General features: G+C 40.1%; 4 protein-coding genes and 1 pseudogene across 7 annotated transcripts; 1 reads left to right on the top strand and 4 right to left on the bottom strand.

Moving 5' to 3' along the window:
* Positions 1-1,139: 1,139 nt before the first annotated feature.
* On the bottom strand, positions 1,140-4,706 carry cabp5b (calcium binding protein 5b). The gene is made up of 6 exons (XM_061711489.1): positions 4,465-4,706; positions 3,419-3,449; positions 3,156-3,299; positions 2,836-2,945; positions 2,581-2,728; positions 1,140-2,388 (listed from the first exon to the last, which is right to left on the bottom strand). Exons 1-6 carry the CDS (start codon positions 4,513-4,515, stop codon positions 2,360-2,362), a joined length of 513 nt encoding a protein of 170 aa, XP_061567473.1. The 5' UTR covers positions 4,516-4,706; the 3' UTR covers positions 1,140-2,359.
* A 9,106-nt stretch (positions 4,707-13,812) lies between these two features.
* Positions 13,813-25,449, bottom strand: znf598 (zinc finger protein 598). Of its 2 annotated transcripts, XM_061711935.1 has the most exons (12): positions 25,099-25,421; positions 22,482-22,594; positions 21,595-21,724; positions 19,861-20,072; positions 19,529-19,746; positions 19,330-19,423; positions 18,753-18,943; positions 18,529-18,604; positions 17,551-18,440; positions 16,058-16,223; positions 15,774-15,921; positions 13,813-14,930 (listed from the first exon to the last, which is right to left on the bottom strand). In XM_061711935.1, the coding sequence occupies exons 1-12, from the start codon at positions 25,270-25,272 to the stop codon at positions 14,556-14,558; spliced, it is 2,787 nt and encodes a 928-aa protein (XP_061567919.1). In that variant the 5' UTR covers positions 25,273-25,421; the 3' UTR covers positions 13,813-14,555. The 2 variants fall into 2 exon arrangements, with proteins under 2 accessions (XP_061567919.1, XP_061567921.1); XM_061711937.1 differs by lacking the exon at positions 13,813-14,930 and having other exon boundaries at positions 15,807-15,921; positions 16,018-16,223; positions 25,099-25,449.
* Positions 25,450-26,921: 1,472 nt separating this feature from the next.
* slc25a17 (solute carrier family 25 member 17) lies at positions 26,922-30,780 on the bottom strand. 2 transcript variants are annotated; one of them, XM_061711535.1, is made up of 9 exons: positions 30,608-30,780; positions 30,270-30,330; positions 30,019-30,085; positions 29,644-29,795; positions 28,734-28,850; positions 28,503-28,651; positions 28,028-28,123; positions 27,820-27,905; positions 26,922-27,479 (listed from the first exon to the last, which is right to left on the bottom strand). In XM_061711535.1, exons 1-9 carry the CDS (start codon positions 30,668-30,670, stop codon positions 27,326-27,328), a joined length of 945 nt encoding a protein of 314 aa, XP_061567519.1. In that variant the 5' UTR covers positions 30,671-30,780; the 3' UTR covers positions 26,922-27,325. The 2 variants fall into 2 exon arrangements, with proteins under 2 accessions (XP_061567519.1, XP_061567520.1); XM_061711536.1 differs by having other exon boundaries at positions 30,599-30,714.
* A 940-nt stretch (positions 30,781-31,720) lies between these two features.
* Positions 31,721-34,897, bottom strand: rpusd1 (RNA pseudouridine synthase domain containing 1). 2 transcript variants are annotated; one of them, XM_061711500.1, is made up of 6 exons: positions 34,821-34,897; positions 33,979-34,191; positions 33,770-33,893; positions 33,129-33,231; positions 32,859-32,960; positions 31,721-32,660 (listed from the first exon to the last, which is right to left on the bottom strand). In XM_061711500.1, the coding sequence occupies exons 2-6, from the start codon at positions 34,164-34,166 to the stop codon at positions 32,266-32,268; spliced, it is 912 nt and encodes a 303-aa protein (XP_061567484.1). In that variant the 5' UTR covers positions 34,167-34,191; positions 34,821-34,897; the 3' UTR covers positions 31,721-32,265. The 2 variants fall into 2 exon arrangements, with proteins under 2 accessions (XP_061567484.1, XP_061567483.1); XM_061711499.1 differs by lacking the exon at positions 34,821-34,897 and adding an exon at positions 34,456-34,697.
* Positions 34,898-46,442: 11,545 nt separating this feature from the next.
* On the top strand, positions 46,443-50,733 carry LOC133421559 (EF-hand domain-containing protein 1-like; annotated as a pseudogene).
* The last annotated feature ends 10,365 nt before the right edge of the window (positions 50,734-61,098 follow it).

Raw genomic sequence — 61,098 nt, forward strand, 5'->3', positions numbered from 1 at the left:
GACTCGGTTTTGAGTCCTTGACCATAATTGATGCAAATTAGCCCCCCCCCCCCTTCTTCTGATTGGTCGATATTTGATAGTTCCTATTTTCTGCCATATTTTTTGAATGGTTTGATATAAAGAGTCATCGGACTTAGTTTTGAGTCCTTGACCTTGGTGAAAATTGCAAGCGCGAGGGCCCGTTCATGCTGCTTACAGCTTTGATTATTATAATTATTATTATTATTGTTTTAAATAATACTTTACATGTACCCAAAGGAATGTTAAATTGTTGTGGAAAAAGTATTCAGGAAAAATCAATTAAAAAGTTAATCGGAAACCAAAAGGATAGAAAATTAATTAAAAAAAATCAAATAAAAGAAATAAATACAAATGAAAATTGGTAGACTAATTATTGAATCATTTAAATTGTTGGAAAGACAAAGGCATGTTTGAAATCTTCAAAAACTGTGGTGAATGTTTTTGGTTTAAAACATCCATCCATCCATCCATTTTCTATACCTGCTTTATCCTTTGCAAAAATAAACATACATAGGTACAGATGAAACTGATTAAAAGAGAATATCTGTTAACACTTTTCCACCAAACCGGTTCCAGGGCTAGTTCCGGGCCAGTGCTGTTGCTGATTCACAACTCGTTCAACTTGCGAACCAGCTCAGAACCGGTTTACTTATTCATTGGTCGGGGTGCTAAGGGGAGCCGCGTCTTTACGTCACTGCAAACGTCAGCTACGTTGCTGCGTTGGCATTGGTGCGAAAGTTGAAGCAACAACAACGTACAGTATTTGCTCTAATTCGGACTTGGTCCGCATGGACCATATTGCTAAAAGACAGGTTGTGTCCTCTACAGGCCACTGCTGCTTTGCTGCATCAATATTAATTTGTTGCTTATTTGAAAATGTCACCGTCTCGCTATTGCTGTTGGTCTTAATAACTCAACCCCCTCCACTTACGTAAGTGGTTCTTTCCTCTAGCCCAGCAAAGAGTTGGTGCTACCTTGTAACCGGTTTTCTGGCCCGGAGCCAGTTCTTTGTCAGTAGAAACAGAAAGCCCGGTTCCAAACTCAGAACATGGCCCAGAACCAGCCCTGGAACCAGTTTGGTGGAAAAGGGGTAAAAAAAATGAAAGTAGGCACAAATATATTATTAATACATTTTAATATGTTAAACATGTGTTATCAGTTTCCTTTATTTCCTTGTTATTAATAAACTGGAAAGCTATCAAAAGTAATCAAACTGAAACAAAATGTTATCTCAGACAGACAGAGGGACAAAGAGTTTTCCAAATGTCATAATTAGATTTTTTTGTCATGTACTCTGATGGATGTTCGATAAATGTTGCATCTACATTAGTAACCAGATTGCTTCATTTAATATCAAATTACTACCAAAAAGCTTAATATGGAGAAAAGGCCTCAGCCACAAGTGGGAATGATGTGGCTTATTGGAAACGGAACAGGGAATATGGAGAAAACACTATAGACAATATACATAGACGGTGAGACACCCTTACATATCAGTGAGGCATAGACATGAGAGGTGAAGAAGTGATAGCAGTTTTCTATTAACCTCCAGCTGTCACTTCCAGGACGTTGAATGTAATTCCAGATCACATTAAAGGCCAAAGTCCCACCTGAGGCTGTCAGCTAAACCTTTTAGGGATGGCAGAGGGCAGTGATGAGCACTCTCAGACTGATAGATACTGATAGCCTTTTATTACATTTTTGTCTGCACTGGATCCACATGCATGGTTTATTCAAAATTTTAAGCAAATAAAAAGTGTCTTGTACACTCACTGGTATTCATGAACTTAAAGTGGAGCACAAACTACTGAAATGTGATGGAATCACCTCAGCCTTGGCTGTGTAGAGCCATCACTACAGTTTTATAGGGAGGACATATTGTGAAAAATATCGTTTTCACATTGTTTAGACAGTGGAATGAATATTACAAGAGAACAAGAGGAAATAAGTCTCAGAGGATTTATGTACCTCCTTCTATGTGTACATTGAGAGTGGCAGGACGGACACAGGTTTTAGTCAATAATATAGCCAATGGTACAGAAAATGAGAAGAAAAAGGAACCAGTTTGAACTATGAACTATTACTTTATGTGGAAGTGGAAGTTAAGTGAGAATCTGCTTCCCTCTTCCTCCCCACAGTCCACCCCTCGCACAGACTTGTCGTTTAACTAGCAAATTCAAGTTCTTTTCTATTTGCCTTTGATAGATGACAAAACTATTTTGTCCTAAAATCTTTGAGCATCATAAGAGTTATAAAAAAGTCAAATGATTCACAATGAGGAGGCTAATGTCAGCAACAGATTGGAGAAACCATCCTCTTCAGCATCACTCTGTTGTCCTCATTTCTTTGACATCATCTTCACAAACTCTGGGGAGACAGTCAGCAGCATCGTTATTAACGACATCATTGCATGTTTACAATGGGCTGAAAACAATTTACATAAAAAAACCTGATGGAAAACCCAACAAATTAAATAAATATATATATATATATACTCTTTTAATCAGCTTGGTTGTGTTGTGTTTGTGAGTGTAGTTTCTTTGACCACTTGCAATTTACCTTCAAAGTCAACTTTTCCATCTGCATTGTTGTCAACTTCTCTGACCACTGAATCAATTTCTTTTTTGCTGGTGTGTTCGCCTAATAACTTTATCATGGCAAGTCTTAGTTCCTCAGATGTGATGGAGCCATCACCATCTATATCAAACTGCATGACAGGGAGATCAATGCTTTTACAGGCAGTTCATTTGACATCCACTATGAGTTGTCAAACATCAGCCTGTACAAGGCAAAAGTACTGTATGTAGAGCTCACTTCTTTGAACGCATCTTTGAGTTCTTTCAAGCCGATCATCTCTGCAGTTTCATCCAGAAGCTTGGGGGTCATTATTTCCACAAAATCTTCAAAGTCCACTCGTCCCCCCACTGTGATAAACATAAAGACAAGACAACGAAACGGTAGTCGGTAATAGTGAGATTATGATGTAATTATTCTGCTTAAAAACACCGCTTCTTGAAGACAGAGTCTTGAAGATGGAATGCACTTAAATGTTTAGTGTGTAAAAGTAAAATACTTTTGCATATGTTACATGTTCCTTAAAAACATCTACTTTTATATCCAATGAGAATACTCACAGTTCATGTTGATGTTTTGGCCCAGTTCAATCAACTCCATTTCAGTTGGCATGTAACCCATAGTCCTCATCAGGTTCCCCAGGTCTTTACAATTTATGAAGCCATCCTTGTCTTTGTCAAACTCTACAAAAGCCTCACGCAACTCTACAAATCATACAGATGCAGGGGAATAGACAGCATTCTGTTATAAAATCATAAAAAATTTGAACATCCTAACAAGTGCATGTGGGAAAAAAGAAAAGAAAAGAAAGACAGAAATTTACCTTCCATCTCATCGTGTGTGAGGTTTCTCGACTGCAAAACAATAATAAGGATAACATCATGGACTGATGTTAGTTTGCTTCACTGCTTCCAAAAATATACTTTGACCATGTATTTTAAATGTATTAGAGCTTTTTTCATCTAAAAATCCATTACTCACAAACTCTTTGATACTCAATAATATCAAAGTGTCTGGTCATGAGCTCTAGTTACTTCTGCAAAAATCCATAAACTGGATGTCTAGTCATATGTAAATATGCACCTCAGAATGGAGAAAAGAAAAAAAGTTGCCTGTGTCTCTATTGAATAAGCTGGTCTAATTTCCAATAATTTAACATCAAATCAAATCAAATCAAATAAAATCAATTTAACATTTTAAAAATGACATTATAATTATTTAACAATAATTTAAAGCTAGACAAAAGCTAGTAAATAAATGCCATGTGTTATACACCTTGTGTCACATTTTTTTCCTGACCTTTTTCCATTCATCCATCATTTTCAGTTTTATTTTATTTTTTTTTAAGATTCATAATATTGCTATTAATGTAAATATATGCTCTTTTAACAAGTATTTATTTTGTGTGGCTATGTTACGGTAAAAAAAAAACAACTTATACTGTGTATGTGTACATTTCAGGCTGAGTCTATAATTTTCCATTTCTGTGGTTTGCTGAATGAAAATGTGAAAAATGAGTTTAACTTTGAATCTGTGACATTGAATCAATCTCACATGTCGTCTGCATTCATGTTTATTACAGCTTCAGACTCAGCCTCAGATATTTTTGTCAAATATTGTCAAAATATAAACTAAACAGATCACACAAAATGAGATTTTTAAGAAACTGTGTTTAAGAAGTACTGACCATAAAACCAAAATATTACTGAAACAAAATATTTATTTTTCAGTTAAACCAATACATTTGACAATATTAAATTGTAAACAAACTTAACTCTTGTGTTTCAGAGTCTCCATTTCAAAACTTTGAAAATAATTCAAAGTTGGCACACAGCATGTTTAATATACATAAAAGCCATATTGACTTACTTGTCTCTTATTTCCTCCTCTGAGAAAGATGCAAGGCTGTTTAAGACTCATGACGACAGGCTCGGTGCAGATTCTTGGCTATTGGGAATTTAGAGTTTCTTTGTGGGAGAAAAATCAACTAAAGAGAGAAATTTCCTTGCTCACATGCCAGCAGCTACATGAATTGGTTTCTTTTTTGAGTATGAGGGTCTTTGAGAGTGTAAACTGAGATCAGAAGTGGACTGTCTATTCCAGAGATGAGGGATGACGTCTCATATGGATTATCTTTTCAGCTTTGGTCCAGAGAGGAAAAATAAGCTTAATGCTCTGCACAATTTCGCATAGTCAAACATCAATTTCTTACGTTTTAAACTGGCTTTTAAAACATATGTTAAAGGGTGCATTATGTTACAGCATTTTAATCTCCAAGATTCCAAAGTAGGTCACAATAATTAATTTTACCACACAATTTACCAGACTGCTGCACTTAAAAAGGTTTGCCCTTGAAATTTTTTATAAGCAAGCTTTGAAGTTTGCTTGGAGGGAGATTTTTTTTTGGGGGGGGGGGTCCTCTCCCTTCCAGTGTCCCATGGACCCAGCTTCTTCAGAAAGAACAAATTTGACTATGTCAAATACACTGTTTTATTTATTCTATAACAAAGGAAAACACCGTAGTGGCCATTGTCTCTTCACAATATTCATGCTATATTAAATTATTTATTGTAACTTAGGTTACCTCCGCTCGCATTCATGGATCGACTCAGACCGTATACTATACTTATACTATATATTACACAGCAATGATGACAGCACAGAACACTGAGCTTGAGCTACAAGAAGGGGCAGAGCCGGCTGTTCTTCTTAAGGAGGCTACAGTCTTTTAATGTCTGTAGCAGGCTGCTGCGGCTATTTTACCAGACCGTCGTTGCCAGTGCCCTCTTTTTTTTGCGGTGGCATGTTGGGGGGGCAGCGTCAGCGCGGCAGGGGCAGCCAAGTTCAACAAGCTGGTGAAGAAGGCTGGCTCTGTAGTGGGAGCAGCCTGGACAGTCTGGAGGTGGTGGCGGAAAAAAGGACAAGGAGGAAGCTGCAGCCATCATGGACAATCCCACCCACCCCCTAAATGGTGAACTGATGAGGATGAGGATGAGGAGCACCTTCAGCCACAGACTTGAAGGAAATATTGAAGTGGGTGATCAGTGGCAGCCTTTATTTGTGTTACTTTTGGGGGTACCCGAACAGATAAATTGTTGTTACCCCCTGTGCCCCCCACCAGAAAATTCTCTGGACCCCCCCTGGAGAGGGGCAGAAACAATATTGTGGGGACCCAGACTGTGTCAATGGCTGTAACTCAGCCATACATTGTTTAATTTTGCGTAAATTTGGTGCATATGTTTGTAGTCCAACTCTGAAAAACACCTGCAGTGTAATATTCAGGATAATGTGTAGCAGCACCTGTTGGGAACAAGAATTATACTTTGTATTATGTACATGTATATTATTTACTTGCACTGTCCCAGAGACCTCAGGTTTTCTGTGTGTGATCAGAATTGCCCCCAAACTGCAAACTTGCAGTCCAGTTAAGCTACAGACCAGTTAAGCACTTGCTGTCACATGTTATATGTGTAAAACGGTTCTAATATGTGTATATATATATATATATATATATATATATATATATATATATATATAAATATAAATATAAATATATATATATATATATATATATATATATATATATATATATATATATATATATAACAAATAGAATGATCTTCTATTCCTTTTTAAATAATAGCCCGATTCAACTATATCACATACAGACAGATAAGGCAAATTGCAAGTAGGTTGGAGGATGCTGCCCAACGAAATTTTGTTGTATACTGTACAATGATAATAAAGCTTCTCATTCTTTTTTTCTATTCTTATTAAGTATTATCCTGATGCTTCTTTCCAAATTGTGTATGTAATGGCGTATTTATCATGGTTATGTCATCCTTACGCATGGAACACATCCAAACTGTGAATTGCTGAGGAGGTTTTTTTCATTTAAAGGAAGGGTTCCAGATAAAAGCCTTGTGTTTGTTCTCATTCAAGGGTTCATGCAGGCACATCTGATGACCAGTTAAAAATGAACTAACTGAACAGACACTCAAAACGGTTAAACAGCCATATCACAGCAGTGAGGACTAGTGTTCTTAACATTCAAATATATTTGTATGGTAAAATTATAGCAGCATGGAGAAAATAAGGCAAGTGAGCTGACATTTCTTAGTAAAACCAATGGCAGTGAAAAATACATGAATAAATACAAATCTGGAACTAGGTTAAAATCTCTTTTTAATCTTCTTTGGGATGCATTAATACTGTATTTTGGTCTGAAATGTCTGTCCTTCCCATATATCCCATATACAGTCACATCACTCCCGTCTACTCCACTGGCTCCCCATCAAACACCGGATCAACTTTAAAATCCTCCTCCATACATTTAAGGCCATCCACAACCTCGCTCCCCCATACCTCTCTGACCTCCTTCACATCAATGTCCCCACCCGGTCTCTCAGGTCTGCCTCTTCCATCAACCTCACCGTCCCCCCAGTCCATGGGGTCTAGAGCTTTCAGCCACTCTGCCCCTCATCTCTGGAACTCCCTCCCCCCCTGACCTCAGGAACACTCACTCCTTCTCCCTTTTCAAGTCCCAGACTGGCATATGAGACCTGATGTTCCTCCTGTTTGTGGCTGCTCTGCTACGGGTTCTGTGCAGTTGTCTGTTTATATTTTTTATGAGTCTGTTTTAATTATTTTATTGACTGTATTGTTGTTTTACGGCAACCTTGAGTGCCCTATAAATAAAATGTATTATTATTATTATTAAGACCCAAGTGGAAATCTAGAGTAAAGACTGGAATTGGAACCGCCAACTTTGTTTTAGTGAAATTATGGTCACAGTGTTTGTTTTGTTTGTTTTTTTGGAGGTGATGATCAGACTGTCTGTGGTGCTGAACATGTTTTATCCATCATAAGCTGCTTAATGCACACTGATCCAAAAACATCACATTTAATGTTCTTGCTTTTGTTTTGCTCTTGTTTTTACTCATCTCTTTTTGTTTCCCCACCACTTTTCATAATGTAACATCTCTGTTTTGGATTTCAGTGACTTTGGGGTCAAATTAGAGGAAGGTTTTCCAAAATAATGTTTTTTTTTTTATAATAACATAAGTGGAAAGACACAGAAATCGTTATCAGACAGTAGCAACAGATGGATGCATTAGAAACTGACAGCTTTGGTAACATAAAGCGCATTTATAATTTACACTCACAAATAGGCAAACATTATGTTAGAGAACCAGAAGAACTTGCAGAACTTGCGGTTTGTAACTTGCTTATTAATCCAGCTTTGCGTACATTTTTCTCCAATCTCTTATGTTGATGATGGGAGAGCTGGGCCACTCCATATATACGTATAAGATTATCAGAGGGGTTAAGCTATTTTTTCATAATTTGAGCCCGATACATCCTGGCATTGTTATATTGGAAAATGCCCATGCCATCAGGGAAGATAAAAGCCTATTCTTGTAAAAAAAAATCTAGCCATATTGAGGTTGTCTCATTCATGTTGCTTAACTTCAACCTGACAAACTGATGCATCCCAAGATTTTAAAACTTTCCCTACAAGCTTTCACGGCAGTCATTGGACCACATCAGCTTTGTCCATTAGTCCAGAGCTGAATATTTACACTCCCTAGAAATGTATTTTTATTAGACAAGTAATGTTGCAGTTCTGTGCTAGACTGGCGACCTGTCCAGGGTGAACCCCTCCCCTTCGCCTGTATGAGCTGAGATAGGATAGCAGACCCCCGTGACCCTGCGAAGGATAAAGCAAGTATAGAAAATGGATGGATGAATGGATGTTGAAGTTTAACTCAAGGATGCTCCTGCACTGATATTGAAGGGAGAGAGAAAACACAATATAACAGAAAAAAATGAATGCTTTCTTTTGATTGCACATCTCACATCCTTATCATTATTGGGCACCTTCTGTATTTTGTGGCGGATTAACCCAATGCTCCATGCAAACAACTGATGTCCAAGGTCACAGCCTGCACAAGAAAAGACACACTGCACACACTAGTAACTGATTTTCCACTGTACCACCAGGTACACCTCTTCTTCTTTCTGCTTTTTCCCTTGGAAGCACACGGCATTTGAAGTCAAAGACTCTGTGTGCTCAATTTAAACTTTTGAAAAGGGATTTCACTCAAATTGATCTATTGTAGATCAAGATTTTATCTTAAGGGGATAACTACAAACAAAAACATTTTAAGAGGCGAACACCTTTCACTGAAGAATGAATGTAGTTGTATTTTCTTTGTATTTTCACCATTATTCAACTAGAAGAAGAGTTGCTTTCTCAAAAGTATCTCTGATCTCCATAAGCATGCACAACACTGGAGCTGCTTCATTATATGTTTCTCTACAGCTCTTCATCTGAGGAAAAGAATTTTGAAACCCTCTGGGGAGAAAGGCGAACCTTTTAAAATGAGCGTGACATCCATACTCAGATATTCTGGGGCCGTCAACAGCTGGAGGATTTTTATTCAGGGTTTTATTTAATATCCCTGCTCCTTGAACAGCTAAAACATACTAATCTAGCTTGGTCAGTTTTAATAGCAGTCTGATCCGTCCTATTTTCAAGACAAACAAGATTAATATATTTAACTATAAAATGTCCACATAATCTTGGTATGTATGAGCAGTGAGTCTGTATGAACATGTCAATTTTCTGAAGTTTAAAATAATTCTTTTGGTTATGAATCATAGATATTTATTGCAAATTTATGAAAACTAATCCGCCAGAAATACACACAGGTTTTAAAGATTATTCTTGGGAAGAAGACGGGGGAATATTGGAAGCCATAGAGAGTTTATATACAGCCAGACGAGCTATATTTTGTACTTTTAGTGCTTCTGGAGTAAGCTGTCAAGTTGCACGTGGACACACAAAGACGATGACTTTGTCTGCTTTGATGGGTCAACAAATAACTATAATAATACCACTTGAACTCAACATATGAACAGTTACTTCTCCCCCATGTGTACTTCTGGGACCACACCTGAGCCCAATAAAGTTTGTAAAACCTCCAGGGAAAATATATTTTTGTACAAGCACTCAACACATTATTTCTAGGCATGACATTTTTTGCAGTAATATCTCAGTTCTGCTCATTATAACCTACGAAAGCGTATGTCTCCCATATGACAAGGATTTAAGCGATCCATGCGATAATATTCACATGGATTCCTATTATGTTATGAAAAATAGTGTTCTTAACATAAAGACCTGTATGTTAAGACTAGTGTTGACAGCGACTGAACGCACTGCTGTGTATTACTGTGTCAGTCAGAGACACAAATAAAAACTCCTCTTTATCATTACTAACCCTCAGAATAAAAGCTCATTTATCTGTATCAATGAACTCTAATTGCACACACAAATGATGACTGACTTATTAAATTGGAAATATTTCAGCTGTTGTCAGTTTAAGTGATACCGAATCAAATTAGTACACAGTCACTTTTGTTGTGTGATTGAATGGATTGATATCCTGTCAGTTTCACTGATTTTGTTGTTATATGTTTCATGGGCTTTGCGCCTTTTGTCCAGATGGAGGCATTGTAGGACCAAAAAACAGCGGCAGGATTAAACGGAAAAGAGAAGACAGCAGTGAAGCTGCTGTCATATGTGACCAAGTGAAGGTTCACTATCAATGCTGCAAAAACGAGCCATAAGGGTCATTCATAATGCCGGTTACAAAGATCACACAAATTCCCTCTTCTTAAAGTGCAAAACATTAAAAATGTATCTTATCTGGTTCACTTTCAAACAGCACTGCTATATGTAAACTTAGTTCAAATTTGAAGGCAGAATCCTGTTACCTGTCGTATTAACCAAATTACTATTTTTGTGTTGCTTTTTCCATGATGATTGTCAGGGAGATGGCCATATATATATATATATATATATATATATATATATATATATATATATATTGTTCTATATTTCAGCATCCAAAACCAGTGTCTGCACTGGGAGAACTGTTGGCAGAGGAAGATGGACAGCTCAGTCTACAGACAACACAGACAACAATTGGAGAGAGACTGAAAAAAGAAGTGTCAGTTTCCAGAGATCTTCCCCCTCTCCCCACTGGACCAGACCCAGTCCACTGGTGGGGGGTAAGAAAGACACACGTCCCTTCCTCTCACAGCTGTCCTTCACCTCCCTCTGCATCCAGGCCTCTTCAACCCCATCTGAACAAGTTTTCTCAACCACTGGAGACACACTTGATTTGTTTGATTTTGACCACATTTATATATAGATATAATTGAGTATTATATCACTATATTGAACAGTTATTAAAGTCGGTATGGGTGTTTTAGATGTAAGAAGTGGTTACTTCAATCCTACTCCGTTTCGAGCACGTTGGTGGATCCGTGAACTATTATTATATGAAGTGCATATATATATTATTTATATACATACATACATACACATTATATATATATATATATATATATATATATATATATATATATTATGTTTTTTCACTTTTGTGTACGCTTTTTTTATCATGCATGTTCGAAATAAAATCTTCAAATTTAAATTCAAAAATTTCTTGGATGAACTGTTTTTGCTGCATCTCCTCTTCCTAATGTTGTTAGGTCCTGGGATCCCAGTGTAGTAACCCAGTCCACCCTAAACATGCTGTTTCCAGGCCTCAGCAACCACAGGAAATCAAGATTTGGGGCTTATCCTGGACAACTTACTGACATCTTTGTGAGGTTCCTTTTTTGCCAAATAGACTCTCGGATGAAGAGATGGCACGCATCTTAGGACCGTTAAATCCAAAGCGCCACCTTCATGTGTTTCTGAGCTGTTGTATCTTCAGCCTGTTATACTGTACGTCATCACTCATAACCAGAGGTGTATAAAGTACTTGAAAAAAGTAACTAAGTAAAAGTAGAAATACCATAACTGAAAAAGACTTTGGTAAAAGTTAAAGTCACCCATAAGAAAATTACTTGAGTAAAAGTCTTAAAGTAGCTCACATTAAATGTACTTAAGTATCAAAAGTATCTTGTGAAAAAATACTCAAGTATCAAAAGTAAAAGTACAAGTATCTTATAGTATGCATGAAAAGAAGCAACACAACCAAAAATGATCCTTCCCTTGTTTCTTTTATTTCACTTTCAGGTGAATGAAATGTGGTATAGAATATAACACCAAAAATAAACTGTCTTTCTTGCAAAATAGAATTCTTTGATTATTTTAATTTGCAACGAGTAACGAAGTGGCAAATGTAAAAGCAACAAAGTAAAAGTATATTTTGTAACTTAAATGTGGTGAAGTAAAAGTCCTAATTTAAAAAAACGCAAGTACAAATCCTCAAAAAAACTACTTAAGTAGTGTAACGAAGTACATCTACTTAGTTACTGTACACCTCTGCTCATAACTAGGGATGTGTATCATTAGGAATTTATCCATCCATCCATCGTCCGCCGCTTATCCGGAACCGGGGGCAGCAGTCTTAGCAGAGATGACTTCCTCTTCCTCCAGCTCTTCCTCCAGCTCTTCCTCCAGCTCTTCCTCCAGCTCTTCCTCCAGCTCTTCCTCCAGCTCTTCCTCCAGCTCTTCCTCCAGCTCTTCCTCCAGCTCTTCCTCCAGCTCTTCCTCCAGCTCTTCCTCCAGCTCTTCCTCCAGCTCTTCCTCCAGCTCTTCCTCCAGCTCTTCCTCCAGCTCTTCCTCCAGCTCTTCCTCCAGCTCTTCCTCCAGCTCTTCCTCCAGCTCTTCCTCCAGCTCTTCCTCCAGCTCTTCCTCCAGCTCTTCCTCCAGCTCTTCCTCCAGCTCTTCCTCCAGCTCTTCCTCCAGCTCTTCCTCCAGCTCTTCCTCCAGCTCTTCCGCCAGCTCTTCCGCCAGCTCTTCCGCCAGCTCTTCCGCCACCTCTTCCGCCACCTCTTCCGCCAGCTCTTCCGCCAGCTCTTCCGCCAGCTCTTCCGCCAGCTCTTCCGCCAGCTCTTCCGCCAGCTCTTCCGAGGCGTTCCCAGGCCAGCCGAGAGACATAGTCTCTCCAGCGTGTCCTGGGTCTTCCCCGGGGTCTCCTACGGAGGGACATGCCTGGAACACCTCCCTAGGGAGGAGGGACATGCCTGGAACACCTCCCTAGGGAGGTGTCCAGGAGGATCCGGTACAGATGCCCTAGCCACCTCAGCTGACTCCTCTCAAGGTGAAGGAGCAGCGGCTCGACTCCGAGCTCCTCCCGGGTGACCGAACTCCTCACCCTATCTCTAAGGGAGCGTCCAGCCACCCTGCGGAGGAAACTCATCTCGGCCGCTTGTATCCGCGATCTTGTCCTTTCGGTCACTACCCAAAGTTCATGACCATAGGTGAGGGTAGGTGTGTAGATTGACCGGTAAATCGAGAGCTTCGCCTTTCAACTCAGCTCCTTCTTCACCACGACGGTCCGGTACATCGACCGCATAACTGCGGACGCTGCACCGATCCGTCTGTCAATCTCACGCTCCTCGTTCCCGCTAACACAGGAGAGATGTGGTCTCTCTTGCTGATTCCTGTCAGCACTCGCGATGCTGCATTTTGGATCAGCTGGAGCCTATTCAGCAAATTACTTGGACCTCCTGCTAATAACACATTACAGTAATCTAGTCTAGAAGATACAAACGCATGAACTAGTTTTTCTGCATCACTCTGCGAGAGGATTTTCCTTGTCTTTGCAATATTGCGGAGATGGAAAAATGCTATTTTACAAACCTGATTAACATATGGTTTAAACGACAAATCCTGATTGAAAACACCAAGGTTTCTCACAGTTGCATTGGAAGCCATCGCAACACCATCTAATCCCTTCCTAAGACAATTACTTTTTTTAATTTAAATTTCAACCATGAACCTTACCATGAAATGTCAATGTTATGTCTCCTGAGTACAACCACATATACAAACCGTCACAGAGAATTGTTAGTATGCGTAAAAGGCAACCATTTCTCAGATATGCTTTGTTTTTTTACTTACCGTATGTCCATTTGAATCTCTTCCTAATGCTGCCAAGGGCTCCTTGTTTTCATCTTATTTTTTGATAACACATTACCAATGAATAAAGATGGACTATGTGCACGCTCAGATACACAAAGACTAGTGGGTCCTGGGCTGGAGAACTAAAGACTTTGTACTTTAATGTGTGGCACAAATACACTTTGTGTAAAAGCTTAATGGCACTGAGGTTGATATAAATGAAATAGCCAGGTCAAAGTTAGAGTGGCAAAACCGAGCTGGTCCTTGCAAACAATGAGACCCACGAGGACATTCTTTCATTGTTTATTTTTAAGTTTCCATTTGAAACGCTGTGCAACACAGCAGCCCTGATGAACCAGTCCAACAAATACGCCAAATTCAGTGAGTGATTTAGACAAAAAGATTATGTCTATTAAAACATTATTAAAAACTGAAAGTTGTTCTAAATTGTAAAGCAGCTTACTGTGACATAAACTAATAATCCATTCACTCACATTAACAGGCCTTCCTCATGAATGAAAAAAAAATTCTACACTTAAATAAATATTGTGCAGAGTATTTGAAATGAACTCTTGCGTTATTTACCCAAGCAGCACCAGTTAAGTCACACATACTTTAACTCTGATCTTAACGAGACAGTGTGTCCTCTGTCAATTTGAAACCGAAAGCAAAGTACATATATAATTTTGACTTAAATGACAGGGAGCGATGCAATCTTCTCCACTTTCACTGAAGTGAGAGTTCTGATTAGAGGTTGCCGGTGCAAGCAACGACGAGGGGCATCCTCAGGATGCGAGTTTAAACAAGAATTAAGATAAAGCATCCTTCTTCCTGAACTGTACCAACCATTTATAGAACCAAATCAATATAATCCCAACCATTTTCCTTCATTCTGAGAGACAGGCCTGAGGCTCCTCTGGGACATGGTCAAACAGGAAACAGGCTGCTGTTTTCCCACACTGGCTGCTGCAGGGGCGAAGCCATTCTGCCCCACAAAGGCAAACAGAGCAGAAGAAGTGTGGGTGGGGGGTTAGCTGATGATACGGCTAATCGACTGCAAGGAAGGGAATTCCTCGCTGTCCCTGATGTGCAGAGTTTTGTGGGAGTTGAAGTCTTTGGGGGCCAGTACCTGTCTGCACGTGGGGCACACCTGGCAGTCCAAGTCGGCCGCTGTGTTTGCAGCGGTAGCGGGCGTCTGCCAGGCGTTCTTCTTGTTCTTATTTTTCTTTCCTCCTCCGGCACCCGACTGCTTCTCCAGAGCCTTGCAGTCTCCGTGGGCAGCCAGGAGCTCCTGCTGCTTGCCAGTGTCCGGTAGGAGTACCAGGAGTTCGTTGAAGATGCGGTTAAAGTCCTCTCCGAGCAGGTCCTTACAGCTGCGGTGGTACTGGGCTGCAGATATCACACTCTGGAAATCCAGAGCAGAGAGGGGAGCAAAGTCGTTTCAAACTATCAACATTACTAGGGGTGGCAAAAATATCGATATGGCAATATATCGCGATACTTTTCCAGCCGATTCAATATCGATATTATTTTTTTTTTTTTAATATATTTTTTATCCCCGATTTTTTTCCCATTATATCACCCAGTGCTCCTACCTAAGTGACAGTCCTGGGCATTGCCACTCTCTACCAACCCTGGGAGGGCCCTGCACTGAGCTCAGGTTTTATTTCACGTTTTATTTAATTTTATAATTTATTTTTTATATAACACAATTGCCTATCCTTAAAAAATGAAAAATAATGGACAGAGGTTTATTTATTTATGGATTTATATCTATACTGACTGATCACTGTGCCTGTCCTTGGTTTTAGTATCCATCTTTCTTGTGTTTATTATCATTTGCCACATAATTAAAGCAACCTCATACTAAATTTAATGTTAATTTCATATGATGTAAATAATATGAAAAACATATACAAATATGTTGTAACTTTAGCTTGTATAGTTATAATAAAACATTGTTTTGACTCAGTTTGTCCCATGAATTGTCACTATAATCTGATGAACGTGCAACTCGGATTTTAAGATCCATCACTATCATCTGATGTACATATATACAACTTGGATTTTAAGATGTGTAATGAATTTTTAAATTTTTCGGTGAACTATGTAGAATATAATAATCGGGATATCGCAATGTGTATCGTATCGTGGCTCAAGTATCGTGATGCGTATCGTATCGTGAGGTCCTTCCCAAACATTACTGCAAAGCTTCTTTTTAAGAAGAGAGAGAAAAAGGTTTAATTACCTGTCTGAACTGTGCAGAGTAGTTTTTGAACTGGTTGAACTTTGACTCGTCATTGTTGAGATAATTTCTGATGGACTGGATGAGCACCAGGTTCCTCTGCTGGAAGTCCTCTGGCACCAGGTAACCACTGCTCGTCACTTTGGGCGGGCTGGAGATAAAAACAAACACTGGTCTGAGCTACACAAACCCCACACAAGAGCTTTCTTTCTCTCTCTCTTTTTTTTTAAATGGATAACAAACTAACCAAAAGAAGACATTTTATTTGAAAAGTGAGATGCGCTCACAGGTTGACTGCGTTGGGTGCAGGCTCCACCACGTTGCTGTTGAGGGGGATTCCAGTGAACCCCGGGGGCGGTTTGGGGGCGGGGATGGTCAGGCCAGGAGGAGGAGGAGGAGGAGGAGCAGCGGTCGGAGCAGCCGTCGCCTTCATCGGGAAAGAGGTCTTGAAACCTGGTTAAAACAACAGTGGAAGGGTTCACTTGCGCACATCTGAAGAGAATCAAGACTCAAACCGTCACCAGTCTACCAACATAACCCACCAATGTTGGACTGACACAGATATATTGGTAGCAGCATAGAAAAGAAAAAAAATATTCTGAATAAATGTTTCAAGTGAGCCGAGTGGTGGTGCGTCTTCACTCCAATCAATTATCTGCACTTCACAACAACCCTCGTTGTGCAATACTGTACAATAAAAGTTCAACTTTGAACCAGTTTGTGGTACATCTTTTCTACAAAATTTTGTCATTCTCTCAAGACTCCTCTGAAAGCAACAAATGTCACTCAAAAGTTCATGCATCAAAACTCACAATGGGTTCAGCAACTTCATCTTTTTCAAAACGTACACTCAGTTATTTTGGTATATAAAAACTCCGACCGCATCGTTTCCCCTAAACAGATGTTTACAGAGAAAACACTGACCACTTAAAGACTAAATATTGATTAATCAATTTTTCCAAAAACCAGCCACACACGCTTGCATCAGAAAGATAAGATCAGCTATGGAGCCTTCCGCTCTCCATTTATTGACTGGAATGGCGTCCAGTCTTTACCCTCCATTAGCCTTGAAAGCAGCAATAGATTCAGGATGTTATTTACTCCACAATACGCCACCGCTACGGGAAAATCGCAGTCACGTAGCATTAGTTCATTTCATTTCAGATGCGGGGTTGGCGTGATCCTATTAAACGTTTTCAGCTGCATGTAAACATTCAGAACATCTGTCCACCTGAAAGCTGAAATATTTTCATCTTTTCAGATAGGCATCACAGGATTTTTAACTGGCACATCAACCTCCATTCATCCGGCGAGAAAAGATGAAGAAAACTGTGTCAGCTGTGTTGGATCACCTGATGTTTACAGGGACCAATCAGATGGAGAGTGCTTGATGAGCAATCAGAGGAGGCTCCAAGCGGGCAACATTGATCAATGCAGTCTACTCTGTCGTCGTTTGGATTTATCTACCATTAACACATAAACAGGATGAAAGCTCAAACGAATGAAACAAACAAAAGACTATGGAGGATGCATGACGTTTTCTATACAATTTCATTTTGTGGTCTTAAATTCTTTTTTAAGCCAACTTCATGTCAAAGATTAGCACTTATTCAAACAGATAATACTTTGCAAATGTTTGAAAATCTTTTTAAATGTATATACACTTGTGTTTTCAACTTGTTAATGAAAAATAAAAGTGGTAGTGAACATTTTTCTCAACCTCTTCCACGTAAGCAAATGAAATGAACGTGATGGGATGTAAATGCGTTGCCAGCCGTACCTGGGGGTGGTTTCTTGGTCATGAGTGCAGGGAAGTCTTCCTCTTGCTCGGGAGCGGGGTCCGTACTGGGTTGTGGGCTCGCCGCGGGTGAATCTTTGCCAACTGGTGCAAATGTGTCAGCGTAGCCGTTGGCTAACCCACCCGCCGCCACCGCCGCTGTCGTCACAGCACTGGAAAGTGGTTTGTTCCAAGTTTTCTCAGGGACGTTTTCCTTTTGTGCCGCCGTTTCCACTGAGATTGTGTTTACAGCCGCCGTCGCCATCCCCGACACTGTGGACACAGATGTGGAGGAAGCAGGCGTGTTCTTCTGCTTTTTCTTCTTACTGGCTTTAGAGGGGGGGGGGTCTGTGTTGGGAGTCGGATTGGAAGAGTGGGAGGTCACTGTCGGGGGCTTGTTGTTGCCTCCTTTAACAGTGAGCAGGGAGGAGATATCCAACATGGTCGGCACTGAGCGGAACTCCTGCTGCGTTTTTCCTCCATCCTCATCGTCAGAAGCGAGAGGAGAGAGACGAGATGCTGCTTTGGCACTCTCCCCGACCTTCTTTTTCCTGCGTGAAGATGATGAGGCTGATGAGGAGAGAAGCTGAGGGCCAGACGACGCAGATGAAAGAGGAGGGGCAGGTCTGGAGGAAGGAGTAGGATGATTGACAGGTTTAGCGACAGCACTATGGTTGGACCAGGCAGAGTTGGTGCCTGCTGCGGGTTTGAACGGCCGGACTTTGGAGACGAGAGCAGGAAAATCCTCGTCGTGAAAAGAGGAGGTCCTCTTAGACTGGGAAGAGTAAGCCGGGGTCATCGGGGTTGTAACTGCAGTAGTTGAAAGACTAGGGAAGTCGTCTTCCTTCAGAGCTGCAGGAGCTGCTGCCGCCACTACAGGAGCCGGCTTTACACTGGAAGAGAGACAGCAACAAAAATGTAATATTTCCACACAGAGACTGTTTCATGAGAAGCGCAGGTTGCTCGGTGGCTGATCTTTACATTGGTGCTGCAGCTATGGCTCCCAAAGCTGGGAAGTCATCTTCATCCCCTGGATTAGTGCTCTTCATTGTTCTAACTGTTAAATAAGGAAACAAAAGCATTAGAATTTCTGCTGCTGGTCTAATTGTAGAGATAATAATCCAGGAAGCTACATATCTACACAAAATGTTTTTTAAAAAAAAAGCCCAACACCAGGTTACACACGTATATATATTTTATTTTACCTGGAGGTTTAGCTGTTTTCACAGGTCCTGTCTTGTGTTTTGGTTCATCCGGTTCTGTTCTATCCGTCCTCTCTTCTCTGCTGTGCTTAGGAGTGCTTCTCTCCTGCAATGTACCTCTCTCTGCCTGTCTACTCATCGTCATGGAAGCCCTTAAAGCAGCTTCCACCTGCCGGTCCTCTTCCTCTCGTTCTCTGCAGGGACAAGCAGACAAACAGAAAGGTGAAGAAACCAGATACATGACAAAAATAACCACTACTGAAATAAGAGTAAACTGTGACTGTACCAGCTGCTAAATTTGCACATAGACATGTCTTATATTTGTGTACAGTTCATATACTAATATATTAAAAGACGAGTTAGGAGTCATATCTGACTGATTATAATTGACACATTTGTTAAGTATTTCATAGATTCAGACTTTAATATCCCCACTGGAAGGTCTGCAATTCAGCGATAAGACAGAAACAATGTGGCATCTGCATCTTTTCCTCTGCTCAAAGGTCTTTCTGTGCTGTTTGTGCGCAGCTAGGCCCTCTTTCAAATCCATTTCCCAATCAATCAGAGAACCCTGACTCACCGGGAGTACCTCCAGCTCTTCTGTCCTCCCTGCGTCCTTCCTCTCCCTCCTCGATTCTGGCGTCCTTCCTCGTAGTCCTCGCCTGTGACCATGGCTGTGGATACACGCGTTTTCCTCACATTTATTGCCTCCAAATTACAGTTGTGTCTACATTGCTCCTGGGGGTGCATCTATGGTGTACGACAACACTGTGACCTACCGTCATTCCTCCTCTGCTGCCTCGGGGCGTAGGTAAACTGCAGGTCGATGTGGCGGTTTTGTCGAGCTTCTGCTCGGTTCTTACTGTGTGCAGCGGCCTTGTGGGCCTTGTAGTCGATCTCGGTACGGAATGCATGGGTGAACTGTTCTGTGGCACAGCGGCCCTCCTCGCACAGATAGTGACTCTCTCTAAAGTGCTCGCTCAGATATTGATAATCACTGTTGACAGCAGAGTTCAAAGTAAAATTAAATCACTTGTTTTAGTACTTGTGCACCACAGGTGCAAACAAACCAAAGGAGCGTTTGTGTGATACGTGAAAGGGCTTTAATCACCTGTAGTATTCCTGAGAACCGTCTGCATCACAGAAATGGCAGAAGTAATGGTCCCTGCGCAAATGCTTAAGCAGCTCATCGTTGTCAAGGTAACGGTCATCGCAGAACTTGCAGAGCGGGTGTCCTCTGTGACTGGTGTCATCTGGGTCTCCGTGTGCCCTGTGGCGTGCCAGTTCCTTACGATTGTACCACTTTCGCTCGTGGGAGAAGATCTGCAAGATTTAATGCACACTTAACTCGATGCAACCATCTGTTCTTAATACATTTTAATTAAAACCTCTAAAACTATGTTTTGTCATCTGTCCCACTGTTACTAAGTCAGAAGTGGCTCTGAACACACCCTGCTGACTAATTCTCCTGTTAAATGAAGAAAAGCGCATAGTTTTCTTCAACATTGAGTGTTTACAGCAGTTTGGTTCCTGACAGTAAAACACACACGTTGCTATGAATGTTAATTGTGGAAACCCATGTTGTAATCAAAATACAAATTGTATAACTTATGATCACCATGCCAAACCCTGTTGTTAAATGTATGAATAATAGGCATTTCCATATTTTCCCTCTCTTTGATGGTACAAAATATTGTTCAGTGATGGGAGGTTTACCATGTCACCCCTTTCACTGGCCTTTTGCTCATTTGTCACAATGAAGAAAAACAAAAATGTATATTTACATTGCTTTTAGAGGATCAGTTACTTAAGTCTTTACCAATTATAGTTCACAATCAGAAAGAACTGAGTCGTTACATTCCTGCACTGTCCATGGGGAAGGTGGCTCAGTTGGTAGAGCGTTCGCCCATGAACCTGAAGGTCAGTGGTTCGAACCCTAGTTCCGCCTGTGTCCACCAAAGTGTCCTTGGGCAAGACACTGAATCCCCCGGTTGCTCCCGGTTGTCAGGCCAGCGCCGTTGTCTATGGCAGCTCCGCCGACGACCGGTGTGTGAATGTGTGCGTGTGTGGGTGAATGTTTGCAGTGTAAAGCGCTTTGGGGCTGTAGGAATACAGCTGGAAAGCGCTATATAAGTGTAAGCCATTTACCATTTACCATATCATCTGTTGTCATCATGTCATAAAGACATTTCATAGGCACTAATGGTACTTAGGGCAGCATTAGTACCATTAGTGCCTATGCAATGTTAAAATGCTAAACTGTATACTGAATTAATTACAAAACCACAGCTCAACAGAAGAAAAATTCAGGTGTTGAAACCAAAGCTTTCACCAACTCAAAACATTTGGCACACCCTTAAAAAGTAATTAAAAAAAAACAGCACCAGCAAGTTGAGCAGCTCAAATCCAATATCAGACAATGGGACAAAAATCCCATCACAAAACTCCAGCAACTTGCGCAAGAGATCATTTATGGACTGTTAAAAGAAGAGGGGATGCGACACAGTGGTAAAGACCATCAAACTATTTTGGCACAAAGTTCAAAATTAACAGTTTTTTTGTCCTTAAGATGGCACATCTCCTCACCTTAAACAATGTATTTGTTTTCTACATTCTATTGTTAATAAATAATGGATTTATGAGACTTGAACATCATTGGATTTTGTTTTCATTTACATCTTAATCAGTGACACAACTTTTTTGCAGTTGGAGTTGTACATACACACTTATTTGATGTTTTTATTTCCAGAGGGGCAGAATGAATCAGAACTTATCTCAGACAGTTTATGGTCAGATTTAAAGAGACATCTCACACTGCAAGGACAACCGTAGACTGGAAGAGTACCTTCAGATGTTTTGAACAGAGTTTGCAACAAAAGAGCTCATGCTGCTTCCTCATGTGTTGCTCCAGCTCCTCGAACCTGGAGAAAACCTTGGGCTCTGGACAACGGATACACTCTGACAACAGCAGATGTCTTGGGGTGGGAAAAGAGAAAAAAAAATAACAAAAAAAAATGGTTCAGTCCGAGTAGAGTAAAATAATTACTTAGGCCAGTGAAGCAAGTTATAATTAACATTGTTATATTGGTTAAGTTTAGCCAGAATTTTTTGCAGTCATTGCTACATTATTATGTCACCACAAATGTTTTGGATGCTGTTACTTTGACAAAAGCTTTCTGAAGAACTTATCACAGCCTTTGTGGCACTTCAGCACCAACATATGGGCCCACAGGACGGCATTTTATCAGCATTATTCTCTCACACTCGCAACTGAAGGCCTTCACTTATTTGAAGAAAAATAAATGTATGTAAATAAAAATGTTCCCATCTGAGATCCAAACTAAAATTAATCGTACAAACTGTTTAACAACTTCTTTCATTTACACTTTTTGTTCAGAATTTTAAAAAAACAAAACAAACGACTAAAGATGACTTTTACAATGTCTCTCAATCTGCAACAAAACTACATTTATTTCAACATAAATCTACCAGAAGATAAGTTGATGCATATCTGATTCTGACAATTAATTATTGAAAACTTCATCAGCTGTACTTTTCTTATATATACACCAAAGAGTATTTTATTAAACAACTGATCTCTTGTGATATTTTACCCTGATTGTAGATATCATTTAGGGTCAGGTAATATTAAAAAAAAAAAAGTCAAATGTTACCTGTCACAGTATAGTTTACCAAGAGATTGCAATGGGAAAGTACAGAGTCATCCCATACCTGTACTGTGCAAAGAGCATCTCATTTCGGAAATAGATGTCATACTTCTTCTCGCAGGGGAACTGATGAAGGGGCAGAGACTGAAAGGTCTCCAGTTTTTTCACAAACACCACCTGAGAACGATGAGACAGCACAAGAACTGATGACATCATATACACCGTCGCCAAGATCAAACGTAAACCTGTTCAGTATGCAGACTTGACTTGATATTCATTATTATTCCGATCAGATGTTCACATACATTCATTATGGACACAAATGTCTTGACAGAAACTGAGCTTTCAAGGATTCAATTTTAATCAAATCCTCCTTTTGAAGGGAAAGAGAGAGAATTGAGTGCATAGATTTTGTGATTTTCACAAAAGGACAAAATTACACACTCAAACTAAAATATATGTTGCGGCCCTTTAACTGACCCTCAGCACAATTCACACCGTTTCAACAGGACTGAGATCTAGATTTTGGGAGCTTTATCTACAGCTACCTTTAACATGTTTTGGTAATTATCCAGTTGAAACACTTGATTATATCAAACCTTCTTTCTGATGGTTTATGGTTAAGGATTTTGTGGCAGTCCATCCTGTCAGCCCATTTACATTATGCAAACTGAAGGTCTCACTGCAAAACAGCCCCACAGCACCTCACCTACACCTCACCTACTAGCTGTAAAGGGTCCTTGATGCTGTATTGTTTAGCTGTATTTTCCTCAACATCCCTTTAATCATTGCGGGCAAACAATGACCATTTTTCTCTGTTCATGTAATCAGCTGCAAAGTTTAGCTGAGCTCAACCCTGCTATCTCTCAGTCCATGTCAAGATCCAAGATCTGTACAGCGGTATGTTCTGGGTCAGCCCAATTTTCTGTAAGCTGATGATAACAGTTTGGATACTTTCCCAGACTTTGGCAAAGTGGTTTGCCATCCATCCATCCATTATCTCTATATGCACGCAGTGGCAGATTTGGAGCATCTGGCCACCCTGGACACAATGACTTTTTTTTTTAATAATGGATGGGGAATCCTTTTGTTTTCAGCAGCAGGGTGCAGCAGGACGTATTTTAAGGATGCACATAAATATGACCTGTCACATATCCCACTGAAAACTGGCTGGCTCTGCCACTGTATCCACGTCTTCCTATGAGTCAAAGGCGTCTGCTGGAGTCTATCTCAGCTGTCTAAAAGGAAGTCATACCCCCTGGACAGGTCACCAGTCAACTATAAGACCAGATATAGAAAAACAACCACAAATAATCACACTTACTCACTCCTATCACCAATAAGCCTAACATGCATGATTTTAGACTAGGGGTGGAAACTAGTGTACCCAGAGAAAACCCAAACAAGCACAGAGAGATTATACAAACACCACGTAGATAGGCGTCTGTCGGCATTGGAGAAAGGACTCTTGTCACTGTGAAGATGGAAGATGTCGGTAAAAACATAACCACTATGGTGAAGCTTGGAGCCTAACCGCCAAGCCTACGACATTCCTGATTTGTGTCAATTTTTGATTCTCACATTTGCAAATACACCTTTACTATGTTAATACAAAGCATCTGCCAGCTGAAGTCAATCGTGATGAACAGGAAGTTCATCGACAGTGATAATAGGAAAATACGTTAATTGATTATTCAATAATACTAAAATTGTCAAAGAGAAAATTACTCATCACTATACAAAAGGGTAGCTTTGGGCAGATATTACCTCCTGGGCCAGTCACTACTGCAACAAACATAAAAGAACCCTCTGAGGGAAACTGTTGTTTAATCGTTGTCTTTTGTAGAGCCTTATCTAAGACATACCTCACAATATGTTTTACTTTCTTTGATTCTAGTGACTGCAGATAAAACTGCACTCTCAAATACAGATGAATGGAAAATACAGACAACCAGAACACATTATGAAACTTTCAGGGCCAGATAATTAATATTTTGGATAATTCATAGGACCAAGATTAAACATCGAGCAGATGTTTTCTGTAGGAGATTCATGCTGCTGACATTCAAGTCCAATATGAGAACATGTGAGCTTTAAGATCAGCTCTTTACATCCACCTTCAACAGTTTAGGCTGTGAATACGTTGTACTCAAAAGAGACTGCTTAAATATTAAATAAGTATCGTTGTGAAAATCTTACAGTAATTGTCAAAAATTTAAAAAAAAAAATGGCACTATTGACAGGAGTTGTTAAAATCCCTTGTACTTGTTTATTAATGGTGACAGCAGAGTAGAAGGGTAGCTAGTTACTCATAAATTAAACGTCTTAAATGAGAAGGGTGTAGACCTGCAGAGTCAGACTGACACCGTACTTTGAATTTAAATGTAAAAAGGCCAAGTGAGCCAACTCCAGCTGACAGCAGCAGAGCTGGCAGATGTTGCCATTAGCCTGCTTAGCTTAGCATGCATGAAACACGCCAAAGTTGTCTGAACAGCAGACGCACCGCGTTGGTTATCAGTCCTTATTCTGTCTAAACCTTCTTGCCATGACTTCAGCTATTATCAGATGCCAACAGGTCTGTTTTATCCCCCCCCTAAAACAATGCAGCTACGAAGACGCTGCGGCCTTGGCTAGCGCCTGCAGAGCGAATCCCCGGGCTCGGGTAGTTGAGCAGCCCGCACCTTGTCGAGCTCCTCCCGGCAGACGGCGCAGTACTTCTGGTCGCACAGCACCCTCATCTTGGTGGAGCAGCGGTAGCACACCGGGTGGTCGCATTTCCCCAGGGCGAAGATGTCGATGTCTTGGCAGCACAAAACGCAGGTCTTCTCGGACTCTTTTGCCATTGTTGAATTCATGTTTTTTTTTTGTTTTAGTTCTTGTGAAAATCACAGGAGCTGAAGTGTTACGTAATTACGAAAGTGTGAACTACTGCCGGCTACGGCGCCGCGGACGCTCACGTAACGACGGGAGTAGCCGCGATCTGTAAAGCATGTGGATGCGCCGAGCTCAGTCCAGCTGGTGCTGCTTATACCCATCCCGAGTAGTGAGAGATCTGCACACTGTCATGACTGCTCCACGTGTGGACTATGGTGTGGACCGGTATGCTGGTTCATAGTTTTAGATAATGAATGGACTCTGGTGTATTTCTAGACTTTTTATGATGCGAACTGCAAATAGGATCAGGCAGGATATTGTTAATTAATCCATATTATCCACATCAAAAGGCATCAGAAATCGTGCTAAAATGTAACTATTATCCCTTCATTGATCCGATTGGATTTGGATTACAGTATTTCCATTTATCATCAACCAAATGTTATCTTAAACCCTCTCTATATAGCAATACTACTGCTGACCACATGGGGGCAGCATAGCACAAACGTCTGACCAATTTAGAGGTAGAAAAAAAAATTGCAATTCATCTGCTGACCGCTGGGAGCTGTTATGTTCATCCGATTTTGCGTTAAAAACATACCAGGTACTGTGATGGACAGGTATCCTTGGCCATTTGATTAGGCAAATCAAATGGAAATATTAGCCTTGGCCTGGGTACAAAGTGGGTACAAAGTGTGCAAACTGATATTTTGTTCCTAAAAGATGAGCACCGACGTGAGAATGACCTGTTTTATCAGAATCGTAAGATTTAGTCATTATTTGTGGTGTTTAAAATCATTATGCATCCCTTGTTCTGTGTCATTTCCTACATCGAGACGCATGATGTATGTTCTGCATGCAACTGCATAAATCTACATAAATCGGACTCATCTCTCAAGTCTTATTCCTGGGAATCAAAATACATTCAGTTTCAGTCCGGATAGGGGTTTAAACATTTTATACAGAGATGTTGATTGATAAGATTTTTTTCCACAACATATATTGTTTGAAATACTTTTTTTAATTAATGCAACTTTTTGGGATTTAATATTAATGACACAAATGTTGTAGTCTTAATACGGCCCAAACAGTAAGGATTACTTCAATCAAAGAAAACATGTTCAATCAAAAAATAATTGTTGAAATGCAATTTTTTGGGGGTCTCAAATATGTTTTTGCATTTAAATCTTTTTCTTATTATGATATATGAAGGTTTTGATTGGAAATATTTTTTTGTTTAATGCAACCTTTTTTTGATTGAATAATAAAGACACAAATCTACCTTCATAAAGTTCAAACATCTGCTAAATGCTAAATGAATACTTGAAATCCACATCAAATCCGTCATCTGCTTCATTTGTCTTGGAGTAATGTGAAAACGGACTGCAACTGACAAAATTAACTTATTTTTAGACATTTGCCCAAATACTTGAGTCACTGAAAATGGATGAACTTTTCATACATCTTTAAATGCCATACTTTTGTGAAACCTTTTAAATGAAAGATGAAAGCATACACCATGGCCACACATTCATTGTTTGTATTTCAAGTCTTTTGTGGGGGACCCAACTGTATTTGTGCAGCAAAGTCCTATAAAGATATGAATAATGCAGCAAATGTCTTCTGTGGGCCATTTGGAAAACAATTTATTTTACATTTATTATCTTGTTCTCCCTCTGCTGAAGGAAAATAAGTCAATAGGATGAGAAACTCAAAAGCACTTATTACAGATTTACAACAACACCTGATTTGCAGCTTAACAATACACACACTCTTATTCTTTCAGAAACATCCTGTAGCAACGTAAAAAAAAAAACAGTAGTGCTTTATTTTGTAATCATTTTTTGGATGGAATATATTGCAAACAGGTCACAGCTAAAGATTCAGTGTTTTTGAAACGATAACACATGATTATTGCTATTAATCTCAGTGTTTTTTTTTTGTCTGAGGTACAGAGTAATAAACTACATGATGAGACCTTCAGTCCAGACTTGCTTTGATTTCGACTGGGATGCTACAGAGGGGTTTTGCCACCTAATGTTTCTTGAAGTGGTTGTTGCTTAGTCCCATTACTCTGAAGGTACTGTTGGCGATCTTCTCATAGAGAAGAAACATAAGGGCAGCGGTCAGCACCGTTTGCAGCAGCTTGGCCTCCAGGCCTTTAAACAGACCCAACATGCCGTCCTTCCTACAGCAGAGCCAGGGACAAAACATTACAACAGTGTTAAACAGTCATTATAACGACATGGCAGATTTATGTGTTAACTTCTTTGCAGTGGTTTCTATTGTGGCAATATGTACTTTTTAACGTTGAAATCAGTATTGGGCTCCTAGCCAAATGTAACTCCCCGCCCTTTTCACAGTTCTTAAGAAATTCCTTGTAATTCACTTGCTAGTTTATACAAGTGCCTCAGGTCATATACTGTAACTGTCACTTCAGTGTAATGCACTCAAACCAAACAGAAGGGCCAAGATGGAAACTTGAACTAAAACAAAAAGAAAAGAATCTGCGTGTATATAAAACCCACCTTGTCCTATTGACGAGTAGCCACTTGATCGTTTTCATACTGGACAGCAGTTTTGACTTCTCTGTTGTAGTGTTGAACTGACCAAACTGTGGTTAAACAAAGTTTAGTTAAAAAAATAAATAAATGAAATGTGTTGTGCTTTTTACAGACAATAAGTCCTCTCAATCAAGAGAACACTTAATAACATAGACATTTGCACAAAACCCACCCGAAGAATGGACTGTATGGTCTGCAGAGGGTATGTAACAGTGGTGGCAACAGCTTTGGCGACAGCGCCAATCGCAAAGATCTCTAGTGATGAAAGCTTGAGAGAGAAGGAGAAACACGGATCAGATTTTAACCTTGCAGAAAAGTAGCAGCTGCAGTCTAAACATGTGATTGGTATGCTTCTATGTGATGATGACAGGGTTACAAAGCCCTTTACAACTGGTAAAAATCAATAAGGAAACTCTTGTTTCTTCACTGCAAATACATGAGAACCATAAAAAAAACATATTCCCACAAAAGCTCTAGTAGACCGAAAAGAGTAAAAATGCACAAGATCTAAAACAGAGCCATCACACGTGCAGAGCTTAACCCCTGACCTCTAGTCAATTATCCCCGAGGGTCATGTGCACAAGTGTCTGCCTGTGTCTTTTCAGCTTTGTAGGTACGACTGAATAAGCTTGTTATTTCTCACTCACTTCCCTGGGAATTCCTCTCCTGAGCCACCTCTTCAGGCCCTCGTAAATCATGAACTGGATGGCAGGGTTCAGCACCAGCAGCAGGGACGGGAAGGTTCCGTTCCACAGGGCCCCGATGCCCTCATCACGGACGATTTGCACAAATGCATCTGAAAAGAACAAAAATAAACAGTAAGGAGTACCAACTGTGTACGACAATACAAACACAAACATGCAACGGTGGCCATCTACCTAAGATGCCAGAGTAGTTGGTGGGACGGATGTCTTCATTGCGAAACTTGGATCCCTGAAGCTTCAGCCTTGTGTTGACCACCCACAAAGGAGTGGTGGCCAATACATTTACAACTCCTGGAGGGATGAAGAGGCGGATGAATCAAGACAACTAACATCAGTAAGACGACGAGACCCTCCTGCTCACTCATGGGAACAAGAAAATAACACTTAAAGGAGTTAAAACAATCCATGGTCTATTTAAAAATTAAAGTTAGGACTTCAGGCAGTCCACCAACATCCAAATAAGTTACTATTTTTATCTACTAATAAGCCTCAAAATGTAATTTCCACTTAAGTGATAGTGCAGAAAGGGTCCCTGCACATAAACTGAAGTAATTTAACTTTTTAAGTATACTGAAAGTGTATAAAAGGTCCAGCTTGTACAGGCATCTCAATCTGGTTCCAGCAATCTTGTTATAGGTGCTTGCAAACTTCTGACAGTAGATTCTTGGTTTCTGCTAAGACTTTCCTATTTTGGTATAAATGTCTTAGTACTGATCTATTTCTATGGAGACAGAGTCCATGACCTCTCCTACTTTTGCATCTTTCACTGATAGTTTGCATGCAATTTATTGGTCAGCTTGTACAGATTTATAACAAGGTTGAGGCAAAAGGAAGGACACTTCTGTACAAACACTCTTTCTTTTAATTCACTTGGAAAGTATGAATGACACGTTTGTCAGAAGGGACCCTACCCACGCTATCACTTCAGTTGAACACATACTCTGTTCTCACTTGAAACTGCTTTGGTTCATATCTGATAACAGACTTGAGGTTGTTTTAACACTGAAAAGTTCCTTTATATCTGAGATTGAATGGTCTTTCATGTCCTGACTCAGTGAAACCAGGGTCTTTACGATCCTCTCACCTGCAGCGATGCCTACGATTAAGTCAGTGGTGGGTGCTGATGGTTTTCCCTTCAGCCAACTGGCTTTGAGGCAGTGGAAACAGTAGAAATAGACAAAATTGGAGCAGCAAAGACTGCAGATGACAGGGAACCAGCCTCTGTAGGGTGCAAGTCTGCAGACAATATGTTGAGAGACACATTTGAGAGTACGTCAACTGCTGGCTGCACACTATTTCAGAGTTTACAACTTCAGAATGACCATATGTAATGGTATTAAAGACTGCAGATATGAAATTTAGCTGAAATTACAGAATTATCTTTAAACAAATTACACAAAAAAAATCACAACAAACGATTGCAGCCCTTTAAACATAGCCTGATACGGATTTCACTCACAGTCCTTCTTCTTTGATAATATCTGCCAGAATTGCTGGAGTGGATTTGGCCTTCCTGTTTTCATCCACTGAACACAAGCAAAAGAAAAGCTGTTTCAGATGTTATTGCATCTCATACAATGTAACACTGTTGGCATTTTTTAACTTTTACTAAGCCATGATTCAATAAAGGCTTTTTATATTTTTCTAACTTCTTGAGTGCCTCGGTTTTTCTAAATTGTTTTTCAATGTAACACTGTAATTTGTTTTTACCTTGCAGACGCAGTCTGGCGGTATCCAGGGGGAAAAACACTGTCATCGCTGTCACACTTCCCTAAAACCGGTACAACACTCAGTTCAGTGGAAACACTCAACATATACACCTCAAAATACTGATTTGTACTGATTTCTTTTTAAATTCTATTAAATTCAGCTGGTTTTAGTTAAACAGTATTGCAGAATGTATTACTGTAACATATAGTGTCCTTATGTTTACAAAATTAGGACAAGTTGAATTAAAATAGAGGATATTTAAAACCCCGTGACACAAGTCATTGCTTTTTTTCTTATAGCGTAAATAAGAGAACTGAAACAGCTGCTTACTAACTTACCACGGCTCCTGCCACAGCATGAACCAAGCTCTCATACGAGAACACCTCCGAGCTCGTTGCCATCTCAGTCGTTTAGTTTCTTGTTCCTGACAGTCGCTGAACTTTTACACCTGATGTTTGAGTTTGGGACAGAGTGACAGTCAACCATGCAGTCAACAGTCAATGCATACGGTCCCTGGTTCAATTTCCGGTATGATTCCGCCTTCCCTCGTAGTAGCAGACGCTGGGATTATGGGTAATGTAGTCCTATTAACTGTACCGTATCTCTACTGATGTGGATTCAGTCCTCCAGTTCATAGTAGGCTAATCCTTAAAAATAACACTTAAGTAAAGCATTAAAAAAGCCCACCATAAAGTTATAGATGTTATGAATTTGTGTTCAATTTGTTGAATTATTGTACTGTAGGATCTTTGACTTCAACATGTTTAATCGGCTTCTATATATATATATATATATATATATATATATATATATATATATATACATAAATAATCTTACATACAAATGTTTGGAATTAAATTTAATTTTTTTGTTTGACTGTTGAATATCAGACTTTTGAATTAAACTATTGGGTTTCAGGTGGCCCCAAAAGAAATAAAATATTAAAAGAACAAAGGACCCTAAATATATAAAAAATATAGTTAAAATAATCATCTTAGGAATCCTAAAGTTATTTGAGCTTCTTTTACAAAACGATACTGCCATTGCTTTAGCAAGTAAAGCATTAAAACAGCTCACTATCAAGTTATAGATGTTCTGAATGTTTGTTCAATTTGTTGATTTATTGTAGGTACTATTGTAGGATCTTTGACTTCAACACATTTAATCAGCTTCTAAAAAAAGCTATGATTTCATGTGATCAACATTTCATTTTGGTTTGCAGAGCAAATAGTATACCGTAGTTCTTTAAACTGTTGGGTGGATAATGAAATACTCACTAAAGCAAAAACAGGTTACAGAGGTTATATGAACAATAGACCCATTTGTAGTACTGTATTACCATTCAATTATCTTGTAGTGATGTTTACTTTCATCCAGAGCCAACCCCACCCACCCAGTGAGTGGGTCAATTATATTTTTAATACCGTAAAGAAAAAGACAAAGAGGAGGCTGAATAATGTTTAGTAGATGCATGACAGCAGAAAAACATACAGTATGACTTTACATGAGATTTCAGATATGTCATATATGTCAGTGCAATACATGACGACAACCACAGACACTGACCTTGACAAAGCCCACGTGATTCTTTTCACTTTGGCACATTCAATTAAAATTATCTGCACAGGATCAGAGTAAAAACATGTTTTAATTGGTTCAATTGAGCGTTTTAAAAAGTTGCTCATTAAAAGCTCTTACACTTGGGACAAAGAGGAACTCATTAACGGGACCGTGAACAATGCACCTTTGCCTCTGCTGCAGTGGAGTTGCTAAGTAACAGTGGGTGTACTGTAGAGAAGATTACAGTTGTGTACCATTCAAGAGCGGCACAAAATATCCTCACACATGCCATGTCACAATTTAAGTACAATGTGAGGGAATTAAAGACACATAACCATGGTCTTGTACATATATGTAATCTAAGTCCCTCTGAAAGTGTGGGCATGCTCAACAGGCTTTTTATGTGGAAACTGCTTTGAAAAAAAAGAGAAAAGCATCAGTCTCCAGCCCACTCACTCAACCAGTCCTGACAAGCCCTCCTCTGCTCCTCGCTCTCCTCAGTCCTCCGTTCCTTTCTTTGTTTTCTTCTTTTCTCTTCTCTTGTCACTCTATTTCTCTCCTCTTCTTCAGCCTTCCTGCGCTCCAACACATCCTCCACAGTGGCTGCCAGTGTCCGTAGTGAGCGCTGCGGGAGCCACTTAGGATCCACCGCAGGGACGAAGGGGTCCCTGGTGGTCACAAGTAGGGGCTGGGGTTCCAAGGGAATGTGAAGGAGGTAGGCGTGCAGCATCATTCGATATGGAGAGTCATCTGCTCCCAGGCTGTACGTGAAGTCCCCAACGATTGGGTGTTTGATAGCAGTGCAGTGGACTCTCAGTTGGTGCGTTCGGCCTGAGGATAAAGATAGCGTTGAACAGCCATTGTTTTTGTGAAATACAAAGGTTATCTCAAACTTTGCATGATGTGCTGAACTTGTAGTTGCCATACAGGTGAGAAAAGAGTCATGTTTGAATGCTGAGTTTTCAAGCATTAACAGCTTAGTATGCTTTTACTTTTTCCCATATCAGAGGAACAAACAAGTATAATTACCAGTCAGTGGCTGCAGTAGCACTTTGGTGACTGGATCCCCGTCATATAACCCATACTCTAACACTGTGAGCTCAGTTTGGCAAGGCTTTGGATTCTCACAACCTGAGGAGAAAAGGATGGGGAAACCAATGCATCACAATAAAAAGGAGTGTCATTGTTTTGTTTATTTAGCATTTAACCAGAAGGAAGCTTGAAATAGTTATTGAAAATTAATCATGAATTTCCAATTTTGATACAAGTCGAAGGGCAAACCAAACCTGGTTCATGTACCTTCTGTTCCCTCAATGCACATCATGTGTGTTTTTCCTTCAGTGGAGTTCTTGCCAATGGAGAAATCCAGAGTTTGTGTCTCCTCTTCAACCCACCCACGGACCTGGGAACCAAATATTTATATACAGCTACAAATTAGAGCAAGTATTAATTACACACAGTGATGTGAATACACTGGCATGTGACGGTTTTGACCCCCAAGCACACACATTCTTAGAAATTACAACTTTATGTAATATTTTAGAATATAAATTTCCCAAATCCCAAAAAGAAAACAGAACCAGGGCAAAGTATGGCATCCCTGCATCATCCCTGTTTTGTAACACTCGCTTAATATGTAAAAACGTTTCCACCCAGTAAGAGATTTTTGATCCTTTGTTTTTTTACTTTAGCTTTCTCGTCTGTCATCTTTAGATATTAATAGAATTGCACATTAAATTAAACTTTACACCATTTGGAGATTAGTTCATCTTCTAGGAACTGATTCTCTTAGATTCTTCTCAGAAACTACTCCAGGAGTAATTATAATTGTGTTTTTTCTCCAAAGAGAGATATTTTGGCCTGCGGTGGTGACACTCTGTACAGCTATACATGATAGTATATGTGGTAATGTCAGATGTTTCTTTCCCTTTGCTCTTTACCAGAGACAGGTAGGCTTTGGTGACAGTCCGGTCCTTGAAGCAGCGAAAAGCCGAGCCTGCAGCAGCCTTATTTAGGGCAACACAAAGGGCTCCACTGGTGGAGAAATCTAACTGGTGACAGAACCTGGTGGAAGAACAGCAACATCATGAGACTGCAGCTCTTCATGATTATAATTCATATCAAAAGAATAAATAATGTGATTCCTAACCTGAATCCATAGTAGGTGCTGGGGTCTGCCAGATGAGGGAAGTGGTGCTGAAGCTGTGCCTGCACGGTCTGCTTCTCATACCACATCTTGCTGTCGATGCGAATGTCCCAGTGTTTGTCCACAACGATGAAGTCATCACTCTGGTGCAGCACACGGAGATCAGCCAGGCTGGCAGGCTCTGTGGACATCTTGTGTAGCTTTCTGCTGGCAAGTCTGCAAATACAGGCCGATTAAGGGCACTACTTGCACTTTTATCAAAAACACCTTTACAGGTGTTTGACTTGTAAAAGCACCCTATATTATATTTTGGCGCATATAAGTCTGTTCGGTGTGACAAATTGAACACGTCAAACATTAGTCACTTCTCGTCTGATGCTACAGAAGACACTGAATAAAGTCGCTTGCTTCGTCTGTGAATTTGGATGGTAAACGTCGATCAGAATGAAAACATTGGAAACACCTCTGAAATATACTTACACTATCTTTAGGACAATTTCAAATGTAAAAGTCTCGCCAATACTACTTTAGCTGAATGTCTCATTTGTCACCCAAAGTAATCGCAGCTCGTCTTTACGCGTTTATTTCTCCTTATCAGTGTTATTAATTGCCAGTAACACAACCGATCTTTCACTGCTCCCGCAGGGAAAATAACCTATCGATTTGATGAGGCGAGAGCTCCCGCAAACAAATTATAATTTATTACCTGAGCAAGCATTACGTTGGATTTCTATGTGCTAAATGCGAAAAGACGGAGATAAGAAATGTATAAGTAACTTATTTTAATCACACTAGCAAGATGGTTAAACCAATACTAGATATATTAAATTACATTAAAAACTTACCATGAAAAAAGACCAAACGCATATAAATATTATCCCAAAAAGATGTAAATAAAACCACGTGACACAGACCACAAGTACGCAAGCGCGGCTTCTTCTTTTGGCGCTTTTCTTTTTCATTAAGAACACAATTGGAATTACCGCCACCAGGCGGCGGGGAGAGTCATATATCCATACGTTTATATAGAATCTATATTATAGATTATCATAATACAGCAGAGCTGGGTAGAGTAGCCAAAAAATGTACTCAAGTAAAAGTACTGTTACTTCAGAATTATATGACTCAAGTAGAAGTAAAAAGTAGTCATCCAAATAATTACTTGAGTAAAAGTAAAAAAGTACTTGGTGAAAAAACTACTCAAGTACTGAGTATTTGTTGAGTAACATCTGATTTATTTTTTTAACACAACCATTCAAACAGACAAAAGTACAAAATAATCATCTTCAGGCAAATTAAATCAATAAAATAATAAAATAAATTAAAATTAATAAAAAATAATTTAAATTAAAATAATCTTAAAGTAAATTCAAGTACTTAATAAATAATAAAATAAATAAAATAACAGAATAAAAAAATAAATTAAGCACAAGTAGCACAAAATTTCAAGCCTTTGTACTTTTCTTTTTTAACCAGGCTCTGTAGGCAGAACTAGAACAAGCCCATGAACTCGTAGAAACTCTGTGTGTGTTTGTGTGTGTTTGAGTCTGTGTATATGTGACAATACATGCAAAAACAAACATTTTTCCCAAAGAATCACCCAGTGATGTCATGAGATTGACGCGTACGCGGATAAAAGGGATAAAAGAAAAGTAACGAGCTCAATGTAGCCTAATGTAGCAGGGTAAGAGCACAGTTTCTTTTTCACAAATCTACTCAATTACAAGTAAAAAGTATAGTGATTCAAAACTACTCCTAAAAGTACAACATTTCCCAAAACTTACTCAAGTAAATGTAACGGAGTGAATGTAACTCATTACTACCCACCTCTGATCATCAGTCAGTCACATTACAGCCAATCAATGCATTTACACATGGATAGGACTTGCTCATGTTTAAACCGAGCAACAGAAAGAAAGGGGATTTAAGTTAAATGGAAAGTGGAATAGTTGATGGTGCAAGATGGGCTCGTCTGAGTATTTCAGAAACTGCTTATTTACTGGGATTTCTGGGCACAACTATCTCTAGGGTTTACGGATAATACCCTGAAAAATGAAAAAAAAATCCAAATTTAGTGAGTGGCAGTTGTCTGAGGTCAGAGGAGAATAGGTGGATTGGTTTGAGATGATAGAAAGTCAACAGTAACTCAAATAGCCACCTGTCTGTCATTTTGTTGCAATGTACCTGTGGTGCGTCTTCCATTCATTGGCTGTATTTATATTGGTCTGTTAATATGGCTAAGTGTGCAGCTTGGAGGCAAACAGCTTTTTGACCACAGTAGAGGCATTAGCTACTACTATTACTGCCATTTAGCAGACACTTTTATCCAAAGCAACTTCCATCAAAGAGAACACAAGCAAGCAATCCACTCGGAGGGTCCAGCTGGATAAGTGCTGGTCAGACTGCTGAGAGTCCAGTTGGACACAGGTGTTGCCATGCCAGTGCTAGAATCTTTTTTAAATTTTTTTTGTTCCCCTCCCACCCAACACAACAGTTCCTTTATTCCGCAAAACTAGGTCTTAAATTCACCATCAAAATATAATTATAGTTGTAGCAGCATGTGATCATAGGCTACATAACTAGTAACATTCATTTATGGAATGGATTATGACAATAAATGAAGGTAATCATCATCATCTAGGTGGAGTTTGGACTTTGTTTATGCCTTGTGATTTTTTTATGCCTTATGCGGGTCAATAGCTTTTCATCAGTATGCATCAGTGACTTGTTGGAAAGTCACTTACCGTACACAAGGTATGCACAATTTTATCCTTGAACATTGCAAATCTTATCAAATCTTAAAGCAGGTGGGCCACAGGAGCAGAAGATGACAGCAAGTGCTACTTTTGTCTGTTAAAAACAAAATGTATGGGTTCAGTTTGTACAGGTTCAACAAAATTGGACAATAGAAGATTGGAAAAATGTTGCCTGATCAGATACTTTAAGTCTATCCTGCATTGTATCAGTAGTTCAGGCTTCTGATGGTGGTGTAATGATGTGTGGGATATTTTTTTGGCACACTTTGGACCTCTTAGTTCCAATTGAGCATCATTTAAACACATCAGCCTACCTGCACATTGTTTTTGTCCATGTCCCAGATTATGGCCCCCATGTAACCATCCTCTAATGCTTATCTCACACTTGTTTCTTGAGCATTACAATGAGCTAATTGTACTCCATTGGGCGGGCCCCACAGCCAGATTTCAATCCAAAGGAGCTTTTTTTGAAATACTTATGACAGTGTTATACCAAAACTAAACTGTAGGGGGCCCTAGAGAGCAACAACCCAATTCTTCTGCAGAGTTGCTTTAAATCAAAATTTGTAACTCTTGTAGCCAACATTACTTTTACTTATTCATTTTACTCTCTAATATGTTCAGATCCCTTTATACTTTGGCTTAATCATAAAAGAGGGACATATTTTTTTATTCCACTGTTTATTTGAAAGCTTCAGGGATTAACGAAACACATACATTTAAAAAATAGGATTTATGTTGATTATTAGATTATACAAGCAAAGACAAAATGAAAACTCAATTAATGTGTTTGTATGAAAATAATGGCAAGTGTGCCTGTAAGGATTCTTGTTAAAGGATGGTAATGTCCATATACGTGTCCTCATGCTGGGCATAGATTAAATTTGGTCTGAGAGAACACCAAAGGATGAGTTAAAGTAGAAGGATCATGTGGGCTAAGCCAACTACATATGATGACAATGACTTTTATATTATTACTGACCCTCAAAGAGGTCAAATGCCTGGAAATCATCACCATTCAGGTTATTTGCAATTGCTCCAGCTTGTTTCGATTTAAGCTCTTTGGACAAGCTGTAATAATTTCTCCTCAGCCTTACGTAAGTCACATTTCACAATACAGTCTGACTCCCTTTGAGTATATGTGTATGTGTATATGTCTGTATAAATGAGTCGTAACTGAACTCAGATGTGAGTTTTGTGTGCTTGGTGTTGGTTTTCAGGGTTTTATTGTGTAACCTCTAGCAGAACGTTGTTGTGTAACATCCTGTGGAGATGAGTGGCAGATTGCAGTGTTTACCTGGAAGTACAGCAAATCTTTGCATGCATGCACATACACACCACAAAACCTACTTGCAGTGGAAATCAGAGGGCTCATTCAGATGAAGACCCGTTTTCAGAAGCGTTTACTCCCAGGAGGAAGGATCCCCTGGTTCCAGAATTGGATATTTATTCTGTTTTAATCTCAACTGGAACTCAAACAAATGTTGATTTTGATCAGGCTGGATGCAAAATTCCAGCTTTTTCTTTTTGGTTTATCCTTTGCCCTGTTTGAATCTTTTGATGGAGCCAGAAACCTCTCGTTGAATCTCCAGCAGTACCAGTTGTCTTTTAGATCATCTCGCCAACTGCTGTGATTTATTTCCATCACCGCTGTGACTTCAGGTGGATTCCAGCTATCTAGAGAGAGCAGTATATGTCAGTATACTTCCACAAACATCATCAAGGATCTTGGATGGCTCGTTGCTAAATAAGGCACAGATCTTTAATGTGTGAAGACTCCTGTCCACCATGCGTAATACCTCATCCCTGATGCCTCGTTGCGAGGAGCCTGGTACGACGTCGAGCTGGGGCATCCCTCTACTGCTGGCTCTGCTGCTGCTGGCATTCGTCTACTCCTTCTTGTACTTGCCTGCCACAGCCCAGAGAGCCCTGCTGGAGCAGGCACTCAGCGGCAACAACACCACTGCTGTGACACACAAATGAGCTGAACTGATGGAAGAACAGACAGATGCTTTATCAGCAGACAAGCAGAGCCAGCTCACCCCCATACTGTCCTTTTATAAATAATGGCTATAGTCTGTCAGCTACAATTTTCCTTACGTGGACTGCTGTTTGTCATTTTGATGTTATAGTTAGGAAATGTAGAGATATGAAAAGTAATATGTTATGAACTGGAAAGTGTCAGAAAGAAAGGAAATATTTGACTATGAGGTTTGTTTTTCTTTTATGTAATAAATAATAAAATAATAATAAAAAGTATATGTAAGACTTTCAGTCAAGCATAAGGCATTAAGTCATTTAACCTCGACAGATATTTTTGTAAATATTTTCTACAGTTTCTTTTTATCCTAAGCTGTGGTTAAAAGGAGGAGTCATTTCTCCTACCCCATTGAAATCACTCTGCTTTGACATTCCATCGTAATGATGTCATGTATAATAGATGAATGATCTATTAAGATCAGTTTTTACAAGCTTTAAAGAATTTAAAAGTAAAAGTTTGAATTGAATTTGTACTAATCTTATTTTGGGGCTGTACATAATACATTTGCATACTTTTATTATAAAAAAGCATTTTTTTTCATAAGGTTCATGACTGCAGAACATTTTGTCACGTTTGGTCTGAAACGCTGAGTTTCAGCTCCTGTCTCTTTCAGGCACGCCTCTTTAGACGTCTGCTCTGATTGGTCAGGTGACAGCAGAATGAGAGGCAGGTGCTCCTTTATTTGTTTGTTGAAAGTTGGAAAACCCTGAACATACCCTAACTTCAGAATCCAACACTGTATCGACAATGTTAACATTTACCTAATTTTACTGCTTAGAACAGTTTGGTCTCAGTTCATCTACAGGAAGTCAGAAATGGCTAAAAGAAGAGGCTACTGTTTTTTTTTTATTATTCTGATAAGAAATGATATATTTATAATAACTATTATGATAATAACATTTATTAGTTATATATTTTTGGTGAATTTACAACTCGCAGGTGACATCATTCCTAGTTCTGACCTATGATCTCAGTTGTTATGCAAATGAGTTTCATTGTGATGTCCTTCAGATAAGATGTTCCTGCAGTTCAGTTTGCTGTTTATTTGTACAAAATAAATGTTTCCCTTTGTTGCACACTTTAAGTTGTGTGACTGCAAACCATTTACCTTTTGCAAACCTTTTACATAAACATAGAATCATATTGCTGCATAGCAATATGATTCAGAAAAAGATTATAAAATGTATATCTCATCGAGAGAGGAATGTTGTGAGACATTGAACACGAAAGACATCATGTATCCATATGTGTAACAGTGTTGGCAACTTATGACTCTTTTATTCCTCCTTTATCCATAATATGAAAGGAAAATTTTACAAACCCCTGACATCAATCCTTTTAGGAAGACACATCAATAATGAAACACATCACTGACATTATACACCATTAAACTTCCAGTGTGGAACATTTATTAGCATATATTAACTATTTCAGTGTTTGTATACTCTTATAAGAAAATAACCAAATATGTTGATGTTGTCTGGCTCCTGTTCCAATAAATAATAATTACTAAAATAATCCAAGACATGTTGTATGAGTGTTTTTTAAAATAAGTAAATGGAATGTGCTTGTGTTTTAGAGCCGCCATGTCAACTCTTGATCGAAAGTGTGTAAATTGGTTTTCTGTTATTCTTGTTTGTAATATGTTGTTGTCATTTTTTTCAAGGTAAAGTCAATAATAATAATAATAATAATATTATTATTATTATTAATAATAATAATAATAATAATAATAATAAAAGCTGCAAGCAACGATGAACGGGCCCTCGCACCCTTGTGCACATTCAGGCGTGCTGCAGTGGAAGCGCTTGTATGACTTGCATGTACTGTAGATTCTTCAGGCCTGGACATTTAGCGGATGACACCACCCACGACTCTCTATATCAAACCATTCAAAAGTTATGGCAGAAAATAGGAACTATCAAGAAAAAAGTAAAGTGCGTCGTCGCAGGATCGAGACGCACATTTTGAGGTATAACACACCTGGGTGCACGTTACGGTTCGGGCTGAATTAACTGCTGAAGGAATGGCATAAATTGCGCCAAAATTACACGATTAATTCAAAATGGCCGACTTCCTGTTCGGATTCGGCCATGGCGCCAAGAGACTTTTCTTTAAGTTGCGACATGATACAGGTGTGTACCGATTAATGCAAACCATTAAATATCAAATTTTTCGCCAGGCCTGGCTTGTGTGGAAAATGTGGTGACTTTTGGGGCCCGTTTAGGGGGGCAAAAAGGCCCTCATTTCGTCGGAAGAAGGAGGAAAAAAAAAACGAGGAAAAAAAAACGAAAAAAAAAAAATTCCTACAGATACAATAGGGCCTTCGCACTGTAAGTGCTCGGGCCCTAATAATAATAACCACAATCATATGCTGTGACAATGCACCTTTCAATAATCATGCCTACCTCATACTGCTGCACCTTTCACTTTTAAATTGTATATGTTAATGAGAGCCATTTGTCTATTACTGTTTGTAACTATTTAAATCTGGGTTCAGTGAGCAAAAAAGAACGAAAACAAATTCCCTGTCTGGCACGTTCATACTTGGCCAATAAAGCTTATTCTTATTCTTATTCTTAAAAGAAGTGACATAAGCACATATCATAAAAACAAAAAAAAGGTAAACATTTCTAAGTCTGCAGTTTGTCTTTTTGTGCTGTTTTCATTTAGATATAGGTGTACTCCAAGGTTTTATTACTCCATCTCAACTTTTTTGGAAATAGGTTTATATCTTACACGCAAAGCCGGATTAACGCAAAGGCAAACTAGGCCAGTCAGCCCCTCAGCCAGTCCGAGGGGAGGTCAGCGGTCAGGACTAAACGGGACAATTAAGCTAGCAGGCAGCCAGGTCGTTTTTTGCATAGATAAATATATATATAAAGGCTAGATGACTCATGATGGCGGAGTCTCCAGCGTCGTTCGCCGGCGGCCATCTTACTACAGGACACTCTTTGGCGCGCTATCGTTGTTGGAGGGTGAGTGGTCTGTGCAGACAAAAATACTCATAACTTGCTGAAATCTTGACGGATTTACAAACGGTTTGGTTTATTATAAACGTCATTAACGTGGGTATGATTCGGGATGCTTGGACATGTTGAAATTGTATCTTTTCTTTTCGAAAAACGACTCAATCATGCAGCAGATACAATAGTTGTGTATCACCACTAACTAACATTAACGTTACTTGCCCAAGTTATCAAGGGTCACAACAATCGAAAATTTCAATTATTATACAGCTTCTACTGCGATAAAACAATTTTATGACAACCTAATCTTTTCTCTAAATCTTTGTGGATGTGGTTATTAGCTGGCTAATATCAAGAAACTGTGATTGAGACCTAGTACTACAGTTTACCCAGCAACTGTACACCAGTGGGAGAGGCATTGTCCTTTACTTTAAACATAACTTAAGGAGCAGATGATTTCCAATCGGTTTGATTTGTTAAAAACATTTTCCATTATGATATATAGGACATTTCTCGCTTTGTGTTTACAGAAGCCTGAATATGCCTGACTTTTGTGCAGCCTATGGATGCTCCAATCATCGCAGTACCCAAACGAGAGCCCGTGGGATCACCTTTCACTCGTAAGATGACGATATTATGACTATAATTAGGATAATCATTGGTTACTTAGTGGATGTATGTAACGTTATAGTACAGATCCTGCTACACAAGAACAGCGGGGGTATATGATATAGGCTAATAGTATTGGAAGATTGTTGTTGACCCAAGGCTTTTTAGAATATGTTGCTACTGTGATGCCCACTAAAGTGTGATCACATTTATGAGGATGTGAATTTGATATTTCATGTTTCATTTTATTTCAATGTGTAATCAGCCTGTTTTCACCATAGCTACATTAAGAATCTTGTAGTTTCCACATCGGGAGTAATTCGTGTTTGTAGCCAGCAGGGGGCAGTGCAGCGCCTCACTTGGCTTTAGGTCCGTCTTTACGACAAGTCTCCTCTTTCTGCTGAGCGAAACAAGTGGGCACACGTGGAGTTGCCTTGTCTCGTTTATTTCTCCTGTTTTTCAGGTTGGTAAAACAGTAAAATAAGTTAATAACCGTGGTTTATGATTTATAACATGTTGCTGAATGTCTGAATACTCACAGAAGAGGTTGTTTTGATAAAATATGAACGGTTTTGCGAGGCTAACATAGTTTAGCTGGTGTATCCTGAGTGAGGGAACCGCTCTGTTTATATTCAGTCACGTCAGTCTGAGTTTTAGTTTTGGCTCCATGAACATTTCTGTAGCGTTAATAATATTGTTAAGGTTGTATAAGGTGTGATTAAAATGTTTAGGTAAAATTCTTGAAGATTGTTAAACATATTTCAGTTAATATATTGTAAAAGTGTTAAAAACGATTTAAAATCTGTCATGCATGTTAAAAGGGTAAAATGACTTAATTTAAAAGATAAAGCTATTAAGAGCCACAGTTAAATGGTAGCAGGAGCTACATTTTATTTGAATGGTTATAAAACTGATAAGTGTAACAGTGGTTACTTCATTTGATTTATTGAATCTGTACAATTTATAACTCAGTTAAGAGACTGAAAGAAATGCTATTTTATTTGTGGTACCTGAACCAGCAGTTAAAAACAGTGTAGATGCTGAATGTTGATATGTGAGAAGTCAGGATTATTTTGAAGTTGTTTGTTTGTCAGAAAACAAATGATGATGACGAAAGTATTGGCCATGTAAAACAAGAGGGGTTGATACATAAGCACTTACATACAACTACCCCAAAAATATGATTAATTATTTTTGTTCTTAGCCTTAATGTTAAAGGAAGAAGGGAGGAAAATATTGACAATACTTTATATATCTGGCACGTCTCATGTTTTTAAGGTTTCCCACAGCCAGAGAGAGGAGGAGGCAGTGGGTCGGCCTCCTCTCCACCATCTGCTGACCCTGAAAAATAATGGTGGCCTTCTCATCCCATCTGAAGGCCCAGTGAAGGTCGTCAGGGCAGCAGAGTGGGTCCTTCGCCAGGCATCAGCCAGGAGATCACAGCCCATCAGGCTGCTAGAGGTCCTCTACTTGTCCAGAAGAGGATAGGTTCAGAGGATGTGTTTTTGCTGGGGGAACACATCGGTGACACACAGCACGGCATTGATAATCATCACCATACACTGGTGACATTAGTAGTGTCCCTGTTTTTTAAGTTAAGGCTGCACCACATAGCGAAATTGACAACGCCTAGCTTACAGAGTGGCAATATAAGACAGTAGCTCAACAAAGCAGTCCTTTTCAATGGGCAATAGAGACATATAGAGAGAGAGAGGTTCAGCCTTTCTGCCTCGGAGAGAGCGGACAGACTCCTCTCCATGCCGGGCTTGGGTGACAGGTCGGCGGTGGATCTGATGGACCAGATGTTTTTACTGCTGGGCCCTGACGATGGTGGATATCTGTTTCCACATCTTTTCCTGCGCCAACTGCTGCCGCCCGCCCGCGCAGCGCTGGCGAACTCCAGCTGCCTTGCAACGGGCGACTACCGCGGCTTGGCTGAGGAAGCGGACCGAGTCCTGCTTGCTACCCGGAGTTTGGCCGTTTGGCACGTCGCAACAACCGCCCAGCGATCGACGTCGGAGGACGCGGACCCAGCGGTGGTGGCTGCAGTGAAGACCCGGAGACGACGCGGGACAGATCTGTGTTTCTTCCATCAACGCTTCGGTGTCAAGGCGAGACGCTGCGTCCCTCCGTGTCAGTTCGAGCCGCCGGGAAACCAGCGCTCAGTAGCAGCTATCGGCGGTCAAGAGCTGCTGTTCATTGCAGACTCTGCATCAGGGAAACGTTTCCTGGTGGACTCCGGCTCCCAGCTGAGCTTCCTACCACCGACCGCCACGGACCGGTCGACCGGCGGCCGCTAACGGCTCCTCCATCACCACTTTCGGGACTCCATCACCACTTTCCGGGATGCGGCAAAACGTAAAAAGAAAAATGAAGAGGAACAAAAGAAGAGACAGCGGGGGGCTATACAGAAGTTTATGTCGGGCAGCCGTCCGACAGCTGTGAACCTGCTCGTGTTAGCCAGAGGCCGAGCCAGGCCCAAGACGCGTGGAAGACGCTGTGGTGCCGTCAACAGCAGCGCCGTCACAGAACGACAAAATGATGGAAGAACAGCAGCCGAATATAAGCGAGCCCAATATAGTTTTGACGGAGCCTCTAGACCCAGAAAGGGTATTGTCAAGCTTTCCATCTGATCCTGCAAAGTGGGTCCAAATTGACGACAGGATGCGTGAGTACTTTTTGCACTAAACCATCCCTCTCAAAAGATTTCTCTGCATCACAGCCATTTTGCCACGCCCATTAATGCAAACCATTAAATATCACATTTTTCACCAGGCCTGGCTTGTGTGCAAAAATTGGTGACTTTTGGGGCACGTTTAGGGGGGGAAAAAGGCCCTCATTTCGTCAGAAAAATCAAAAAATTAAAAAAAAATCCTACAGATACAATAGGGCCTTCGCACTGTAAGTGCTCGGGCCCTAATAATAATAACCACAATCATATGCTGTGACAATGCACCTTTCAATAATCATGTCTACCTCATACTGCTGCACCTTTCACTTTTAAATTGTATAGTTAATGAGAGCCATTTGTCTATTACTGTTTGTAACTATTTAAATCTGGGTTCAGTGAGCGAAAAAAAACGAAAACAAATTCCCTGTCTGGCACGTTCATACTTGGCCAATAAAGCTTATTCTTAAAAGAAGTGACATATGCACATATCATTAAAAAAAAAGGTAAACATTTCTAAGTCTGCAGTTTGTCTTTTTGTGCTGTTTTCATTTAGGTGTACTCCAAGGTTTTATCACTCCATCTAGGGCTGGGCGATATATCGAGATTTTAATATATATCGATATATTTTCAAACGCGATATGGTACGAGACAATATCGTTTATATCGATTCTATAATTTTTTTTTTTTTTTTTTTTTTTTAAATGATTTTTATATAGCTTATTTTTTTGACAAATTGACTTGAATGTTTTATTTGAGATTTGCACAAATGTTTTGTTATTTGCACAACTGTCAACCTCAGTGGAAAGGTCTGCCTGTTACTTGTATTAATTGCACAGTGTATTTTAATTTAATTGTTATGCAGGAAAGGGATATTTGTTTTATTTTATTCAAGAAGCATTTTTATTCTATATATGCAGGCAGTTTATTTTTATTTCATGTGTTTTATACATTTTGATATTGTGCAGACCTCTGTTAATAAAGGTACCTGTGTGACATCTTTTATCAGAACAGTTACTTCAACAGGAGATCAGTGAGTTGTCCTTTGAGGCACTTGAAATTAAACACGGCCCTTTAGACCGGAGAGACGATTTCACCTTCATCCCAGCCCATGTGGCTCTCGACAAGAAGGTTTGATAGTCACACAAATGCAATACTGATAAAGATGCCCATTTACCCATCACCATATAATACTTTTTCTAAATTTTTTTCACCACCTAATATTTTTGTAGATGCTTCTCTTCTATGCATATTTCATGGAAGATGTCTTGTTTTCACCTAAAGAGAAGTATCGAGTACGGCCCGTGGTCATTTACTACTTACCTTGAGGATGACAGCATGTGTATTATTGAGCCCGAAGTGAAGAAATCTGGGCTAAGGCAGGGGAAACGGACCCAAAGAATGAACGATCCTAAAGAATGAACATGGAGACCTTTACCAGTGGAAACCAATGCCAGAAGACGAGTATAGCAAACATCGCAAAATCCCACAACCTTCTCACACCAGCCTTCACCAATTTATTACTATGGACGGCAAGGTAAATTAAGTTTCCTCTGTTTCAAATTCCCTGGGTAACCATTGAAAATGCACATCTTGACACATAAAATAGACAGAGAACTCCAATGTCACCACCAGTGCTTTACCAAGTACATTTAGACAAAGTACATTTTTATGAACCAATGTCAAAGCTGCTCTGTCCAACAAACTCTTTACAATGTCACTTTTAGTTTCAACAACTATTAAAGGAACATGTTATTATGTCTCACATAATATGGCTTTTTAAAAATTAGGAAAACTGTAACTCAACAGCCTCATCCCCTCAAAAAATGAAAAAACAGTTTTATTTAAAGTTTTCATGTTTTAGACTTTATGTAATCTGCTGTGTAAGAAGAGGCGGTGGCATTGACAATGTGCAAACACATTGAGCATTGTTTTTCTTGTTTTGATTCCTTATAATAAGGCATATTTTATTTAAAAACTTCTATGAAGCTTCCTCTTATATGACTGTGATCGTTTCACAAAAGATTATTACCAGAAGAACCACCCAGACATGGAAATGTAGTCCATAGAAGTACATAAGAAGGCTGATAATGTTCCGGAACAAAAGATCGTGAGAAGCAAAAATATTTGAACTATATTTATACAACTAATATTCTAACATCTATGACTAGTTGAAAGCGTGTCTTTGAGTTATTTCACACCCTCATATTGTCCATATTTGCAGGAGATTCCACCCTAAAATGGATTTGCTCTATTGAAGACTCACTTCAGAACTGTTTCTCTCTGATTCCTAAGCCTCCCATAAAAAATATTTTAACGATGTTAGAGAATCAGAATCAGAAAAAGCTTTATTGCCAGGTCAGACATAAATCAGACGAGAGAACTTGACTCCGGTTTACACCGATGGCACCATTAATACGGACGCCATTTTTTTTGTTTTTTTCATCAGGGCAAAGCAAGTATGGGTAACTGCAGGCAGGGAGGGGGGGCGTGGTGCAGGGAAGGGGGCGTGGTGCGAGGGGAGGGGGCGTGGTGCGAGGGGAGTGGGGGCGTGGTGAGAACTGCAGTGGGTGTGCTGCGATCCAAGCCAATCAGTGGGTTTACAATGACATCTCAATTTTGTATTATATTTATCTAATTTATTATAACTATTTCCATTAGATAATTGCGGATTCATCCAAGTATGTGTTTATCTATAATATATAGGCTACTGCTAAATGCCTAAATTGTAAATTGTGTATATATATATATATATATATATATATTTAGACGTTTAATTCAGAGCGATTTAGGCCTACTAAGCAAGAACAAAAAATACATCAGATATGCTAAGTAGTATAACAGTGTCAAATATTAATTATACGTAAGGGTTAGTGTATCACGAAGATCTGTAATGATACTAAGCATATAGTAAATAGTGCTGTGCCTATATAAAAGATAAAAGTTTACGTGAACTGTGTGTGTGTGTGTGTGTGTGTGTGTGTGTGTGTGTGTGTGTGTGTGTGTGTGTGTGTGTGTGTGTGTGTGTGTGTGTGTGTGTGTGTGTGTGTGTGTGTGTGTGTGTGTGTGTGTGTGTTTTTTTGCCTACCATCACATATTCATGCATTATTAATAGTTCCATGCATTTTTAGTGGTGGTGTATATACATGGTTATTAAAAATGAGCTAAAGATAAAAGAAAAAGACAAAGATAAAAGAATAAAATGATAAACGGTCGGGAAATATATGTTCCCCGCGTTTGAATTTCATTGGGCGGCTTGGTTTGCGGTACGCCCAGTGCTTAGTTCGCAGCACGCCCCCCTGTGATGTCACTCGCTACTCCCTGCCTGCAGTTACTCATGACTCGGGCAAAGTGTTGCGCTACACTGTCCAGCTGGTGAGATAACGCTTCTGGTGTTTTCGATACACAGATCAATAGAACCTGTCGAATGACTCTGCTCTGCTTTCAGTTGTAACAGGTCCCGAAACCTTCAATAGTGACATTAAATACCTCATCAGAAGCAGTTTACTTAATAACATTGGAATCCCCACCCCCTGTCAACAAGCCACAGAACCAATTTAAGATGAATATTTTTATAGTACACCGTATTCATGATGTTGGCAATTTAAAAATGTCACTAAATGTAAAGCTGTGGCCTCCTTTCTTGATCTGTCCTTTGTTTCACCCCAGGACTCCCTAAATCCCCAAGACAACGGCCGATGTTTCATACAGTCCTACTTCCTGTCCGATGGATCAGCATTTTCGAAAAATCCACCAGCAACTCTGGTTTCACCTCTGGGAAGTTCCTGCAAAAGACACGCGTTCCCAAGCCGGGCTCTTTGGTGGAAAATCCCGAGTACTACTCACCAGCAGACTTTGCTATTGGAGCCACTGTGGAAGGTAATCATTTCTATTTGATATGTAACGATCAGTGTTGGGGTAGTTACTCAAAAAAAGTAATCCATTACATATTACTAGTTACTTTTTTTAAAGTAATCCCTTACACTTCTTAGTTACTGGTTGCTGAAAGTAACTAGTTACATGACTAGTTACATTACTTTTGGATTACTCCGCAATATCACCTGAGCTGCACCATAACTCCATTGCCAATGAACAACATATACGGGACTGTCTCAGAAAATTAGAATATTGTGATAAAGTTCTTTATTTTCTGTAATGCAATTAAAAAAAAAACAATAATGTCATACATTCTGGATTCATTACAAATCAACTGAAATATTGCAAGCCTTTTATTATTTTAATATTGCTGATCATGGCTTACAGCTTAAGAAAACTCAAATACCCTATCTCAAAAAATTAGAATATTCTGGGAATCTTAATTTTAAACTGTAAACCATAACCAGCAATATTAAAATAATAAAAGGCTTGCAATATTTCAGTTGATTTGTAATGAATCCAGAATGTATGACATTTTTGTTTTTTTAATTGCATTACAGAAAATAAAGAACTTTATCACAATATTAAAATTTTCTGAGACAGTCCTGTAGTTGGAACCTTATTACTGCAGTGCCCAGATCAGCACCAGAAGTCCCGTAAGATCCCGTAAAATCACGTAAAATCACGTTAAAGGCTGATTTATGGTTCTGCGTTACACCAACGCAGAACTTACAGCGTAGGGTACACGGCGACGCGCACCGTACGGTGTGCGTCGCCGCGTACCCTACGCCGTAGGCTCTGCGTCGATTTAACGCGGAACCATAAATCAGCCTTAAAGGAGCTGTATGTAAGAGCAATAATAAAACGAATCATAAAATGACCCCGATATGTCAACAGACATTTAAAAATCATGTTCATTTCAAATACTTATGTCACTGACAACAGCACTCAAGCCAGGATATTCCAGTTTAAAAAGAGGAGTTGCAGCCCTCAACTGATGTTTATGTTGTCATTTTTTGTTTTGGCCTGAAGCTCCACCCTCCACCTATCTCCCAATCACCAAGTCAGTATTGTTTCTGAAGCTCCACCCTCCACCTATCTCCCAATCACCAAGTCAGTATTGTTTCGGCATCCGGGTTGCCAGCTCGGCTCTAATTACTGCAGCCATGGCAGCCTACGTTCCTGCTGCATTCTGCAGCCTACCTGGCAACCTCTGGTCGGGGGGAGGAGGGGGAGGGTACACGCCGCTCAACAATATTTTGAAAGTGACTGCAGTACCAGTTTTGGCCATTTCTTACAGACGGCTCCTTTAAGTCAGACAAGTGTTGCGCAACGCGTGAAGACGCATGAAAGGCAAGTTTGATTTTCTTTTCTGTTCTCCCGTTCTACATGTAGCTGAAAAGCTTAAAGTAACTAAAGTAACGTATTTTTTTTGTCTTAGAGTAACTATAACGGGATTACCCAAATTACAACTGTAACGCGTTACATTACTGCGTTACTGGCGAATGTAATCTCGTTACAGTAACGAGTTACTTTGTAACGCGTTACACCCAACACTGGTAACGATTCTGCTGTTCTGCATTGCCTTCTAGATGTAGCAGTTCATCTAAAAACAAAAGCATATTTTCACTAAAACACTTGTGCAATCCATGCAATTACATACACACAGCTTCTTTTAAAAGCATAAACCCTCATCTCACCACATCTGCCTTTAGTTTTCAGCCGCCGTTTTGTGCTGACCCATGCTGACCAGTATGTGCTCACTACCTGGAGTCCATCTCAAGCCAGATCCCTTCACAGACGCTGGATTCTTTGCGGCAGAAGCTGGCAAATAATTAGCCAGCTGACCAAAATGGTCAGCATCAGATCAGTCATTTCTCAGAACACGTGAGGCAGTAACACTTTCCATCCAGTAGGGGCCTCTCTTGACTAAGGGAAAAGAGATTTCAACTGACCCAGAATTATTTATGTCCTTTTTTTTTTTCTCTCTTCCAGTTTTAATTCAAGGAAAATCCTCTTCATGACAAAGAACGTCCTTGACTCTTACTGCTCCAAGTCTTGATACTACTGCAGTAATTTCAACACAAATTAAAACATTACCAAAATGTCTCTAAACATAATAAACAGTTAAACTCCGCAATAAAGATGAATTATTTGGAGAGATACTTCTAAAGTGCTGTGAATGATCACAAAATGCAATTTAACTGTAAATTTGCCAGGAGAGTTAATTATGACCCATTTTCATCCAAAAGCTACATCTTCTTAGACTCAATTTATTTTTTTTTAAAGGCCCTAATTGGATGTTGGATGCCCCCCCCCCCCCCCCCCTTTTTGTCAGAAACAAGTAGAAAAAACAGTTACTGTACATCAGATACATCCATGACTCTTTGCAGAACATTGCCATTATTTAATAAAGATATCAATAATAAGAAAAAAAAAACAGCATCCAGTAATATCCAACATGCATATTTAATGTAAATCCGTGACCAGCGACAAATGTATGATTTTAGCCAGAGAGCTCACGTCACACCGGTTGATCAGTAACACTTTTCTGCTCCTGTGTACCAGAATGGAAAAACAAGCAAAGCCGGCTCAATGCAGAGAGCTGCAGCACTACAACCAGTACAGTACTTAACATCTGAGGATATGCATCAATATGGACACAACCATGAACATGTGCAGCACCCTACAAACTTTTTTTCCCCAAATCACTCTGCAGACTTTGGGGTGCCTTAGGATGGGACTGCATGTTGCGTGAATGTTTAAAGAAAAGCACAAAAAAAAAAAATACTGATACAATGAAAAGAGCAGGGCTGGATTTAGCGAGGCCCACTAAGGTGGGCAGACTGAAATGTAGGGTAGGCAACGCTGGGCGAAAAAAAAAACAGAAGCAGAATGAGCCTCCTGGTGGCTCCGCCTTTTTATACCCTATGTTTTTAACCGTCTTTACCGGCTGTTTTACCAGGAACTTTACACATAAATGATTTTAACCCCCTTGAATACTGAATGAAATATAATAGTTATTTTATTATTTTGGACCTTTTAATCTTGTTTTTAATAAAATTTATGTAATGTTCATTTTAATTATTTCAAAATAAGGAACTTTTAACCTTGTTTTTTAAATAAAACTAATTAAAAAAAATTACTTTTTTTTTAAATTAAAATCTTTTTAATGTTGAATGTTTTTAAATTAAATAAAATCTAAGACTTGAATTTTAGACGAATGGGATTAAGGTTAGGGTTAGGAAAAGGAACCTGTCCCCCATAGACAGGAGTTGTACGGTCTGTCCGGGCAGCTCCAAATGACAGTTGTCATTCATCATCACCATTCTGATTTTTTTTATATAATAAAAAAATAATTAGGAAAATGAAAAATGTGATTAAAAATACATAAAACAAATGTGTGCCAACTTAAATAAATGTGTGCCTCGACTCAACGTTTCGACTCATTCAGAGTCCTTTTCAGGCAAAGGCACAAAGAAACACTGGCTCAGAGCTGTGAAGCACGTCTGGACTGTTCGAGGAGCGAGAGCAGAATGAATATAATATATATTAATATAATAATATATTAATGTAAGGTCCTCCTGCTCTATTTATACCCTCCTGCTCTCTGTCACCGGATCTTGGGTTACTGAAAATTGGTTTTAAATATTAAAATCAAGTAAAATAAAATTAAAAAAAATCTATTATAAGGTTTTCTAAAAGGTGATTTTGTAATGTCTATGAAATTTTTATTGACTGAGATTTTTTTTGTTTGTATTTATGCAGAATTTAAAAGAAAAAAAATTAACTGAGTTTCAATGTATTCTGGAGTTTTAATGTATGAATTTGTTTTAACCATGAATGGGTAGGGTTAGGGCAGGGATTCCCAAAGTGTGGTGCGTGCACCCCCAGGGGTGCGCAAGCTGCCTCTAGGGGGTGCGCGAGATGAAAAATGTAATGGCGGTCTGATAATTTTTTTTTTTTTTTCACACAATAAAGATGTGTAAATAAACATTTCCTTTGTAAAATTTTAAATCAAAAACTGTAATTTTAATGAATAAATAAATGCAGGCTATTCAAAATGCACGTCTGTAATAAAACCCATCTGCACTCTCGCAGCCTGCCCTGCATAATTAATGCTGTGGATGTGTCAGACCCGACACTTTTTCGGGGAGTGAAACGTTCAACTGAACTGTAGGCTATTCTGTAGTAACTGGACTCTATCTACCAAATTAATTACGTTTGCTTAGTTTGTTTTGGTTTCATCAATTTGTGCAAATGGAGGAGGAGGAGAGACCTCATCTCATCATGTGCGCGCTTCGGGTTTAGGAGCGCACCTTCCATGAGAGAGACGCAACAACTGTTTGTCTGTTTTGGAGGTGGAAAAGAGAAGAATAGATATTTCCTCACAAAGACTGTTACACTGGATATTTGCGAGTACATTACCCAGACCTATAAAGCTGGTAGAGGTGATGTGCCCAAATTCAGAGCGCACTCCACATGAGCTTTGCCACCTCGGTGGTAAAGCTCTATTCTGGGGTGCCAATGACGTGATCTGTAGTTTGCATTATTCGTTTTGCAGAAAATGCAGAAAACGGCCTGATGGTTTTATTATAAAACCATCAGACCAACCTTAAGCCAATCGCCTCAGTGGCAAGTTTCTTTCTGCAAGGAGCAGTCAATCACTCGATTGTTACCGTCGATCCAAAACACTCGCGCTGCAGCGCGTGCTCGCGGGGGCGCGCATTGGAGCTGCAGCTCATACTAGTGTGTTTGTCGGGGAGGAGAGAGGGGGGGCGGGTGAAGGAGCAGAGGGGCGCCTATAATGACGTGCTGCTGTTATTAATCATATACACACAAACGCTGTTAAATACAGAAAATGCACATTTCAAATCTTTTTCAAACATGAGCAACGAGAGGCTCCTCAGTCTCTCTCTCTTCGCTCTGACGGCTCTGGTCCTGTTGACGACTAAAAAAAGGCTCCACGGAGCAACTTGTAACAGGCAATGCTATCAGAATACGATGCAAACAGTTAAACTTGGATAAAACATCTTTGTCGCAGGAGTCTAAGACTTCAATAATGGACGGGAACTCATGTCCGCCATCCACTTTCCGTTTGACGAGTTGTCTGAAGGCTGATTTATGGTTCCGCGTTACACCGACGCAGAGCCTACAGCGTAGGGTACGCGGCGACGCACACAGTACGTTGTGCGTCGCCGCGTACCCAAGCCGTAGGCTACGCCGTCGATTTCATGCGGAACCATAACTTAGGTTTAACAGTCCAGCTGCCACGACAACAACAACATCATGATTACATACTAATAGCCTAGATTTAGAATACAACATGTTAGTAAGACTATACCAAAAAACAAAACAAAAAAAGCATCAAATTTTTGGGTGGGGGATCGGGGGTGCGTCAACCGGGTTGAGACCATGGATGTACTATATAAAACGGTTGAGACATAGAAGGGGGTGCGCGGCTAAAAAAGTTTGGGAACAGCTGGGTTAGGGGTTAGGGTCAGGGTTAGGGTTGGTTAGGTGAAGGAAAATAAACCAGTCTCCCGAAAGAGGACCGTTGTTCTGCCAATCCCTGCTACCTGCCGAGAAATGCTACTTTGTGGTTCTGCGCATGCGCACAGTCGATTTTTAAAGTTTGATTGCCCATCATTTCTTGCACGATGTAAAATGGATAATATGGGATGTTGAGTATTTGATCCTTCAAAATACACTACCCATGACATGAATTGCATTACACTTTGTGAACACTTTACGATAAAGAGGGAAAAAAACTAATTCTATCGCTTTATTTGATATTAATTCAGTCATTGGCCTTTATTTAACCAGGCAGGTCATTAAGAACACATTCTTATTTACAATGACGGCCTGGCAAGCGACAAGGACCACTTGGGTGGAAAAGGAAGTGGGCTTAGGGAGTAAAACACAGTAAAATTGTAGCTCTACAAAAGCATTTTTTGGCAAAGCAGCAGAAATTGGCAGAACACCGGAAATGCACGGCCCATCCGGCCACATGCTACTCAACCCCTCCTCTTCCTTTGGCTTATTTATAGTTTTTTTTAACTTTCTGACTTTCCCTTACGTCCTTCTAATTAGTGCTTTTTTCTTTTCTTTATTTGTCCCATAATTTTTTCTTTCTTTTGGGTTTGTGCACAACGTTTCGGCTTATTTTAGCCTTCATCAGGTGTCTTTACCTGTATTTCTTTCTTTAATTTAGTAAGTGACCTCCTGTTCTTTTCCCTTCATTTCTGTTATTGGGTTTGGGTTGATGTGCTTCGGTTCTTCAAAGAACCTTCTTCAGCAGTGACGGAGCCAGAATGTAGATAATGGGTGGGCCTGCAAAAATTTGGGTGGGCCTGATTTTTTTTAAGTTCAGATGTGCGTACAAATAATATTGTGTAAAAAAATCTGTCGGACTCGAACCACTGATTATAGTAAACCTCATATTTAAGTCAGATTGCTGTCAGATACATATCTACAGGTATGAAAGGATATACAGCCAGCCGCGGGAACTAATTCACAGTAGGGGGTGCGTGCCGGGTGAGATACCTCGCGTGCAAAAAAGTCGAGTATTATTTCGGTTATTTTACCCTAATTTAATGGATCTTATTGACGGAAATGTAACAATAAAGAACTGCACCTTTCCTTTCCACACGCAAATAGGAACAAACTGATACAGACAATTAACCAGGCATAGTTAGCTGATCCTGATTGACACAGCATATTTATTAACAGAACTCGTTCAGAACAGGAAACCCATCAGAACAAACAAATAGCAACAAATAGCAATCAGAATGATGGGATCCCGTGCGGGCCGTGCCTAGGTTGCCCACCACAACGTCGACTCTTAACCAGACGTCTCTCTGTGTAGGAAAAATAACAAGGAAAGAGACATATGCTTGTTTTACCTCCTTTGAGTAATAAAACCACCAATTCTCTTGCATGGCCCCGTTATCAAAATATATGCCTAGGCCCAGTGCTTAATTTGTAAAGTGGGAGGTCCCGGAGCGCAGAGGATGAGTGGCTCCGGACACAAATTCAGCACATTGGACAGCGCCGCGCACCTGACTGTCGCAACCAGTAGCCTACTCGTTGGTGACTTGGTGATTTGCAAGTGGGGTTGGGTCGTATAGAACAGATATTGAAATTTCAACAAACAAACAAACAAATTGAACATTTTAAAGTTTTGTGCTACCCCACGTAAACGTAAACATAACATGCCACGGCGGGCCAGAAATATAAAAAATAAACAGTTTTACCTGCAGTTGCTAAACAAGACGCAGTCTTCTGGGCTTGGAGTTAAACGCGTTGATTATGGCATCATAATCCGAACTGTCAATCATCTCTCTTTCAAAAGAAATGAGTGTCAGGTTATTGAGGCGACCAGTCAGCATGGAGGATCTCAGCCACGCCTGGATCCTGTTTGTTGCGGAGAAAAGTCTCTCAACGCTGCAGGAGGTCAAAGGGAGCGTTATGATGGCTCTTAACAGACTGTTCATGTTAGGGAAAACATCCGAAGGGCAGCTGTCCAGTATTTCCATCAGTGTGGGGAAGTTGTCTTGATCCATTTTCCGTCTGATGTGCTGAGTGAACACAGTACATTCAGCATCAGATATGTCAATTCCATACAAGTCACACAGAGCCTGTAAAACGTCTTTGTCTCCGAAAGTGGCAGATCCAGGTGCAAAAGAGGCCGATGCTCTCATGACTCCGTATGTGTCCTCTTTAAATCGGCAATTTAACTCCGATATCTGCCTGTCCAGAACACTGTTCCACAGGGCCTTTAAATCGGCATCACTCTTGATAGCTAATGTTTTCCCCAAAGTCGTGGTGACAACGGATGTGAGACACTTTGAAGGCAGCTTGCGCTCACGAGAAGCAGCCACATCCCAGTTAGCTATCTCGTGCTTTTCCATCAATTTTCCTGTCTGTCGGAGCACTTTTTCAAAGTCACCATCTGAATCATCCCGCAAAGTTGCATATGTAGCTTTCAGCGTTTCTATAAGGGATATGCAGTCTGTGACGCACAGTGTTGAGCTCTGCAGCCCCTTTGTGGCAAAATCACTATTTTCAAAGAGTTTGCAAAATGTGACAAGCATGAAAACGAACTTTTTTGTTTGCATCTGTTGCAACAGTTGTTCTGATTCTATTTTAGTTTGTCCTCTGCCTTCTGCACATTCAGCTAAAGCCTCTAATAATACATCCAACAACTTCAATATCTTGTGCACCGACCCAGATTTTGAACTCCACCTGGTGTCACTCGATCTCTCCAGCTCCACGCACTGACGGTCAGGGTGCATCTGCTTTTGGATCTCCAGAAATCGAGCGTGCCGCTCGGCCCCAGTGAAGAAGCTGTGTATTTGATTGACAGTGTCAAAAAATTAGCTAACATGGCCGGATTCTTTGGCTGCACTGCACAACACCAAGTTAAGCCGATGTGAGTTGCAGTGTACATAAACAGCTTTGGGAAAAGTTTCTCTCAGGACAACCTGAACCCCTCCTCTATGTCCTGACATGACAGATGCTCCATCAAAACAGAGTCCGACACAGAGAGACGGATCCAGCTCGAGTGGTTGAAGGACCTCCAGAATCTTGGTTGATATCTCCTGTGCAGACAAATCTGCGGTCTCAACAAATCCCACTGCGCGCTCTTTGATGACTCCTCCATGGATGAATCTCACACAAACAGCAACTAACTCTGTTTTCGCCAGATCTTTATACTCATCTGCAAATATTGCAAAATATTGTCCATGCAGTTCAGCCTTAATCTTGCGAAGCAAGATTGATGCTGCAGCCTCAAGTAGCTCATCCTGAACCTGGTGGCTCATCAGTGTGGCATTTCGTGGAAGTTCCTTCAGTCGGTTTTCAGTTTCTGGTGCGTATTTTGACAGAAACTTAAAAATCTCTAAGAAATTACCTCTGTTGAGCGCGTCCTCGGTTTCTCTGTGGCCTCTGAGTGGGATCTCAAGCTTAGCACACAACATAGCAATGTCCAGAACAACCTTAATGTGTTCCCGGTTTCTCTCCACAAATGCCGGAGCATCACCGTGCAGCTGGTTCAATACCGTCCCCCGGCTTTGCGGTCCGTGGCTGGTCTTGAATGATGCCAGTTTTGTGAGCGCAATGGCATGCGGCTTACTTGATTCATGTTTGTCGCAGGCATCTCCGAGACGTTTCCAGTTTTTGTAACCACCTTTTATAAAAGTAGTCTCTGTGTGCATCTCCGGAAAATGTCTGCAAGCCTTACAAAACACTGCATCTTGAGCTTTGCTGTATTCTATCCACTTATACTTCCCATACCAGTTGGCATTAAATGACCGTGATTTTCCACCAATGACAGTAGCTGGGAAAGCTTTTAGTTTGGGTTGAGTGGCTGGCTCCTCGATCGGTGATAAATCTGATGGTGTGTGGATTAATTCAGCAGGTGCTGCCAGTGGTCGGACCTCTTGGTGGGTCGAGGCCGGTGCCGGGTCATTAACATTAGCACAAACATGACTATCTGAGGGTGAGGCGGTTCCCACCTTATTCCCCGAGTCAATAAAGGTATCCCGACCATCCTCTTTAGGCACAGCCTGGTCTGAGCTTTCTTCAGTCTGTAGATGTGGTCTTTTGAAAAACTGGCTCAAAGACAGCTGTTTAGCCATTGTTACGAGTTGACGTTCAGCGATCTGCAACCGTAGTCTAATTCAAATCACCCGCCTTCTGACCCGCTCGTGAACAGAAACATGACGCGCAACGTCAGTCAATCACGTGTGAGAGGAAGTTCGTTTTTATATTTTTTTATTTTACATTTTAATCGTTAACAAGAAAATAGTTACACAGTTACACTTTTAAGGCAGACACAATGGTAACTGATCATGAATTATTATGAAAAAGATTTTTTTTTTTTTTTTTTCCCATGAATCTTACTGGGTGGGCAAGCTGTCAATCTGGGTGGGCCTGTGCCCATCCAGGCCCACCCACCGCCCCTGTTCTTCAGGCTTGTAGGGTTTTAGAAGGTTTTAGAGTAGCTGAGAGGTCCATGCTTGGTTGCTGTGTTTTTTGCCCTCCTGTTTATATACTCCTCCCCTGCTCCAGAGGGGGAGGAGGGAGCGTCCGGTTGGTCCGGTAGAAAAAAATTATATAAAATAAAATAAAGAATAAAAGGAAGCCCAGTTATGATGGCTTATTTTAGCCTTCCAGGTCTCTGTTGCGGTTTTTCCTGGTTCAATCATCCCGGTTAGGGTAAGTTAAAAAGGGGGGAGGAGGGAAGGAAAAAAAAAATTAAAACTGCAAGCAGCGATGAACGGGCCCTCGCACCCTTGTGCACGTTCAGGGGTGCTGCAGTGGAAGCGCTTGTATGCCTTGCATGTAGATGTCTTCAGGCCTGGACATTTAGCGGATGACACCACCCACGTCTCTCTATATCAAACCATTCAAAAGTTATGGCAGAAGGTAGGAGCTATCAGATATCGACCAATCGGAAGAAGGGGCGGGACTAATTCATGCAAAGTACTCAAAACCGAGTCAGATGACACCACCCACGAGTCTTCATGTCAAACATGTTTTGATAGGAACTATCAAAAATAGACCAATCAGATGAAGGGGGGGCGCGTTTTTTGGCGTCTATCATCACCACGGTAACGCTTTTGACTAAGAAAAGTAATGCGCGTCCTCGTCAGGATGGAGACGCACATTTTGATGTATAACACACCTGGGTGCACGTTACAGTTCGGGCCGTATTAACTGCCAAGAGACTTTTCTTTAAGTTGCGACATGATACATGTGTGTACCGATTTTCGTGCATGTACAGTTGAGGACGATTTTATTAGCCCCCTTACAAAATAGTGCTTGTTTTCTAAGTGTTTTCCAAGTACAAAATAAACTGAACACAGCTTTTTGTAGATTTCGTAGTTTTATTTTGGATGCTTACACTATTTTATATTCCACTCAGAAATGAAGGTATTGTACAAAACACAAAAACTACCAGGGTCAAAATTATTAGCCCCCCACACCCTAATAGTCAATTGTTTATCCTTTTTCCTGTATTACTGCCTGCAGACATTTGTTGTAGTTTACAACAAGTCTCTCACACTTCATTTGAGGAATCCTGGCCCATTCTTCTTTGGCATCTCTCCAATTCCTCTAGATTTGATGGGTGCCTGGCATGGACATGTTTCTTTAGGTCACCCCACAGATTTTCTATTGGATTTAAGTCAGGGCTTTGTACAGGCCATTCAATGACATTCACTTTGGTCGTCTGGAGATAGTTCTTCACCAAGAGGGAGGTGTGTTTAGGATCCTTGTCATGTTGGAAGATGAAGTGACGTCTCAGACCCAGTTTCACAGCTGACTGCCTAATGTTCTCTTTCAAAATAGCCAAATATTTTTCTTTATTCATGATTCCATCCACCTTGACAAGATTTCCTGTTCAAGATGCACTGAAGCATCCCCACAGCATAATACTCCCACCACCATGCTTCACTGTGGGGATGGTGTTCTTTGGGTTGAATGTCTGTCCTTTTTTTCTCCAAACGTAAGCAGTGTCCCTGTGGCCAAAGAGCTGTAGTTTAGTCTCGTCAGACCATAAGACACGCTTCCAGTATGAATTATCTTTCTCCAGGTTGTCTCGAGCATACTGAAGTCTGGCTTGAAGGTGCCTCTTCCTCAAAAGTGGGTTTTTTCTTGGTCTGCACCCTCGTAGGTCATTCCTGTGCAGAGCTCTAGTTATGGTCGAGACAATGATTCCTGATGTGGCCAAGTCATTTGCCAGCGCCTTGGAAGTTAATCTGGGGTCTCTAGACACGTCTCTCACTAGTTTCCTCTCCAGTCTCTCTGAAATCTTTCTCTTTCTACCTCTGCCAGGCTTGTTCTGCACTGTGTTGCTGTCTTTGGAGCGTTGAATGATGCCTCTCACTCCAGTCCTTGACACCTGGAAATGGTTGGATATCTTCGTATATCCCTCCCCTGCTTTGTGGGCATCTATAATTCTTATTCTGCGGTCCACACTGATCTCCTTTTGTTTTTGGCATGTTGCTTCCTCAACTGCCAGCTCCATAATGAGGCTTTTATACCATGTTTTGGCTTGAGTTAATTAACTTAACTGAATTGAGTGCAATCACCTGTTTGACCTGATTACCTTTATGCACATCACCTGTGAAGGTTAAGCACATCACTGCATAAAAGTGGCTTGTGTGATGACTTAATAAATGGTAATTTCTTAAAGGG

This window comes from Cololabis saira, chromosome 21, assembly GCF_033807715.1.
Source record: "Cololabis saira isolate AMF1-May2022 chromosome 21, fColSai1.1, whole genome shotgun sequence".
Classification (NCBI taxonomy): domain Eukaryota; kingdom Metazoa; phylum Chordata; class Actinopteri; order Beloniformes; family Belonidae; genus Cololabis; species Cololabis saira.

What these genes read in the sequence shown, in the direction of transcription:
- rpusd1 (XM_061711500.1), bottom strand. Translation starts at nt 34,166, where the DNA reads ATGTCCACAGAGCCTGCCAGCCTGGCTGATCTCCGTGTGCTGCACCAG. An exon ending in AGCACCTACTATGGATTCAG is followed by an intron (nt 33,894 to 33,978) that starts GTTAGGAATCAC and finishes TTCTTCCACCAG; the next exon opens with GTTCTGTCACCAGTTAGATT. An exon ending in CCAAAGCCTACCTGTCTCTG is followed by an intron (nt 33,232 to 33,769) that starts GTAAAGAGCAAA and finishes TTTGGTTCCCAG; the next exon opens with GTCCGTGGGTGGGTTGAAGA.
- znf598 (XM_061711935.1), bottom strand. Translation starts at nt 25,272, where the DNA reads ATGAATTCAACAATGGCAAAAGAGTCCGAGAAGACCTGCGTTTTGTGC. An exon ending in GCCGGGAGGAGCTCGACAAG is followed by an intron (nt 22,595 to 25,098) that starts GTGCGGGCTGCT and finishes CATCGTTCTCAG; the next exon opens with GTGGTGTTTGTGAAAAAACT. An exon ending in ATGCTCTTTGCACAGTACAG is followed by an intron (nt 21,725 to 22,481) that starts GTATGGGATGAC and finishes TCCCACCCCAAG; the next exon opens with ACATCTGCTGTTGTCAGAGT.
- slc25a17 (XM_061711535.1), bottom strand. Translation starts at nt 30,670, where the DNA reads ATGGCAACGAGCTCGGAGGTGTTCTCGTATGAGAGCTTGGTTCATGCT. An exon ending in CAACTACTCTGGCATCTTAG is followed by an intron (nt 28,652 to 28,733) that starts GTAGATGGCCAC and finishes TGTTCTTTTCAG; the next exon opens with ATGCATTTGTGCAAATCGTC. An exon ending in CCATACAGTCCATTCTTCGG is followed by an intron (nt 27,906 to 28,027) that starts GTGGGTTTTGTG and finishes GTTTAACCACAG; the next exon opens with TTTGGTCAGTTCAACACTAC.
- cabp5b (XM_061711489.1), bottom strand. Translation starts at nt 4,515, where the DNA reads ATGAGTCTTAAACAGCCTTGCATCTTTCTCAGAGGAGGAAATAAGAGA. An exon ending in CACACACGATGAGATGGAAG is followed by an intron (nt 3,300 to 3,418) that starts GTAAATTTCTGT and finishes TATGATTTGTAG; the next exon opens with AGTTGCGTGAGGCTTTTGTA. An exon ending in TCAAAGATGCGTTCAAAGAA is followed by an intron (nt 2,729 to 2,835) that starts GTGAGCTCTACA and finishes CCTGTCATGCAG; the next exon opens with TTTGATATAGATGGTGATGG.